A 72,089-nucleotide genomic window follows, 5' to 3' on the forward strand; every position below is an offset into this window, starting at 1 on the left:
AAGTAATGGGAGGAGGACCGGCAAAAGAGGCTGCACGATGTGAATGCAACACGGTTTGCACTCATATAAAGGCACCCCTCCATTCCAATGCATCTACCACATCGTACGCACCTAAGCATTTGCCTAAGCACCTACACTAAGCGCAAAAGTGCTCACTGCAGACCCATGGCGGCGATGCGCGCGAGTGGCCAGCGGCTGTGCCAGATGGTCCACAGCACCGGCCTGCGGCATGGCACCGAGGATCGTCTCCAGACGGTGTGGCGACTGGCTGGTGGATGGCCGCCATCGACACCAACTACGACTCTCAGTTGGACCAAATGATCGTTGCCACCACCAACAAGTTCACCGTCCTCAAGAAGCTCGCGCACGACATCGCCGTACTCCTCCAGCCCGTGCGCCCGGGCTCCTCATTGCCTGCCACCCTAATCGGCCTCCATGGCCGGAATCTCTTTCAAGCTCTCGTGGCCCTACGACTGCCCGCCGACGCCATGAAGAATGTCCACCTGGAGGTCGCCCTCGCCGCGAGGCACCTCGCCCTGCAAGAATTCATCAACCTACACATCCACGTGTACGAGCAAATCGTGTACATAGGTATCTAGTGTTCGCAAAAGAATATATTTCTCTGCTCCAATTTGCGGAAAACCCCTTATTATCTTGAAAGCAACCACATCCCTCCCTCAGCTCATCAAAACAGCTCGAGAAATATATTTCAAAACAGCCTGAGAAATATATTTTGAGTGAAAAGTAATAAATTAGGAGTATAACAAAACAAGAGTGTTTTCTTTCAATTTTGTGAACAAGCACTACTATTCTACTACTTTGGATCCGTCGCAACGCACAGGCACATTGCTAGTAAAAGCAAAAGGCATGCCGCGTTCGCTCGCACCCCCACACACCCGGGAATCGGGAGTACTCCACGACCCATCCGGCACGCCACATAGCTAGCACTACAAAAAAGACACATCCGTGACATTTTGGGCCGAACAAAAAAAATTTCTGTCATACATATGACACTTCTATGACGCTAATTATGACAAAACCCGGTATCATCATAGATGTGGTGGGCTCCTACTTCTATGACAAAAAATCATGACAGAAAATGGGCTTTTCGTCCTGGGCGGGCCGAAGACGCAGCTGCGTGACATTCTTTGGGCCGTCCATGATGGAAAAAACCATGGTAGAAGCGAGGGCGAGGAAAATTTCGGGGAGTTCCCGGTTATGGTGGGAGGTCGGGGGCCGAGCGATGCGCGTTTCTCTCGTACACGTACGCGCGTGTGTGCGAGGCGTTGGCTCTAACTGAACCCGAGCGAGGCGTTGGGCTCTAACTGAACCCGAGCGATTGCATTGCAGGCTACGCGTTACTGAACCCGAGCGATTGATCGATGGCTGTCAACTGAACCCGATCGAGCGATTCCTTCGCTACTGCTGCTAATTGAAGCCAATCGATGCTGCCTGTGGGATGAACAGTGAGCGTCGTGGGAGGGGGGGTTGGATGAACAATGAGTGGTGGCGTTGCCTCTGGATGAACAGGACCCCGTGGTGTGGTGGAGGGTCGTATGAACAGTAGACGGTGGAGGGGTGCCCGTGGAGGGGTGGTTGAACAGGACCCCGTGGTGTGGAGGGATGGATGAACAGTAGACGTCGGAGGGGTGGTTGAACAGTAGCCGGTGGAGTAGCGCGCGGTGGAGGCTAGATGAACAGGAGCCCGTGGAGGCTGGAGGAGGTCGACGGTAGCCCGTGGAGGCTGGAGGAGGTCGACGGTGGAGATGAACAGTATCTCGTGGAGTCCCATTTTGCGGTACGCCACACCCCTCCCGATGAACAGGACCCCCGTTTCGACTATAGCGCTCCAACACAAGTCCGTTTCGTCCGTTTTGCCCTACGTCACACCCCTCCTGATCAACAGGACCCCCGTTTCGATCATAGGAGGTCCGTTTCCTCCGTTTTGCGGTACGCCACACCCCTCCCGATGAACAGGACCCCCGTTTCGACTGTAGGAGGTCCATTTCCTCTGTTTTGCGGTACGCCAGACCCCTCCCGATCAACAGGACGCCGTTCCGAAAGTAGGAGGTCCGTTTCCTCCGTTGTGGGCTACGCCAGGCCTTGTTTCCATCGCCTGTTCCGTCCAAGCCCTCCCGATGAACACGACTACGCATTCCGTTCCGACCCAGCCGGTTGGCTCCCACGCGTTCCGTTGCCTCCCGATGAACACGACGCATTCCGTTGCCTCCCCATGAACACGACGCATTCCGTTGCCTCCCCATGAACACGACGACGATGTTGTTTCTCCGTTCCAACCCAGCCATGTACACGAGCCCTGGCCGTACGGATGCGCGAGTAGGCGATCGAGACCCCGCCCGTATGTACACATACGTGGCCGTATTTTCTTTCTTGCACCCTGGCCGTTGTACGTACGTGTACATGCTACATGCGCGCCTCTACTATGACACGTATGCGCCCCTACTACGACACATGCGCGCCTCTACATCCACTAGTATATATGTACGTACACGTTCGCGACCAGAATGACAACGCTACGTACGCTTCGACCAGGTGGGTCCCGACTGTCAAGCACTTCCTTGCGTGCGAAGATGTAGCTGGTGGGTCCCAGCAGTCAGGGGCGAATCGTTTTTTTTCGCGAAATACGGTGGCCCGTCCGGTGGGTCCCCGCTGTCAGGTGGAGGAATCATTATTTTGCGCGTAATAGGGAGGCACTTCCTTGTTGCGGCCGTGGACTCGGCTGTCAGCCTCTCCACGTACAGTCCACGTCCGATGGAAGTCATTCCTTGACCACGTTGACCATGCCACGCTGAGAGCACCACAGCGGTGGACGACAGCGAGGACTAGGAAGGGGACGACTCGGAGCCGGGGAAGACGCAACAGTGGATGCCCACGCGAAGAGGAGTACGAGGGTTCACTGGTTCGGCTGCGGTGTGAGGCTGCTGTTGCCGCAAAATAACAGGGGGTGTGGGTGAGTAGAGGGATGGCCTGGCCAGCGGTGGGAGTAGTAGGGGGCGGTGAGGCCTCCGCGGCATCACAGCCGGCCACGGGAGGCAGGAGCACACGGCACGACCGGCGCTGGTTTGGGCGGCTGGAGCAAGAAGACCAGAGGTTGAAGAAGCACTACGGCCGTTGGATGAACATCGTATGGTAACAGGAGCTAGAATCGTTCATATTGACTAAGTTGACAAAGCCATCCGTCCCCGTCAACTTGGTAGGCCCACAAGTCAGCCTCCCACTATGTTGGGTTCTAGCTGGCAGGGGGAATATTCATTTTTTTGTGCGTAATAAGGAGGCACTTCCTTGCGTGCGAAGATAGCTGGTGGGTCCAACATGTCAGCGGGGGGCACGTTATTTTTGCGAAATACAGAGGCCCTTCCGGTGGGTCCAAGATGTCAGGTGGAGGAATCATTATTTTGCGCATAATAAAGAGGCATTTCCTTGTGTGTGGCCGTGGACCCAGCTGTCGGCCTCTCCACGCACAGTCTACTTCTGATGGTGTCGTTCGTTGACCATGTTGACCACGCCATGCCGAGCGCATCCAAGGTGGTGGACGAGGACGAGGCCCTGGACAGCAACGAGCCGGAGATGGGAAGACGTGGGAGTAGAGTCGCAGACAGAGAGGTGTACGAGGGTTAACTGGTTCTAGTGTTGTGTGGTTCGACAGTCGGTGGAGAAGAACAAGAGGTGTGGAGGGGTGGAGGGATGGCCTGGCCAACGGTGGAGTAGTGCTTCATAGCGAAGCGTGCTAAGCATAGCTGCTAGCAGCAGGAGGTGGGAGGTGGTCCCGGCGGCGTTGGAGGAAGAAGACGAGAGATTGAAGATGGATGCCGCTCGTTGCATGTAAATCCAACGGCTAACATGTCAAAATCATTTGTTGACTAAATTTGACAACGACTTGCGTTGGCTTCGACCTATTGGCCCACATTTCAGCCCCCAAAAATGTGGCACGTATTCAACCCATTTTTTCAGAATTTACAGTCTTTTTTGCGCGGTAGAATTTACAGTCAATTTGATCTTTTTTTCAATTACAGCCATTTGCTGGGCTGGGTGAACAAATAATGTAGCGTCCATGCGGCCCATTTATTTTATTTCCTAAAAAATTATAGGCCATTTGCACTTTCTCGAAATACATGATTTTGCTGGGCTGATTCTAATTATAATGTTGGGTTGGGCCAGCTATGTTATTAAAAAATAAAAAGGGGCTGTGCATTTTGTTATAAATGTTTTTAAATAATAAGTGATATTATTACATTCGTCCTTAAATCTTACCAAGCTTTTGTACACAATCACTAGTATTTTCGTGCCAAAACAATCCAGGATTGTATTTGTTAAGAAATTATTTTTATAAGTTAATAAGATGTGGGATATTGTTTTCTTACATATGTAAGTATCTGCTAAATATATGATGACAATAAAAATAATATATAATAACATATAAAATAATTTAAATATATATAATATAGTTAGAAGGGAAACATAAGTTGGACCTGGCGTGCCTATTCTTATATAGAAAAATAGAACAGACCTCTGCGTTTTCTTCAAAAAAATACATAAATTGGGCTGCCAAAAATAAAACCTCGGATGGGAGGTCCATAGGCCGGTCGATACATGACGGCCCTAAGAAAATACAAACAAGCCTATGGACCTCCCATCCGAGGTCTTGGGCTGCGCATGTTAAAAATGAAAGCCTAGACGGCGTAGCCCAAAACCACGTCCAACACTTGCCAAAACTTCGTCCCTCGTTTTCTCTGTGTTTCGCACACTCGACATTGTGTGGGCATTTTGACTGTGCATCATATGAAGATGTGCTATGCATGAATGTTGATCAGCATGATGTTATCTGGCTGGTAGTTCCATTTTCGACCATGAATAAAACTTCCAACATGATGTTAACCCTGTTTGAAAAGGCCGTGTTAATATAAATGCTCTGCCTCTGAAAGTTGCAGTTTCTTATCTAAAACTGAACTTGCAGTTTCTTATCTGAAACTGAAACTTGCAGTTTCTTCTCTGAGAATCACATTGTCTGCACTTTTATACTCCTATGAAACTACATTTTAAGTGCTAAAAATATATCTCTAGAATTCATAAAATACTTCATATGCTCAATACTGCAAATCTGAAATTCAAAAGACATTCATATATGAAAGTACTCTCAAAATACACAACACAAAATAGAATTCACAACCTGCAAATACTGACAACCCTAAGCTCCTCCTGACAATTCACAACTGCCCGACTATTGGGCTGGGGGGGCAGCCCCCTCCTATTCCTCGGCGGCAGACAGCCGCCCCGTGAGACGATGTGAATGGAGAGGGAGACGATGGCGGGGAAGCGTCGTCGGGCCAACTGCTTTTCTCCTCTTGCAGTTGGGTTTGGTCGACGAAGACTCCACCGGCTCGCTCTGGCAGGACACCCTCACAAACGACACCATGTAGATGCTTGATCCTTCAATCTCTGGTGGATGCCCCATCTGGGATCGATACTCCCACCACCGATCCCTCACGATCGGATTCGGTGAATCTGTTTGCTCCATGGCCCAGAGGAGCAGCTCTATGTATTCCGGGGCGACTCCCTCCGGGAGTATCGCCACCTTTTCGCTCTATTGCAGATATTTGGTCATGGATGTCGCCGTCGCCACTAGTTGGTCCTTGTTGTCAAACCAAGACTGTATCTCCAACATCCAAGCTAGCTTCATAGGGTCGCCGTCTGCGATCCTCACGTATCGGTTGTACTCCTCCATCGATCTACTTCTCCACAGCACCTTCACTCGCCGGCGGTGGTTTTTGAATGGAAGAGGAGAGGAGCAGCGCTGGTTTTGGATTAGAACGGGAGAGGAGCGACGCTAGTTTTGGACTGTAACAGGAGAGGAGGGGCGGTGGTTTTGAAATGGAAGAGGAGAGGAGCGGTGCTGCATTTAGATTGGAACAGGAGAGGAGCAGCGGTGGTTTATGAGGAGAAGAGCGGAAGAGCGGCGCTGGTCTTGGAAGTATTTTTTTGTTGTTTTGCGTATTTTGGGTCAAAGTTTGACCACGTACTGTATTTGATAAGCAAAATGTGAATGCATGTCACCAAAAATTGTATCGTTTGGTTCGTATCTGAATGTACTTTCAAATTATATTATTTTTGTAATGTATAACATATATTTTATGTGCGAATATCATGGTTAATTATGGCCCAGAATAAAAGGGAGACTAGTTAATGTGGGGTCGCTTTCTTAATTGAAGGGTAAATTGATTTTGATTTTGATCCAGTCACAGCGTGCCGGCCCTCTCGTCCAATCCTAAATCACTGCCGCACGCTCCTCTCCCTCTTCTCCATTGCAAAACCACCTCCTCTCCTCTCCATCATCTCCATTCCAAAACCACCGTCTCGCCTCTCCCTCTTCTGATCTTCTCCATTGCAAAACCACCTCGCACTCTGCATATATGCCGGTTCCATACGTACATTTGTGCAGTTCCACCAAAATGCAGCTGAATAACCCTGTTTGCACAGATAATGAAAAAGCGTGATTACATTATAGTGGCACTAGTTGATGAAACACACAAAATAAATAGAAGAAAATATTGCGATAGTATCATAGTATGCCATGCTGCGAGGGCGAGATGGGCCCTACGACGCCTCATACGGTACGCCTCATACTGGACATCGTCCCAAGTCTCCCAGATACACCTTCTGCCAGTGATGAACATCAGTGTACATCGGTAGTACAAGGAGGCGCCTTGAGACATTCAAATCTCTATTTTTGTACACATCAACAAAAATTAAGCACCCCAGTTTGCAGAAACGCTTAAACATTAACAATGGGACTAGTTGATGAAACATACATTAACAAAAAGAAGCACTTTCTTTATCTACATTGGAAATGAAATGATAGAGATGACACTCGCTCTATTTTAACTGTATTATTACTTCATTTTATCAGTGACACTAGGGTCGAGCAGGTGGCAAACGAGGTGTACCGTGCGTCGCAAGGATGGAGGCCGGGGGTGCTTAGACTGGGATGCTGAAGCTGGCTCTTTCAGTCACCAACATGGATGATTCAATTCATGGGACCTTTTGGTGCAGTTCACCTAAAATGAAGCAATGTCCCGTGAGCTAGCAGCTTGTTCTTCAATTTTTTTAAGAAAAGGGCTCCAGCCCCGGATCCATTTCCATCAGAAAATGAAACCCATAGAGCTTCTTCTTGATTAGTTTCAATAAAATTGAGCAACATCAAGGTTGGTTGTGAAGCTCCTGGAATGCTCAACTATAATTTGGATATCATTTGTGCAGTTAAGCTAAGATCGAGTGTGAAATGTATATCTCTGTTTGCACAAAAAAGGTGGAAAGGAGGGTGACTAACAAGTGATGAAACATGCATCAAATGAAAAGAAGCATGTTCCTTATCTGAATGGCAATCCTACAAGGACAGTAGCAATTTCTAAAGCACTGACACTGCTAGATATTAGTGTGGGCATTAGGATTAACTATGACAACCGTTAAATACGACATTACTTTGGGCACGGGAGAGTAGGTGGACCAGGATAGTTGCATTTCTAACGAAAAGAACCAACTTATCTTAATGGGAAATTTTAGCAGGACATGTAAAGAAGTGCCATTGATTCATATTACTAGAGGCATTACATTGAAAACAACATTGGTTTAACGTGTCCTTACTTTTAACAGTGCGACTGCTACATTTTACCAGTGGCATTACATAAGAGTGGCTCGGGGCAACAAACATCAGAACAGGATATCTGGGTTGGTCCCATTTTTGTTCGGTATAGCCACCTTATACTGTGTGAGGCTAGCAAATCTAGTGCTGGACTTACTCTGTTGACTTGTCCCCCAGTCCCCACTTTCTTTCCTTTTAAACCAATAGATCGGGTTTATATTGAGTTTGTACTGTGTTTCCCTTTATTTCCCTATTAGACCTAGAGACCAGTTGGATAGCCAGTCTCTGCTACTTTTCGCCCCCATTATTTCCTCTTTCGACCAAGTCCTAGATTCAGGTAACAAATCCTCCCCCACCCCACCCCCTTTCTTCCTTGTTTGAACCAAATAGTACTAGATTCGAGTGCATGAACTAGTTTTACCTCTTAAACGTAAAAAAATTAGGTGGTTTTTGAATAGCCGATCGATCCTATCTATGAGGGGGCCTGAGAAATAGTAAAAGATACAATGCAGCGATGTCAGGAGCTCGGGAAGTAGAGCAAGGCCGGTTTTGAAGGAAGTTATACCTGATGGTTGCCAGGATGTCGCTAGGTGGGCGGTGGGAGGCCGGATCTGCCCACACTACGGCAGCGAGGAAGAAGGGGTCGGAGGCCCTCCCTCGCCAGCGGTGCTTGGGAGAGAACGACAAGGCAGGCTGATCTGGACACGCCCAGCAGTGGGTAAGAGCCGTCGTCGAGGACGACCGCGTGAACGTTGCACCTTCTCACCTTCCCCGGCGGAGAGGATCCGGCTGGATCTGTGACCAGCAGTGAGCAGAGAGAGAGAGAGAGAGTGCGGCCACCGCTATCGTGTTTAGATCTGGAGAGGCCGAGACAGTGTGAAGAGAGCAACACTAGCAAGCAAGCGCGGAGGCTCCTGCCTATATAGTGGAGTAGTACTAGTTTTCTTTTGTCTACCGGAGCCGGCTTGACCTCGTCAATGACTGTCGAGAAGTCTTCATGCACATGGCCCAGAGGCGCAGTTGTCGTCATTTTGATCTGAAGCTCCGGATTATAACATATAACACGAAAAAATGCCACATGACAAGAAATCATAACCTCACTACCCAAAGGAGACAACATGAATCCCAACGGACAAACTAGACGAGGAACAAAGCTCAAATTAAAGATAAACTCATAGAAAAGGGGTCCGTCGATAGATGTCCTAATTAACATAGCCGGCTTGACCTAGATGGCAACCGAGTAGTCACTGTTCGTGCATGTGCCCCCAATGACTAGCCCAACTCAGTTGTCGCTATTAAACCCTCGCAGCGATCTGAAGCACATGGCACCTAATTTTGCGAGATGACAAGAAGCCTTTTTTTAGATTTCTCACCACAACTACAGCCATGTACAACATAGCCTGCATGATATGTAGACGATAACCAATCCAGGCGTGTCTGCTGGAGTCTGGTCACATGCATGGACGAACTGATCTTACGTGTCTTGCAGGGATCGTCTAGGCACCAATGTAGTACAACACTTCTCTAGTACTATCGCTTGTCTCCCTCTTCTATTAAGTCACCCGACTTGCGGGGCCGGGGAGTGTGCCTATGGTCGGTTCTCAATTGACGTCCCACATGTGTGTGCAAACGCAATATGACGCGCGTTCCATTCGGAGAGCAGCATGCCAGACGGACCGACCGTCTGGGGTGCGATGCGAACGCGACGGGCGTGCTGTATACTCCGTACATGTGTACCGCCATTTTCTAGACGCTTTGCTCCATGGCGCGGGCGCAATCCATGGATACAAAATTAGTATACTGTATACTATTTAAAAGTCGAGGGCGAGGCTTTTCCCGCGCGGTAGGTGGCGGGGCAGTTCCGCCTAGTCGGTTCGATAAAGACGTGAGAAGACGAGGGAGTAGGTTGCTGCAAACATAGGGTTGTGTGATTTGATAGCGAGTTACTGCTAGACAGGTGGGGCCCCGTGATTGGACTTGCCATTATCATTTTAACTGCGGCGCTACGACCAGCGTGAGTCTCCCGATTCCTGACCACCTCCATTACGAAGAAAGAGATAGAGAGGAGTAAAAAAATACACTTATAGCCAACCTTGTTGTAGTATGAATGACTAAGTGATGACTATGTATGACATGCCAACATCAGATAGCCTAACGCACTGTGTTAAATCTCCAAGGGCGCGACCGCGCGAGCGACGCGACGTTCGTGGTAGGCGCGACCATGATACGGGCTACTGGCAGCCCTTGGATCTGAGATCAAACGGTCGCATGCTAAGTTGCTGAAAATTTGCAGAATAACCCTCCAGGATAGGATATTCACCCATAGGTCTAGAATCACGCCATGCAACCGTTCGATCTCAGATCCAAGGGCTCTCGGAAGCCTGTATCATGGGAGAATGGAAAGCCACTATCCTGCCGTTCGCACGCTAGCAGTTCGCTCCTACTCGTCCCCGCATGTCCTTTAATACTACGGCGGTTCGCTCCTAGTCGTCCCATCCATTCACATTATGGCAGTTCCACTAATCCTAACCCTCCTTCCAAATCCATGGCGTCCCAAATCTCCACGATTGGCGGTGAGTACAAGGTTAGAACCATCACCGGCGATGAGTTCGACGTCATCTACACCCTTCTTCCGCGACGGTGAAAGGATGCCTTTCTCTCTTCAGACGCATGTTTGAAAACTCAGATGATGAGTGGGTCGCTGGGCTAGATGTTGAGTACACCACAGTCCTGGGACCAGAGAAGGATCTAAAGGACGAAGAGAGGAAGAAGCCCGCCGTGATCCAGATTTGCGTACATAACGTTTGCTTGGTCTACCACATATGCCATACCGATGTTGAGTGCCAGGATTTTAAGAACTTCCTCAAGGAAAAATAGTGAAATTCATTACTGTAGACTTTAAGAATGACAGGGATGTCCTACGTCGGATAGGTCTCGTCGTAGGCAACCCCTTCGACCTCCAGAAGAATTGGCTGGTGTCCTCTCGTCAGCCTTCAATGCTGACCCTGGCAGGAGCCATGGTTCATCCTTCGTATGGTAAACTGGAGAAACCTCCATACACGTTTCATCGTCATGCATGGCAGCAGAATGTACTAGATATATACCACATCCACTACACTGCAACGGATGGCTACCTTTGCTTCAATATCTACAAGGGTTGGATGAAGAGCAACAGCCAAGTGTGCGGTTCAAGCAAAGAAGTATCGGCCAAGAGGAAGAGGGACAAGGACGAAGTCGAGGACGTGGACGAGGACTCCGAGTAAGGTGGTAGTGTCGTTGCTCATGGTGGTTCTAATGCAGTGTCTATCGGAATAATTGCAAAGTTTAATTTTAGGTGTGCTTAATTTAATTTGAGGGGTGTGTTGTGTTGAGCCCCCAGGATAACTATGTTATGTTTCTTCTCGTTACTTTAACTCTTCAGTACGTACATACTAGTATTTCTTACATTTCATCTTTTAGTTGGTATAGTACTACCACTCGTTTCTTCACATTATATACGTATTATATAAGGCCAACATCATATAGCCAGCAGTTTAGTTGTCAAAGAATTTCAGGGTGCTTAGTTTTGTCAAAGAATTCCAGGATGCTTACAGGGTGCTTGGATCCAAGGGACTTATTTTAGTCTGACTAAAAATAGTTTTTTTTAAGAGGCTAAAGTTCCAAGCACCCCTGACTAAAGAGGGGCTAAAACTAGTCTTGAGACTAATTTTTTTTAGTCAGGGGTACCACTACTAAAATGTGGATTAGTCCTCTCTCTACTCATTTAACTCCTCTCCTTTAACATAGGCGAGTTCTGGATTGGAGGGTTTGGAGGATAATAAATGCTCATTAACTTGATTTTAGCCTTTTTAGTATTTGGATCCAAGCATGGGTGAGGCTAGCATATTTTAGTCCCACTACTTTTAGTCATGGGACTAAAACGTATCCAAGCACCCTCTTAGTTTTATTTGAGGGGTGGGTTGTGCTGGACACCATTATTGTGACTAGCCTTTTTAATAGTACTATATGCATAATTTGGCGACGAGCGCTCTCTATATGTACCACCTTTTTTTTAATTTCAAGTTTTCTCCATGGCGCAATCCATCGATACTACTGCTGTACAAAAGTATACATTTTTTAGAAGGCTAGAGGGCGGGGCAGACTAGCTTGGTCGGTTTCACGAGAGGTGAGGGCCTTTGTGATTTGACGGCTCATTACTGCTGGAAGGCGGGGCCTTGTGATTTGACTGCTCGTATAAATGCGCTGACGACCTGATCGAGGAGGAGCAAAGAACCGTGCGGTATACTCAAGTTTTCCACTGGAGTAGTACTGCGACGGAGGAGCATGAAACACGGCAACCCAGTGCCATATGGCGATAAAAATGATCTAATTTGCTAGTCATCTCATTGTTAGCATTGTTCTATTCATTCCCTAAAAAACCATCGTTCTATTCATGCCTCTCATAGAATGTGACACGTGCGGCGAAGCACCCGAAGCAAAAGATGAAACACAGGAGCAAAAGAAGAAGGAAGATTATCACCCCAAATGATCTAATTCGCCGCGGAGTCGTAACTGCTTCTTCATCGCCTCCACGACATCCATCTCCTTGCGCGTCTCCTCCGCCATCTTCTTCATTCTGTCCATGACGCGGGATTTCTCGACATGAGCCTTCATCATCTGTTCCACGGCCACATTACGTACCTTGACAGCAGCCGGGTACTCGATGCGGAGCTTCGCCAACTCCTCCTTCTGTTCCATGATGAGGGCCTGCAGCATCTTCATCGAGGAACTACTATTCTCATGCAGCTTCTTCCAGCCGGCGTTCTTCTCCTTCAACAGGTCGATCTCGTGGCAGAGCTTTGCCTTGTCCTCCTGAAGTCGCAGGATTTCACCGGCCGCCTTCTTCTCCGAGGCAATGCTCTTCTTCAGCAGCATCACCGAGCCGGCGGTCAACTCCCCCTGCTGATTGAGCTCAGCGGGCATGTCGTCGAGGCTCTCCTTCAGAAACTCCATCAAGCCTTGGATGAACTCCTTCTGCTTATTGAGGTGCTTATTGAGCTGATCGGGCATGCCGCCGAGGGATAACAGCTCCAGCTTCGCCGGCTCAGCATGTTCTCCTCCACGTCTAGGGCGCTCCTGGGAGCCATCACCTGCCCGTGAGAGATCTTTCGAGGTCGCTGCGTGGCGGCGAGCCCTCTTTTTTTCCCACAGCCTTGGTTGCCACTCCCTTGTAAAGAGTAGTTCTCTACCTAGAGCTCTGCTCACCAGCCATGGCAACGACGGACGAAGAAGAAGCACTTATGAGGAGGAAAGGTAGAGTAATTTTTCGGTTAGGTAGTTCCCCTTTTTATAACCAAAGTACTAGCACTAGTACTAATACCTTCATAGTGGGAACACGTTCAGGTTTGTTACGTACTAGTAGGTGTGAGCAGGCTTTCGAATGTGATGGGAACAAGGTAAAGATTAATTGATGGTTTTGGTTTCGAGGCCAGAAACGGCTCCCGATGAGTTTAGCGGAACATAAATTTCAAGTACTACACTGCTCAAATGCGTAAATATTATGTTACTATCAAAAATTGGCACAAAATACGAAGGAGACCAATGGAAGTACTACTAGCAACCCACGATTTAACTACTCGCATGCGCGCAGTGAGTAATAATGTCTTTCTTCCGCCCTCACGTCCACTCAATTTGCATGTGATGTATTAATTGACCATCATTGAAGTGAACGAATTTACACGCGTCAAATTATCACATGGGGTGGATCTTGGTACAAAATTGCGTCCGCTCGTGTACCCGCGTGTGCGTGCGAGGGAATGAGTTCGTGCGTGGCGTGCGTGCACATCTTCGCTTCGTGCATGTACCGCCAGTATGGCTCAGGGAGGACGAGTACATTCTTCTGGAACCAGCAGCACGTCACTGTGATCAATCCACGCAAGGAGGTCACGACAACGCCTCCACATGTGCCACATGGCTTCATGAACTGTAAGAGAGACACTGTGTAGCATGCCATTGGTATTCTAATTTACGTGTTTTGCACATACTCGAAGTACTAGTAAGGTACACGTGCATTGCACGCATCAGATTTTGCAACCAAATTATGAATAAATACCACATTATAGCATGTAAGCTCTGAGTCATATATGCATGATGTAGCCCTTCGTTTAATTCTTATAGTTCATCTCATTCAAAATCAATTAATTTTTATAAAAAAGCTAAGAACGCGGGAATAGGAAAAACATGGGATTATAGTGGAATGTCGTCTTGAATCCTACATGATTCTACGAGTGTTTGATTGTGCATAGAAAAAACGCAGAATTCTTTCAAAGAGGTTTGAGTGGATGGGATGTTTCCTATGAAATCTAGTGCAAATGAATCATATGGAAAAATTCCTATGGTTTACAATCCTACGAATCAAACAACCAAGATAGGAAAAATTCCTAATGATTAGAATCCTCCAAAATTCCTTTGAGAATCCTTTGAATCAAACAAGCCCTTAATCTATTTTATGATTCATGGAATTGTGCGTTGTAAAGCATAAAGTAAAAACAAATAATGGCAATTCAACTCGAAAAAAAGTTTGGGCAGTTATGATACGGAAGATTCTAGAACAAAAGGGAACCACTGTTGTTTTGAGGTTTGTGCATTATGCTTAAGTTCAACCATGGAGTCTGCTAGATTGTACATGTGGCAAAATCCGGTGGGGGCTAGAAGATGGTGCGAGGGGCCGAGTGGAGGGAGACTATGAAGGAATGCACAAGTGCGAGATTGATATTTAGAGAGAGGGGGCGAACACGCGCGCTGTTGCGCGCAGTGGAGGAGCCATGAAAAATATATGAGCTAGGGGGCCAAGCATTGCTAATCCTTTACGAGGAGGGTCAATTCATGAACTTAAACCATTTTTAGCAGCAATTGTCTAATGATCACATTCATATTAGCCTCGATATATAGTGATGTTAAGGGGGGAGGGGCAGGGCCCTTACTGCCCCTGTCTTCGCCATTGTGCACGCGTCTGAGAGATGAAGCGGAAGTCATGGATGATGAGAGGGGGACGTTGAATATATAATTAATGTGGGTGTATTAGCTATATATGTTAATCCTATATAGAGAGGTATAGATTGATCGATGTGGACGTGGGAAAGAGGGTGAGACCTCACTGGATATATCGATTGATCGGTTTGTGTGGAAAACTATGAAAGACCTAGCTATATACACACATACATAGAGGAACATCGATCGTTGCGCATGCACGCGTGAGAGATAAAGAATGCCTGATATGATGGAGAGGGGGATGTGTGTGGGTGTGTGCCTTCATGGGAGACCGACCTGAAGAAAAAGATTGCATGCGTGCGATGGATAATGCCGACTGGTAGTGTGTGTGCATGCATGCATGAGAGAAAGTTAGTGGTACAATTATAAAGAGAAGACTATTGTGTGGGTGTAAAAGAATAGGTGAGGTCATAATCTAATGTAAAGTTGAATTCAAATATTTGAATAAGAGATCCTGATGTTTGAAACCCATGCATGCATGAATATAACGGAGATCTGCGTGGTGTGGTTTGGAAACGAGCATGTTGTAATGTATACACATTGAACAAGGTCAGACTGATTTGAATTTGAGATACCGATGGCAGACATCATTTGGCCACGTCGCATCCGTGCATGGACACACTATTCTAATTGGAGATGATGGGCGGCTTTCGCATCACATATCTATATCTATACCCCTATATATATTATATATTTTATATTTTTTTTATATTGTGTGCGGGTAACTTTAACTTTGAAAGATGGTCGTTGGATGAGGCGAATCCGATGGTCCAAAGATGGCAAATTTGAGCACTACTGGCCGTTGGATATCATCTAGATTCCACCAGATTTCGCCACATGTATAATCTAGAAGACTCCATGGTTGAACTTAAGCATAATGCACAAACATCAAAACACAAGCACTTCTTATTTGTTCTAGAATCTTCCGTATCAGAATTGCCCAAATGTTTTTCTACATGATTTGCCATTATTTGTTTTTACTTTATGTCTTACGACGCACAATTCCATGAATCTTAAAATAGATTAGCTTTCTTATAAAAACTAGATGATTTTGAATGAAATGAACTATAAGAATTAAACGAACATCTACATCATGCATATATGACTCAAAGCTTGCATGCTATAATGTGGTATTTATTCATAATTTGGTTGCCAAATCTCATGCGTGCAATGCACGTGTACCTTACTCTAGTCTAAATGGTGTTTGTGTGTGTGTTGTGCGTGTTGAGGTGCAAATTGTCTTTTTTGGGTACACGTTAAGCTTGTTCTTCCGAAATTTCAAGCCACGCCTTGTTATGCCGAAAATTCAAGCTAGCGTCTCTGTCTATCGTGCTGCGAAACTCCCGCCTCTTCAACCCGCGCCTTGTTAGCCCGAAATATTTAAGATATATCTTTGTCTCGTTGTGCTCCGACAACTCCCTCCATCTCAACCCGCGCCTTGCTATTCCGAAATTACAACGCGCGCGAAAACTCCCACCTCCTGTGAAATCCCGACACGTGAAATGCCCGTGGTACCCCTGAACCGAAAGAACCACCTCAAATCGGTGGGGGTACTTTCGTAACTTACCCCACATTTCGGACAAGCGCGTCTCTAAGCATGGTTCCCCACTGCCATCCCATCCTCCCACCCATTCATACACCGAGGCCGCGAAAATCCGCGACGAAACCCGACACCCTGCTCCATCCGCCACCCAGCCGGAGCCTCTTCCCCGACGACGTCGTCCACAGCAACACCTCGACGTCCCTCATCCACCGTACCGGATGAGGATCCGTCGTCGACCTCATCGTCCCGCCGGTTCAGCCACCCCGTCCTCCACCTCCAAGGAGCTGCCCCGACGTTCCCCTCGTCTTTCGCGCCCCCTCCATTCCCACACCGCCGTCTTCACCTGCACCACCGGAAGAGCATCATCATCACCATTTCCTCGGATGAACCTGCGGCCTAATCGGCGCCACCAAAGAGTTTGTACACTAATCACCGCATTTTCTTCTTGATTCATCTCACAGTGCTGCCGGCGCTCGGTCCCGAGCCGACACAGCGCGGCTCCATCCACGGCGGTGTCGCCAGCCACTTCCTCCACGGCGTCGCTCCCTCAGCGGCGATGTCCACATCTGTAGGAGCTGCTGATGCTTTAGCTCTCGCTCGCGCTACTGGTCTGCTCTTGCTCTCGGTCCCCTGCCTGGCCTGCTCTTGCTATTTCTCTTGCTCGCGCTGCTTCTCTCGCTCTTGCTCTTGCTTGCGATGCTGCTCTGATTTAGCTACACTTCAGTCGACTGAATCGACTTTTGGGTCAGTCGATTTTCAGGGGGTGGGGGGGGCTCACCGGGGTGAAGGAAGAACCAGCCGCAGCGGGGAGGGGGCTCGCCGGAGAGGTACCCCACTATCTATCTTAGGGTTCAGGATGGGCGGTGGTCGCCGGCGGTGGCGGGGCGGTGGCGTGGGGATCGCCGGAGAAAAAGCTCGGCACGGGGGCGGGGGGGCTAGAGGGATGGCCGGGGCGGCGGCGAACTGGCGGTGGGGAGTGTTTTCGGGGCGGGCGGGGCGGCGCACCGCCCGCCGTGGGCGGCGGGGGGCTGCTGTTTGGCCGGTGGTGGCTGGCGGCTCAGGGGGGTGGAGGTTGAAGATGAACCGCAGGCCCTTGATTTCGTATCCAACGACTGCAATCGACTGACCAGATATGAAAAAGTCAGTCGACTGACGTGTAGCCTCACCTTGCTAGTGCGTTCAGTTTCGACAGCAAAATTCAGTTTAGACGGTTAAGTTCAGTTTCGGCAGTTAAGTTCGGTTTCGACAGTTAAATTCAGTTTTGACAGTTAAGTTCAGAGATGAGCGGCTAATGTATTTTACATCTAGCACTTTGTGGTTATGCATTTTACGTCATGTATTGGAGATGCTATTAGAATTCCACTCAGGTTAACGTTGTTCGTTGTCTCTCTTGTCCTGCTTCAGCCTCAGCGTCGTACAACTCATCGGAGCTGCTCCAACGATGAAACCCTCCATCACAGCGGAGCAGTACCTCGGGCTCCATCTCTAGACGCCTAAGATCTTCTTCCCCTCCTCCGACAGCCAAGTTAGCCGGAGCATCCTCACCGGCCAACCCAATCATGCTGAGATCGACATGGCTTCGCCAAAGAGTTTGTACACTTGTTGCATCTCTTTTTTACTCTACATGTTATATATATTGTCCACTGAGCACTCATAGTAACGGGAAATACGATTATTTTATCCTACTATATGACAAGCAGTGAGGTACCAGGCAACTTATCTATCTGTGATGGACTCTCTTGAACGCCATCATTACTTATCTCTGCGGGTTTGAGCTGTGCATTTGTCGATGGGCCTGGGAGTTGAGCTGGTATGGCAGTGTCCTGGGTCCAAAGTAATAGAAGTAGCACAAAAACATTTCTTTAGTGTAGGATTTTCCTTGATCAAGCCTGCCTACTAGAATCGCCAGTGCTTGAAAGGAAAAGTGAATGAAAAACATCGTAATTGGAAAGTTTCCTATGGTACTACTTTTCATGAATGTGGTGCAAAGGAATGGAGCAGAGGAAAACTGTAGGATTTGTTCCTTTAGTGTATCCTTGAAAGAAAAACCGTAGGAATTCTAATTTCCACTTCTCCTCCTTTTCATATTCCTATTCATCAAGCACAAGACTAAGAGATAGTAGCATAATAGCATTATAACCGTACATTTTCTTGTGGTTTGACTTAATCTCACCATGCGTTTTTGCATCCTGTGATCTTCCAATTGTTGTGAATCAAACACCTAGATTGGCAAAAATCCTGTGTTTTTAAATTCTCTGTTTTGCACGTGCATTCCTATCCTATTCCTGTCTATTTCCTATCCCTCATTGTTAGAATCCTCAAATTCAAACAAGCCCTTACTCAATTACTTCTGTTACAGATATGTGTCAAAGAAAACCTTGTGTGGTTTGTCCTGCTCCTGCGGCGCTGTGTTCCACCCCAGCTCAGCTGCTCCAACGACGGAAGGGTTCACCACAGCAGGGATCTGCTCTCCAGACTGTCTTTCGCCGCCTCAGATCTTCTTCCCCGCTGCCGGCAGCCACGGCAACTGCATTACCATCATCAACTGAGCAGATGACCTTGAGGACTACACGGGTCCGCAAGAGAGGTCACACTCTTCCGTGTCTGCTTACGTTATGCGTCGCTTAATATGATGACATGCTACATTATCGTCGTGTTCACCAATTAGACTCCGAGTCAGGTCCAAAGTAATGCTGAAAATTGAGTTTTTAAATGGTTGCGGGGTACATATTGGGGCAGCAATCAGTACTATCTGTCTACTATCTGGTTAATCTCCGGTGTCTACTATGAGTTTCATGTTGGGTGCAAACAAATATTAAAGGAGCCATTATCTGTATTTTTTAACTAAAGATATTATCTGCCTGCTATCATTGGTTTTGGGTCTATCCACAGTTTGCTACCATCACTCTGGATTTGTGCATGCACTCCTTACATAATCTCACTATGTTTTATTCCTATGCATGCCAGTTATTATACACAATGGAACTGATCATGTAGAGCAAAAGAGACGAGCGTTGCGTGGCAATAAAATTTCATGCAGACGTCGTTCCATGGTGGGCGCAAAGGCAGCCCCCCTCCACCCATTTTGGATCGTAATCAAGAGGAAGATAACTGTTCTGAGGGGGATTCAGAAGGAGAAGACCACTCCTATTTACCCCATGAGGTCTTCGCTCTAACTTGGCATGCTGATGTTGGTAATATCATGCATATGGTGCCTTGCATTGCTTACTGTATACATTAAAGATGTCATCTGCTTAGTTTAGACATGCTTTGTGTCAATGCCATATGTTTAGTTTCTTTATCGTATATGTGAATCATGCAATGCCATCTTGTCTAGCCAGGCATCATATATGTGAATTTTGCAATGCCACCCTGGTTAGCCAGTCATCTTATATGTGAATTATATCATGCCATCATTTTTTTATTACGTGTTAAATTTGTCAACAATTTTAGTACATTCTATTACTCTTCATCTGCATCAGCCATTCGGCACGGTCATGGAAAAATCTAGAGTGGAAACAAGGTTTTCAGAGTAGACAATGCTATTTGACGAAGCGCATGTCTGGTTACCGATAGCTCCTTAGAGGAGGATTCAGAGACAGATGACCAGTCATATTCCCCCCCCCCCCCCCGAGGTGCATGCCCTAACTTGGCAGGGTTATGTTGCTCATATCACGCGTATGGTATCTTGCATTGCTATGTCATTTGCTTAGTTTAGACATGCTTTGTGTGAATGCCACCTGTTTAGTGTCTAATTACCATATATGTGAATTATGCAATGCCATCTTGTTGCAATACATTATATATGTGAATTATGCAATGTTATCTTGTTGCAAGGCATTATGCATGTGAATTAAGCAATGACATGTTGTTTAGGCAAGCGTCATATATGTGAATTATATCATGCCGTCCTTTTTTTGTATTTCTCATTGCTTTTGTCGACAATGTTTGTATATTCAACTGCTCTTCCTGTGCATCAGCCATTTGAATTGCTGATGGAGAAATCGGGAGTGAAAACAAGGTCTTCAGAGCAGACAATGCTACCCGCTGAAGCAAATATCTTGTTGGTTACAGATAGCTCTTCAGGGGAGGATTCAGAGGCAGATGACCAGTCCTATTATCCCCCTGAGGTGTATTCTCAAACTTGGCAGGGTTATATTACTCATATAATGCATATGTTGTATTGCAATGCTTAGTTTTTACATCATATACACAATATTGAATGCCATCTCCTTAGTTGACACATCATATATGCGATTGCCCTCTGCTCACTTCCTTAGTATATAAATCATATATTTGAATTATGTCATGCCATGATGTTTACATAGACAGCATGTATCTGAATTATGGCATGACAACCCATTTTCTAAAGACATAATATAGTTATATCATCTCATCCTGTTTACATAGTCATCATATTTTAAATTATGTCATTCTATCCGTGAATTATATCATGCCATCATGTTTCCATCGATGGCATGTTTGTGATTTATGGCATGCCAACCACTTTAATAGACACATCGTATAGTTATATCATGTCATCCTGTTTACATAGTCATCATATTTTGAAGTATGTCATTCTATCCTGTTTAGTTAGCCATCATACATGTGAAATTGTGTCATGCTATCCTGTTTAATTAGCCATCATATATGTGAAATTATGTCCTGCTATTCTGTTTGCTTAGACAACATAAATGTGAATTATTTCATGCCCTGTTTTCTTCTCTACTATCCATTGCACCTATCAATCTTACAATGTATGTACATTCAATTACTTTTCTTGTTTATCAGCCATTTCAATTGGAGGGAGTGATGGCAGTATCTGTGGGAGTAAAAACACGGTCTTCAGAAAAGATCATGCTACCTGTCGATGCAGATACAACCACGGTTGTACTTGCCCAAGAACCAGCCCCACCACACATAACCCACACTCATGCAGATTGTTCCCCTACCCAGTTGGACAGAGAACCAGCTAAACCCCTTCTAACCCCAACCTCAGCAGATAGACACCCAGTTCCCATTGACACAACACCGTCTCCACCACAGAGCACCCAAACACGAGCAGTTAGTAAGGCAACTGCAGTGCCCAAATCATGAGGACCACCACTCCGAACCCGAAGTCAACCCTTAAAGCAGAAGAAGAATTGTTCTCAGGTCAGGTTCCTTAGCTATGGTTCATACTACTTTGCTCTTGCATCACTGTATTTACTTATACCAACTAATTTCAAATTTGAAGGATGCAATTGAAACTCCAATGGCTCAACAGGTATGTTCTAAACCTGTTTCTTCAATGTGTTTGGCTGTTTGCTGTTGTAACTTGCTCTATGTTGATTTCAGTTTCAATTGAATAAACAGTTATGTTCTCATGCCATGCACATTACAAGTGTTGTTATTGTTGTGTAGTTTCCCACACTTATATTCTGTCTATGCTGCTTTGTCTTAAATAGATATGATTCGAACTGTATCTATCTTGATTTAGCAACATAAACTAGAATGATATAGACCATACAGTGACCATACTACATAGATATATGTTTGTTTCATGTTGTTATCCTGTCCACCTTACTACTGAACTGGTTTACCAAAATGAGTTTCATATACTACATTGTAAACCTGAGATGTGTTTGTTTGTTTCTCTTTTAGAACGCGGATAAAATATTGGAGAAGAGTACCCTGTTATGCAATGGTAAAGGAAGTAATGCAGATAAGGTTCAAGATAGTGAGACACCCCTGTTGGTCTCCAAGAAAGCGAATAAAAACTATATTGAAGACACTGAGACAACCCCAAAGTCCTGTCTTGATGTAGTGTTCGAGTTACTAGCTACCACTGCTGGCACCAGATCTTTGAACTCGTTGCCTGAATTAGTTCGGCTTCTTGAGTCTCAACTTCAAGTTGAAAGACGTCGATCAGATGTTATGCGACAGGAAGCCGAAGGACTGAGGAAGTCCCTGCAGAATTCAGATGCATACTTTCTGGTGCAACAGCAGGCGCTGGAGGACTTAAGCGCCAAACAAGAGAAAGTTAATAAGCTTGCTAAGCATCTTGCCAGCATTATGGGTACCCAGTATATTGTTTCTTGAGCTCTTCTGAAGTGGTTTCAGTTCTGGACTTGTTTTTCTGCGGTGTTTATATGCTGTTGTGTTCCCTATATTTGTTCTGCGGGGTGCGGTTTGCCAATAGCCGTGATAGCCTAGTGTAAGTTGCTTGCTTATTTATTTCCTTGTTGTCTTGTTTATTTGTTTGCTTGTAGTCGGTGCAGTTCTTTTTCTGTGGTTTGCTAGTGGCTGCGATAACCCATTTTTTAAAACTAGGCCACAATAACCATGGGCTAATATTTACTCTAGTGACACTTGGCCTCCTATGGGCCGTAGAAACAGTGGGCCTTCTATGGGCCGTATAAACAGTGGGCCTTTTACGGGTCATAGAAACAATGGGCCTTCTACGGGCCGTAGAAACAATGGGCCTTCTACGGGCCGTATCATCAATGGGCCTTATACGGGCCATATGATCGATTGGCCAAACATGGGCCAAATAGACCGCATTCTAGCCGTAAACGGGCTAGAGTTGGAATCATCCGTTCATGGGCCGACCATAACGGGCCATCGTTAATAGGCCGTATTTGATGACACTATGAAAACGGCCCAACGTATTAACGGACCACAAACGGGCCGACTGTAACCACGGGCTGAATTTGGTCCACAAGCAGAAAATGACAGTAACGGGCCATAAGTAAACGAATGCTGGAAAATAGCCCAAGAATAAATGGGCTCTGTGAAGGCCGAAAGATAACATGGGCTGGAAATGGCCCAACGGAATAACGGTCCGTTAATGGGTATAAAGTGATACACTGTTCTTTAAGGGCCAATTTCACCACGGGCCGTTAATGGGTGTAAAGTGATACACTGTTCATTACGGGCCAGTTTCACCACGGGCCGTTAATAGGCCAAGAGTTACATAGGGCCTCATATGGGCCGAAAGACGTCATGGGCCATACATGGGCCAGAAGTGAAACCGGGCTGGAATCATATTGGATGGCCCAGATGACACTATTGGGCCTAATTCGAATAGGGAGTAACGGGCCTTGGGTTAGCGGGCTGTAAATGGGCTATATGCGAGCAGGCTGTTAACAGGCTTTCCATGGGCTGGCCCACCACCTTTTGACCAAGTCAAACGGGCCGGCCTTTTCACAGGAATGGGCCTCTGTTGGGCCGTGCCATGTGTCGACGTATCATAGGTGTCCCAGCGATGAGCCGACACGTGTTTCCTCCAGCCAATGATGATTTTACACGTGGAAAATCCCCATTGGTCAGGGCTGTTAACGGGTTATCAGATCTAAAACCCGACCCGATAGCTTAACGATGTTCCGTTACGGTGGATGCCACGTGTCGGTCACCCTTGACGAAAGCACTTCTGTGACGCGCGGTTTATCGTCATGGAAGTGGACACTTCTGTGATGATAATTTTGGTAATGTCATGCAACACTTCTACGACAGCACAGGTATGACTATCTTGATTCTGTCATAAAATCGTCATGGATGTACATGCATGACAGAAAACGCGACCTACTGTGACAAACACGTATCATCACGGAAGTGTATTTTTTTGTAGTGTAGGGAAGTAGTGTTGCCTAGCATTTTCACTTTCATGTGAGACCGCCGTTGAGCAAACCGACTATTGGCAAACTGCACCCCGCCCGCCATCGGGTTGGAAAACAGAAACGAGGGGAAGATCTAGCTGTAGCACAGAAGCCAATAAATTTGGTGTCAGATGGGGCTCGTTGATAGAGTAGGAGCATTCCATACTACTACTCCTACTAGTACGAAGTTTGTACTACAACTAGTACTACCACTATACAACTAGGTACGTGCACGGGACAACATCGTAGGAACAAAAAACGGGAAGATCTTGTTTTGGGTGATTTATCTTTTTTTCAGTCAACGTAGTATGAATAATATGATGTGGGGGGCACCCATGAAGCTTATGTAGCTTGGTTTCATGTCTACGAAAGGTGAGAGAAAAATAAATAGATAATGTGTTTAGAGTGCACTCCACTAAATAGATATACCTTGGATCCATTGGAACGCACGGACCGACACATCTATACACCTATATAGTGTGTGAATAACTTTGAAAGTTGGTCGTTGATGAAGCCAGTCCGACGGTACAAAGATGGCAAATCCGAACACTACTAGCCGTTGGATATCATCTACATTCCACCAGATTCTGCCACATGAAGAATCTAGAAGACTCCATGGTTGAACTTAAGCATAATGCACAAACCTCAAAACACAAGAACTTCTCCTTTGTTCTAGAATCTTCCATATCTTAATTGCCCAAACTTATTTTTTCAAAATGAATTGTCACTATTTGTTTTTACTTTATGCTTTACAATGCACAATTCCATGAATCTTAAAATAGATTTTTTTTATAAAACGAATTGATTTTGAACTAGATGAACTATAAGAATTAAACAAACATCTACATCATGCATATATGACTCAACGCTTACACGCTATAGTGTGTTATTTATTCATAATTTGGTTACCAAATCTCATGTGTGCAATGCACGTGTACCTTACTAGTTGGTAGTAGTAAGAAACAAATTCCGAGTTTGGCATGAGCTCGTACTGCAGGATCACCACAAGGCCTGCCGCAGGAGTTACATTTCCCTCTCGGGGCCCACGGGACCGAGCTTCAGTAGCTTAGTGCACCGACCCATGAGTCAATGACATGCAGACCTTAAATGCGGCTGGCCCACATGTCATTCTCATGGTGGTGGCGTGGTTCGCGACTCACTCATTCGAGATGAACCGGCCAATGGTGGTGTGGCCGTGGCAAGGGTGCCACAGCTGGGCGTCAGGGCGTTACGAGGCGTAGATTGCCACACCGGCGGGTACTACCTGTAGTACAGAAGTACTTCAGCTGAGGATTTATGCTTGAGATGAAATGTGTCACAGCCTCTGGATGAAAATTCGATGGTGCGGGAGTACAGATCGGAGCACAGGAGCAGAGCAGGCAAACTGTGTCCAATCGGGTGTGGTTGTGGTAGAAAGTTGATGGTCGCCGTACTTTAGCTGGCCCGCATGTCATGCACACAAAGGTAGATGAGCGGTGGGGCTGAGAGGGATGAGGCGCACGTCGGGGGACGTCGTGCCGTGGGTTGGAGCGGGTGTCCTTGGAATCGCGTGTGGGTGTGGCAGTGGTAGAAACAAGAAACGTGATGGTCGTCGTGGTTCAACTTCCTGGACAAGTTGTCATGTCTTCTGACACATGCATTGCATACCACTCACTGCAAGGACCATTAGTAGAGAAAACTTGTTCCAAAGATACCATTTTTCCGATAAAATTCTCAAGATATCATTAGTTTTTACACATGGGATTACTCCTGCAAGGGTCAATCACAATAGGTGTTTTGTAAAAAAAATGCATCCTGATGTTCCCTGCAATGCACGGGCATCTTGCAAGTTATAGAAGAAGACCACATGTGCATCTTGCCACAGGGTGTGCCACCGACCCAAACTCAATTTTTTTCAGAAGCTTAGGTGCACCGGATGCCGTGCCACTCTACAATATGTAAAAAAAACAGCTCCAATTTTTTAAAACCTGTTATCTACAAACCAGCCACACCCGTCCCTCACCTCATCAAAATAGCCGAGGAATATATTTTGAGTGAATCATCATTTATTTTTACTGATATATGTATATCAAAACTAGTGTTTATATTTCAAGCCCGTGAACAAGTATTATTCTACTACTTTGGATCCATTGCAACGCACGGGCCAGCTCATTGGTAGTAGTAGTCTCTATCTCTATCTCTATCTCTACTCTACTCTTATAAAAAACAGAGTTGTTGATGATGGTGTGCCTGCCATCCTGCAGTATAGGCCGTCCGATTTATATCCGACGGATAGGAAGGAAACTATGGCAATTTTGCAAAAAGATACACAAACCCCTCTCCACATTTGCAAATAAGGCCTTCCCTCGTTCATCCTTTTCTCCCACAAGATAAACTACTTGTACAAATGCATCTTGCTGTTCCGTGCAATGCACGGGCATCTTGCGTGGGTGATGATGGTGTGCCTACCATCCTGCAATATAGGCCGTCTGATTTATATCTAACGGATAGGAAGAAAACTATGGCAATTTTGCAAGAAGATACCTACACCCCTCTCCACATTTGCAAATAAGGCCTTCCCTTATTCATCCTTTTCTCTCACAAGATAATTTACTCATACAAATGCATCTTGATGTTCCATGCAACGCATGAGGATGTTTCCTTGGGGGTCTCTCTAGCACGGCGTGGCCGTAGTTGCAAGTTGACGCCCCTAGTGATGCCGATGTTGAGGGGCACTCAGATTTTGTCTGATGAGCAGTTAAGATGAGTTTGATCATGTAGTAAATGCATTCTAAAGACTACTTCCGTGTCCATTTCCTAATTCTCCCCCTGCCCACTGTTTCACAAGTTAGGCTCGGTGCGAGTGGAGATTGGCTTGCATCTGTACGGGAGGGTACCAACATCAATTTGCACAACATTTACAATGGTGAGACCGTTCTCGTAGAACCTTTGTCCAACATTGGGATCAGCCATGCAATGGGCCACCGCCTGAACAGGTATGATGGAACCACGGTGAGATTGAAGAAGATAGCATGAACCTTGCACATGGCGGTCAAAGGTGGACCATGCTATCTACGGCCAATTTGTTGTCGTACGAGTACGAAGACGCTGTGCTCCTTTCTAACCGCATCTTTGCGGTGACAAACCAAGGGACTTGTTCGTATGGGACACATCCTACGGTATACTCCCTCTCTCCCAGTTTATTTGTTTTGAATTTTTTTCATTTTATGAGTTTCAAATTCAAATTTAGAGCTCCCCATCACATGTTGAGATTACAATTTCCATTAAATCGTTGCATGCATGTATAGTAAAGAAACAAATCTCGAGTTTGGAACAAGTTCATGTAGCGGTAGCACCACAAGGCCTAGCGCGGGAGTTACAATTCCCTCTCGGGGCCCTCGGGACTGAGCTTCAGTGCCTTACTACACCTGCCTTTGAGTCAATAACATGCAGACCCGATAGGTGGCTGGTCCACATGTAATGATCCCGAAGGCAGAGGGGCAGTGGGGCCGAGAGGGGTGAGGCGCGGGTCGGGGGACGTGTGGTGTCATGGGTTTGAGCGGCGTCGTGGGAATCGCATATGGATGTGGTAGAAACTTGATGTTCGCCGCATTTCAAGTGGCCTACATGTCATGCACACAAAGGCAGAGGGGCGGGGCGGCCGAGAGGGGTGAGGCGCACGTCAGGGGACATGGTGCCGTGGGTTAGAGCAGCGTCGTGGGAATCGCGAGTGGCAGTGGATGAAACATGATGGTCACCGTAGTTAAACTTCCATGGACAAGCTGTCATGTCTACGGACACATGCATTGCATACCGATCACTGGAAGGAGTAGTGGGGAAAGCTAGGCGGATAATAGTTCCTTATAGTCAAGCAGACCCATGCTACTACTTGTTCTAAAGACATGCACACCATCGAAATAGTCCATCTATATCAGTATACACAAAGAGAGAATATTTTTTTACAAGAGAGGAAATAGTTCATCCATCCATAATGCCCTGCTGCTGGTGCAGCTTCTTCTTCTTGTTGTTGTTCTCATTTTCTATGGGATATGGCTTCGCAACAAGCTCTCTGGACCTTGCTGCTATCTCGAAACTCACACGGGCATCGAGGGCAGCATATTTTATCCTCTCATACGTCAAGGGATAATTCTCCCATCCAGACGACCTTAATGCCAACATCTCGTCACCCTTTTGAAGATTTGTTCTGAGCACAAAATTTTCTACTTCGAATAGGGATGGTGTCAGTTTATCACAATCTTCTACAGGAATTTTTATTTTGGTTTGTACGTCAGTGATCCTTTTCAAATCAAGGTTGTACGGCTCCAACTTTTGTTTGTCCCCTGCGATGGCTGCCCCACAAAAGTATATGTCCTCCTCAGACAAGAAGTTGTGAAGCTCACCTGGTATGGAGGGCATGTGTATGATGTGGTACACCAAAACATCATCTTCGAGGCACAACTGAAGGATGGCGGCGCGTTGGTTCTTCCTAGTGGCACGCTCTATGTACTCTGCGTCGAGACCGACGACCTTCACCTCCACCTTTTGGAGGGAGTTGGATACATTGTTGATCCACTTCCGAACAACCCTTGGGTGGTCGGTGACTGTGGCAACTATGCTCAACGAGCCTTCGACGAGGAGATGTTGGACGCCAAAAACTTGCATCTCGATCTCTTTCGCCATTTGGAACCGCTGGACCGGAGGGCTATGGTTTGGAGAATTAGGATTAAATGGCTAATCTAACTGAATAAGATGATTATTTAAAGGGGCTTCGGAATTACTCCAAGAGGATGTGAAGAGGTTAAAACAATGTGAATGCAGTGTGGTTTGGATGCAAATGAAGATGAAGGAGTAGTGAAGAAGCCGAGGAAAATTGGTTCCTGATGGAGAAGTAAATGGGAGAAGTGGCCTGCAGGCAGTTGATTAGACGGCTAGGTAGACTAAATGAAAAGGCTACATGGGTAGACTGAGGAGTGGTACATGTCCCTGTACGTGCCCATCCTTCTAGCGCTACATGTGCCACTGGCTAGTTGAGGTCACTCTTTCGAATCACCGTGGCGAGACATTTTATGATTCCTTTTTATTTCTGCACCCGTCCTGACAGGTGGAACCTATGCAAACGGATAAAAATGTGTCGTAGCTGGTTCGGATGGATATTGGCGCGTGCGTAGGAGACACAACATTCTCTAGTTAAGGAATATGCGGTTATCCTCAAAAAAGAAAAGGCCTTCTTCGCGCTTCCCATGCACAAGAATTTGGTTCTGCTCGCAATATGGATGATACCTGGAGGATGAAGTGAACCCAGAGGCATGCTAGCACGAGAGACCTATTTCCTCTATACAGTACTACTCATGTTCCTACTACTCCTACTACTAGTAGTACTACAGCTGTGGCACACTTGATGGTCAAAATATTATTCATCCAGTCCTCACAGTGAACTGGCAAGACCCTGCGCCCGAGGTGACACCAGTCCAGGCGGCGTGTTCGGGTTACCAAAGTCAGCCTCACCTTGTGCACTATGCAGACATTGTCACTGCCGTTGTATAGCTTGCCTCGCCTCGTCTCCCTCTCCCCTAGCACCACTCCATGTCCATCTCTGTCTCGCCGGAGATCCTAAGGTCACTCTTCATCATCTCACTATGCCCCCGCGTACCCTCGCCTCGCTTGCCTCCCCCAGTACCACTATTCCCTCGCTAGCCACTCCAGCACTAAGAGCCTCCCCCCATAAATCAAGCCCCCCAAAACCCCACCTTCCAAACTCCACCATGGCTGAACGCGAACCGCAGAGCATCCATATGAGCCACGATTAGAGCAATCTCCCCAGTGACATCCTCGACCTCTGTTATTCGTGTATGGATATGTTGAGCGCCCTGCGGCTGGCTACATGCTCAAGGCACATGCACACGGCCATCGACAAAGCGAGGCCTAAGCTTTTCAAGACACCCTGCTTCCTGCTATCTGGTCTTGTGAGATTTGCTCACCATGATACGGAGGCGTACATAACATGCATGACATGGTAGTTTCCTTTGAAGAATCGATTGTGAGATAACATGAGTATAACGATGCATGGCACTTCCATATTTTCGAACCCAGTATACATTTCCCTGTATTTTCCTCCCAGTTCCAACAGGGACATATCAATGTTGTTTCTTGCATTATCCTACTCATACTCTGAACAATGATGATCTTACATTAACAATGCATGTCCTTGTTGATATGATGCAGAGTCCCTATAGTTACCGCCCTTTGTAATCACACCACCTTTACCAAAAACTGCGAAGCACAACTAGTTCCTCGCTCGATCAGACGACGACAAAAGACTGATGATCATTCGGACACATGAGCCGGAAAAGTTATATTGCAAAAACCCCACTATATACAAGCACTGTGAAATACGTGAGTATTGGGACATTGGTTGTTACGTCTATGAGCAGGATACCAGCTTGTTGGGGCCTTCGGGATTTTTGAGTTGGAGGTGGGTAAACAGCCTTGGTTCACACTCTCTGTTTCTTAGACTCAATTATCTGATTAACCAGGAGATCACCGTTGGCAAGGACCTTGATGGCAGAGAGGCTCTGTTTGCTATGGAAAACTGTGTCTATACAGCAAGCCCTAGGAGTTCGGGAGCAAACTCCCTTGATTGTCAACGATATAGCCTGCAGCCAAAAGAAGGTGAGAATGACAAAGGCATCTGGATTAACTTTGATCCTTGGATGTGTCGAGTCTGACAGTCAGTGATGTGGTTTAAGCCTTCAGGTTGATAGGTAATTGGGTTGTTGCGTCGAAAGGGTGGAGTACTGGTGTCTCTGAATCACTAGTGGCTGAAGCTGGGCTGCAAATTATGATGGTGTTGGATCATCCCTCTTCAAATGAATTGTTGTCTTTGCTGCTTGTTCTGGATGGGTAGTTCTCTCTTTTGTTATGCATATTTCTTGTCATTTGGTCACCCTCATCTATGTCACTCTTACTATGTAATAGTTTCCTCTATTTAGAATGCCATTCTCATTTGGATCACGAGGGTCTGAGCGCTGCAGATGGGTGCGTTTTGGTGGTGTAGCAAGAATTCTTATGAACTATCATGTCTTGTTGTTTATGTCAGTAGTAGTCATTAGTCAGTGTTCTAATGTTGTATATATTGTTGTTTCGAACTGTTTATTGTCTCGAACTACTGGTGGGCTAAATGAGGGCATCACCATTCTCAAGTGTTTAGAGTATATCTCCTTTTTTCAAGTTACTAGCAAGATGCCCGTGCGTTGCACGGAACATCAAGATCTTGCGGGAGAAAAGGATGAATGAGGGAAGGCCCTATCTGCAAATGTGGAGAGGAGTGCGGGTAAATTGTCGTAGTTTCCTTCCTATCCGTTAGATATAGATCGGACGACCTATATTGCAGGATGGCAGGCACACCATCATCACCAACTCCGCTTTTTATAAAAGTATAGATATAGATATAGATAGATAGACAATTTGAGCTCACTGTCTTTTCGATGATGTACACTTGTTTGGGCCAGTGAGGTGTCGTTGAATATGGGCCGAGTAGTAACGCAATGCCAAATAGGTCAATTATGACTCTCAGGTCGGGCTCTCAAAAGATCCTCAAAAAATAGGTCGGGCTCTCAAAAAAAAGAATTGGGACTCCTGCGCGCCGACATGTGGGCGCCACCGGTTTTTTCGTGCGCTTGTGCGCCGAGAGCATATTGGCGCGTGTTCGAAATTCATCCTACCTTTTCATCCCCAATCTCCCACCCCTCCCCCACCTCTGGAATCTCGATTCCTACTCCAGTTCCCCCAAATCCGCCTCCTGTACTCCCTGTACTGAAGCGCACTATCATGTCCTGGTCAATGCGGATCTCCAAGCTAGAGATCCTGAGGTCCGTCCTGCCTTCGGGCACTGCGTGCTGCCACTCAACAGTGGCATGGTGGCGCTTGATGACCAGTTTGCCGGCAAAGTGCTGATAGGAACCATCAACGGCGACCGGCCTCCTGTCTCGCCGAACGACCTTGTCAAAGCTCTTGGCATTGCGCATGGCATCCAAATAAGTGACTTGCTCGTCAAAGTCTATCCACCACTGGCCGATTTCTTCGTTAGGTTCCGGATAACTTTTGACTAAAGTCGTGTGTTCGAATCTTCCCGGCGTTTGTTCTGCGATGGCGTGCTCCTGAGCTTTGATCGGTGGCACCCAGGATGGGCTCGATACTCTCTGAGCTTGAGTTTTTCACAAAGCTTACCTTCTACGGCATGCCTCGACGTGCTTGGAATAGCGAGTCCATGAATGAGCTTATCGACGACCTTGAAGGTGAGCTCGTAAGTATGGTTGTTCCACCAGACAGCTGGGCTCTAACGGTTATGGCATGGATGAAGAAGCCATCCACCATACCGAAGGTGATAGGTGTTGAGATACCAGTGCAGGAAGTGGGGTTGTACTATTCATCGCCACCAAGGCCGCCGCGGACCACGTTAGGGATGTACCTATATCGAGTGTTCGTGCATGTCGAAGAAGTGGTCAATCCATCAATCAAAGTCCTACCGCCGCCGCTGTTACCCGGGTCTGTCGACGACATCCATTACAAGAGTCAATGTCAGACTTTCCCCGTGTTGCTCGGAATGATGGATGGCACAGGGCCTACTCCATTGCGCGACGGAGGCCACTGCTTCTTTGGAAGAAGAGGCAGGGTTGGCTGCCTGGATGTGCTCTAATTTGAGGTAACAACTGAATCTTGTCAGATACTAGTTAAATCTGAGCTATCAGTGTGAAGCACTGATGTGCCAGTACATTTGATTGTGACCTGTTCTATTTTTTTACCTGGACTTTTTTAGAAAGGGTTGTACGTCAAATTAATGTTCTAGGAAAACTTATATATTGTGTTGTCTGTCTGTTTTCTTTGCATAGCATTCAAGATATTTCCCAGTCATTGATAAAGATGATGAACCATTATGTACGAGTTCGTTGGTTTCAACATAGCCCTACCTGTAGCGATCCACTGCTTCCATCCTAATTGTGCCGCCTACATGAAATATTTGTATGCAAGTTCAATGTACTATGATGTTCTATATGATTGTGTCAACTATATAAGTTTTTACTGAGCCTCATCAATGCATATGGCTGAAAGATGTATTTACGAGCATCGACCGATGGGTCTCTCTCTCACACACACACAAACACACACACACGCACAAGTGGGACCCGTTGAATTATTTTTCGCTCATGACAGCTTTTAATTAGGTTCCACTGTACTCTAACTTTTTCCTTAAATTATTAATTGAGCTTAGTGACTTCAAAAGGTTGTACAGAAGCCTTGTTTGGGCTTTTCCGGCGTCGGTGAATGTAGGCTGAGTAGCCATGTAAGGTTGTACTGTACTACACATGCCTTTTTTTCAACATCAGCAATGCAACTAGGCCGACAATTGTACACAATATCCGGGTCAACTTGTTATTCTCTGCCCCACTGGGCTGCAAATCTTTCCTAGCAGGGAAGCATTAGGCTTAACAAGAAAATGGACTTTAAGAAATAATAAATGGGATGTAATTACAAAAACTGGACAGTAACTATAAAAATGCACCAAACACATAATTAGTTAAAAATATATTATTTTTTGAATTTGAAAATTTTAATTTCATTACTTGGTGCACGCGCAATATTTTGTTGGATTTTTATGTAATGCAAATTTATTTTGAAATTATATTTATTATGACTAGAAGTTTCGGGATAAAATTATTTCGGATCCCATCAAAATGTGGGAAATTTTATTGAATTCTGTTTTGAGCGATTGGTTGAAATTATTAATCATTATCCTAGCTAGAAAATGGGTTGTACTTTTAACAAACTGTAAATGGGTTGTAGTAAATTCCATTAGAATTCAAAAATGGGTTGTACATTCTTATAAATCGCAAATGGGCTATATGTTCTCTGCCACACACTTGTGGGACTACTAAGTTGACGCGTCCCCTAAAAAACAAAAACTAAGTTGACGCGTATGCAAGGCTTTGTCAACTTATAGTCAACACACGGTTCTAGCAGTAGTGGCCGCTGGATGTCCATCCAGCGGATATCATGCATCTTCTTTAATCTCAGATATTCTTGCTTCATCCGCCCAAAAAATGATTCCTCCACCGGACATCTGGGGCGCATCGTTTCAGAGGCTGACATGTGGGCCTACTAAGTTGACGTGTACCAAGGGCTTTATCAACTTAGTAAATATAAACGATTCTAGCTGCAGTGACCTTACGATTTCCACCCAATGGATGTCATGCTTCTAAAACCTATGGTCTTCTTGCTCCAGCCGCCCAAACCAGCACCGGTCGTGTCGTGTGCTCCTGCCTCCCGTGGCCAGTTGTGATGCCGCGGAGGCCTCACCGCCCCTACTACTCCCACCACTGGCCAGGCCATCCCTCCGCTCACCCACACCCCCTGTTATTCTAGGGCGATGGCAGCCTCACACCGAAGTCGAACCAGTGAACCCTCGTACTCCTCTCTGATACGTCTCCAACATATCTATAATTTTTTATTGTTCCATGCTATTATATTATCTGTTTTGGATGTTAATGGGATTATTTTTACACTTTTATATTATTTTTGGGACTAACATATTAACCGGAGGCCCAACCCAAATTGTTGTTTTTTGCCTATTTTAGAGTTTCGCCAAAAAGGAATATCAAACGGAGTCCAAACGGAATGAAACCTTCGAGAGCGTTATTTTTGGAACAAACATGATCCAGGAGACTTGGAGTCGACGTCAAGCATCAATCGAGGAGGCCACGAGGCAGGGGGCGCGCCCACCCCCCTGGGCATGCCCTCCACCCTCGTGGTCCCCTCTTTGCTCCACCGACGTACTTATTCCGCCTATATATGTCCATATACCCTAAAAACATCGAGGAGCAGAATAGATCGGGAGTTCCGCCGCCAGAAGCCTCCGTAGCCACCGAAAACCAATCTAGACCCATTCTGGCACCATGCCGGAGGGGGGAATCCCTCTCCGGTGGCCATCTTCATCATCCCGGTGCTCTCCATGACGAGGAGGGAGTAGTTCACCCTCGGGGCTGAGGGTATGTACCAGTAGCTATGTGTTTGATCTCTCTCTCTCTCTCATGTTCTTGATTTGGCACGATCTTGATGCATCGCAAGCTTTGCTATTATAGTTGGATCTTATGATGTTTCTCCCCCTCTACTCTCTTGGGATGGATTGAGTTTTCCCTTTGAAGTTATGTTATCGGATTGAGTCTTTAAGGATTTGAGAAGACTTGATGTATGTCTTGCATATGCTTATCTGTGGTGACAATGGGATATCATGTGATCCACTTGATGTATGTTTTGGTGATCAACTTGCGAGTTCCATGACCTCGTGAACTTATGCATAGGGGTTGGCACACGTTTTCGTCTTGACTCTCCGGTAGAAACTTTGGGGCACTCTTTGAAGTTCTTTCTGTTGGTTGAATAGATGAATCTGAGATTGTGTGATGCATATCGTATAATCATACCCACGGATACTTGAGGTGATATTGGAGTATCTAGGTGACATTAGGGTTTTGGTTGATTTGTGTCTTAAGGTGTTATTCTAGTACGAACTCTATGATAGATTGAAAGGAAAGAATGGCTTCGTGTTATTTTACTACGGACTCTTGAATAGATCGATTAGAAAGGATAACTTTGAGGTGGTTTCGTACCCTACCATAATCTCTTCGTTTGTTCTCCGCTATTAGTGACTTTGGAGTGACTCTTTGTTGCATGTTGAGGGATAGTTATATGATCCAATTATTTTATTATTGTTGAGAGAACTTGCACTAGTGAAAGTATGAACCCTAGGCCTTGTTTCAACTCATTGCAATACCGTTTACGCTCACTTTTATCATTAGTTACCTTGCTGTTTTTATATTTTCAGATTACAAAAACCTTTATGTACCATCCATATTGCACTTGTATCACCATCTCTTCGCTGAACTAGTGCACCTATAAAATTTACCATTGTATTGGGTGTGTTGGGGACACAAGAGACTCTTTGTTATTTGGTTGCAGGGTTGTTTGAGAGAGACCATCTTCATCCTACGCCTCCCACGGATTGATAAACCTTAGGTCATCCACTTGAGGGAAATTTGCTACTGTCCTACAAACCTCTGCACTTGGAGGCTCAACAACGTCTACAAGAAGAAGGCTGTGTAGTAGACATCAAGCTCTTTTCTGGTGCTGTTGCCGAGGAGGTTAGTGCTTGAAGGTATATCTTTAGATCTTGCAATCGAATCTTTTAGTTTCTTATTTTAGCACTAGTTTAGTTTATAAAAGAAAATTAGAAAAAATGGAATTGAGTTTGCCTCATACGCTTCATCTTTTTAATATTTTTCGTGAGAATGTTGGAAAGGAAAATTGTGCTCAAGTGCTAGAAGAAGAAGTCTATAAAATGTTTGGCACTAAATCTTTGAATGATGAGCATGATTGCAATTTTGTTAGTATGAACTCCTTGAATATCCATAGTACTAATGATGGTTGCACTAGTCATAATGAAAATGTCTCTTATAAGCATGTTGATTTTTGCGGAGTGCATAGAGTTTGCAAGTACACACTAAATAGGGAAGATAGATTTTGCAAGAGGCATAAGTATTTGGAAACTAAATGGTTGCAAGAAAGGCTAGATGTTTGTGCCAAAAATTTAAAATTTCTTCACCATACTTGTGAACTTTGCAATGAACATGGTCATTTAAATCTCAAATGCAAATTGTTTCATGATCGTATCGTGTCCAAAAGTTGTGATGATTTGATTTCCCTTGCACATCATAATGAACTTAGTTTGCTTTTGGGTTATGAAGAAATGAAATGTATAACTAAGCATATTCCAGAATATAACCTTGAGAAATTCCTGGATATTGATCTAGAAGAAATTCTTATGTATTGTGTGGTGAATTGCATTGAAAATCCTTATATTTCCAATTACATCAAGAAAAGAAAACAAATAGAGGATGAAGAGAATACTAATGAAAGGGAAGAGGCTTCCCAATATCCTCCTATTATTTCTTATGATGAATCAGGTAACGAGGAGGAGCCTTATATTCAACCAATCTCATCAATAAGGAGCTCGGAAAAGAGGATTAAACCCACACATGATGTGAAGAAGAAAAAAGACGGAGAAGAAAAGGTAAAAATGTATCCCTCCCAAATGATGTTGCTCCTATTACTCATTGTGATGATGATAATTGTTATACTATTGGTTCTATCCATACTATTAATGATGAGAGTGATTATGCTTATGATATGAAAAGGCCCAAGCTTGAGGATGCTGTGTTTGATGAGAATGACATGTTTGAGAATGTATTTGCTGCAATTAATGTTAGTCCCAAGCTTGGGGATGCTATGTGTAATGAAGATGATATTTGTAGTCTCCCATCTTTTGATATGCAAATTTATTATGATGATAGCATGCCTCCTACTTATGATGATTATATTGATGAAAGTAGGTTTGGAAGAGTGTCAACTTTAGGAAGTAATGATCCCACTATTTTGGAGGATGTTTAATCTTATTGTGATAATTATTAAAGTGGATTTGGAGAGGTCATGACTTTATTTAGTAATGATTCCACTATCTTGGAAGAGGTTTCAATTGATTATGATGAGAACAAAGTTGCTACCTATGATGATTATTGTAATGAAACTTATGCTATAAAAAGTAGTGATGATTATATTTATAAAACTTGTCATGATTATGATTACCCTTTTTATGAACATTACTCCTTTAATGTGGAAACAATCTATAGTATTCGAGTTTCTTATGATACTCCCACTATTCCGAACGAGAAGAATTTTGCTTATGTGGAGAGTAATAAAATTTCTATGCTTGTAGATCATGAAAAGAGTGCTTTATGTGATAGTTATATTGTTGAATTCATTCACGATGCTACTGAAAATTATTATGAGGGAGGAACATATGCTTGTAGTAATTGCAATAATATCAAGTTTCCTCTCTATGTGTTGAAAATCTTGAAGCTATGCTTGCTTTGCCTTCCTATGCTAGTTGATTATTGCTCCCATAAGTTGTTTGCTCAAAATATCCCTATGCATAGGAAGTGGGTTAGACTTAAATTAGCTAGTCATATTCTTCATGGTGCTCTCTTTATGTTTCAATACTTATCTTTTATGTGAGCATCATTGAAATCATCATGCCTAGCTAGGGGCGTTAAACGTTAGCGCTTGTTGGGAGGCAACCCAATTTTATTTTTGTTACTTGCTTTTTGCTCCTGTTTAGTAATAAATAATTCATCTAGACTCTGTTTAGATGTGGTTTTATGCTTTTAATTAGTGTTTGTGCCAAGTAGAACCTTTGGGAAGACTTGGGGAAAGTCTTTGCGATCTTGCTGTAAAAAACATAAACTTTAGCGCTCATGAGATTTGCTGCCATTTTTTAATAGAGAGTGATATTTAGTTAATTATTTTTTAATATGATTAATAGATAAATTCCTCACGTGCAGAAATTTATTTTAGAATTTTTGGGGTTCCAGAAGTAGTCGAAACCTACAGATTACTACAGGCAGTTCTGTTTTTGACAGATTCTGTTTTCATTGTGTTGTTTGCTTATTTTGATGAATCTATGAGTAGTATCGGAGGGTATTAACCAGAGAAGTTAGAATACAGTAGATATTACACCAATATGAATTTATAATGAGTTCACAACATTACCTAAGTGGTGATTTATTTTCTTATACTAACGGAGCTTACGAGTTTTCTGTTAAGTTTCATGTTGTGAAGTTTTCAAGTTTTGGGTAAAGATTCGATGGCCTATGGAATAAGGAGTGGCAAGAGCCTAAGCTTGGGGATGCCCAAGGAACCCCATGGTAATATTCAAGGACAACCAAGAGCCTAAGCTTGGGGATGCCCCGGAAGGCATCCCCTCTTTCGTCTTCGTTCATCGGTAACTTTACTTGGAGCTATATTTTTATTCACCACAAGTTATCTGTTTTGCTTGGAGCGTCATTTTATTTTATTTTATTTTGCTTTCTGTTTGAATAAAATACCAAGATCTGAAATTCTTAAATGTTAGAGAGTCTTCACATAGTTACATAATTATTCAATTACTCATTGATCTTCACTTATATCTTTAGGAGTAGTTTGTCATTTGCTCTAGTGCTTCACTTATATCCTTTTAGAGCATGGCGGTGGTTTTATTTTGAAGAAATAGATGAGCTCTCGTGCTTCACTTATATTATTTTGGGAGTCTTTTAGAACAGCATGGTAATTTGCTTTTAGGCATAATAAAAAACTTTCATATAAGTGCATTGAATACTATGAGAAGTTTGATACTTGATAATTGTTTTGAGATATGGAGATGGTGATATTAGAGTCATGCTAGTTGAGTAGTTGTGAATTTGAGAAATACTTGTGTTGTAGTTTGTGATTCCCGTAGCACGCACGTATGGTGAACCGTTATGTGATGAAGTCGGAGCATGCGCGTAGTACTTTGTTTCGATAACTAATAGATTTTTGCAATAAGTATGTGAGTTCTTTGTGATTAATGTTGAGTCCCATGGATTATACGCACTCTCACCCTTCCACCATTGCTAGCCTATCTAATACCGCGCACCTTTCGCTGGTATCATACACCCACCATATACCTTCCTCAAAACAGCCACCATACCTACCTATTATTGCATTTCCATAGCCATTCCGAGATATATTGCCATACAACTTTCCACTGTTCCGCTTATTATGAAATGCTCCGTCATTGTCATATTGCTTTGCATGATCATGTAGTTGACATCGTATTTGTGGAAAAGCCACCATTCATAATTCTTTCACACATGTCACTCATGAGTCATTGCACATCCCGGTACACCGCCGGAGGCATTCACATATAGTCATATTTTGTTCTAAGTATTGAGTTGTAAGTAAAAAGAAGTGTGATGATCATCATTATTAGAGCATTGTCCCATGTGAGGAAAGGATGATGGAGACTACGATTCCCCCAAAAGTCAGGATGAGACTCCGGACGAAAAAATAAAAAAGGAGAAAAAAAGAGGCCAAAAAAAGAGAAGGCCCAAAAAAGAGAAGGCCCAAAAAAACAAAAAAATAACAAAAAAATGAGAGAAAAAGAGAGAAGGGGCAATGCTACTATCCTTTTACCACACTTGTGCTTCAAAGTAGCACCATGATCTTCATGATAGAGAGTCTCCTATGTTGTCACTTTCATATACTAGTGGGAATCTTTCATTATAGAACTTGGCTTGTATATTCCAATGATGGTCTTCCTCAAAATGCCCTAGGTCTTCGTGAGCAAGCGAGTTGGATGCACACCCACTTAGTTTCTTTTGTTGAGCTTTCATACACTTATAGCTCTAGTGCATCCGTTGCATGGAAATCCCTACTCACTCACATTGATATCTATTGATGGGCATCTCCATAGCCCGTTGATACGCCTAGTTGATGTGAGACTATCTTCTCCTTTTTTTTCTTCTCCACAACCACCATTCTATTCTACCTATAGTGCTATGTCAATGGCTCATGCTCATGTATTGCGTGAAGATTGAAAAAGTTTGAGAACATCAAAAGTATGAAACAATTGCTTGGCTTGTCATAGGGGTTGTGCATGATTTAAATATTTTGTGTGATGAAGATATAGCATAGCCAGACTATATGATTTTGTAGGGATAGCTTTCTTTGGCCATGTTATTTGCAAAAGACATGATTAGTTTGTTAGTATGCTTGAAGTATTACTATTTTTATGTCAATATTAAAATTTTGTCTTGAATCTTATGGATCTAAATATTCTTGCCACAATAAAGAAAATTACATTGATAAATATGTTAGGTAGCATTCCACATCAAAAATTCTATTTTTATCATTTACCTACTCGAGGACGAGCAGGAATTAAGCTTGGGGATGCTGATACGTCTCCAACGTATCTATAATTTTCGATTGTTCCATGCTATTATGTTATCTGTTTTGGATGTTAATGGACTTATTTTTACACTTTTATATTGTTTTTGGAACTAACCTATTAACCGGAGGGCCCAGCCCAAATTGCTGTTTTTTTGCCTATTTTAGAGTTTCCCCGAAAAGGAATATCAAACGGAGTCCAAACGGAATGAAACCTTCGGGAGCGTTATATTTGGAACAAACGTGACCCGAGAGACTTGGAGTGGACGTCAAGAATCAATCGAGAAGGCCATGAGGCAGGGGGGCGCGCCTACCCTCTTGGGCGTGCCCTCCACCCTCATGGGCCTCTCGTTGCTCCACCGACGTACTTCTTCCGCCTATACATGTCCATATACCCTAAAACGTCAAGGAGCAAAATAGATCGGGAGTTTCGCCGCCAGAAGCCTCCGTAGCCACCAAAAACCAATCTAGACCCGTTCCGGCACCCTGCCAGAGGGGGGAATCCCTCTCCGGTGGCCATCTTCATCATCCCGTCGCTCTCCATGATGAGGAGGGAGTAGTTCACCCTCGGGGACGACGGTATGTACCAGTAGCTATGTGTTTGATCTCTCTCTCTCTCTCGTGTTCTTGATTTGGCACGATCTTGATGTATCATGAGCTTTGCTATTATAGTTGGATCTTATGATGTTTCTCCCCCTCTACTCTCTTGTGATGGATTGAGATTTCCCATTGAAGTTATCTTATCGGATTGAGTCTTTAAGGATTTGAGAACACTTGATGTATGTCTTGCATGTGCTTATCTGTGGTGACAATGGGATATCACGTGATCCACTTGATGTATGTTTTGGTGATCAACTTGTGAGTTCCGTGACCTCGTGAACTTATGCATAGGGGTTGGCACACGTTTTCGTCTTGACTCTCCGGTAGAAACTTTGGGGCACTCTTTGAAGTTCTTTGTGTTGGTTGAATAGATGAATCTGAGATTGTGTGATGCATATCGTATAATCATACCCACGAATACTTGAGGTGACATTAGGGTTTTGGTTGATTTGTGTCTTAAGGTGTTATTCTAGTACAAACTCTATGATAGATTGAACGGAAAGAATAGCTTCGTGTTATTTTACTACGAACTCTTGAATAGATCGATCAGAAAGGATAACTTTGAGGTGGTTTTGTACCCTACCATAATATCTTCGTTTGTTCTCCACTATTAGTGACTTTGGAGTGACTCTTTGTTGCATGTTGAGGGATAGTTATATGATCCAATTATGTTATTATTGTTGATAGGACTTGTAGTAGTGAAAGTATGAACCCTAGGCCTTGTTTCAACTCATTTCAATACCGTTTACGCTCACTTTTATCATTAGTTACCTTGCTGTTTTTATATTTTTAGATTACAAAAACCTTTATCTACCATCCATATTGCACTTGTATCACCATCTCTTCGCCTAACTAGTGCACCTATACAATTTACCATTGTATTGGGTGTGTTGGGGACACAAGAGACTCTTTGTTATTTGTTTGCAGGGTTGTTTGAGAGAGACCATCTTCATCCTACGCCTCCCATGGATTGATAAACCTTAGGTCACTTGAGGAAAATTTGCTACTGTCCTACAAACCTCTGGACTTGGAGGCCCAACAACGTCTACAAGAAGAAGGTTGTGTAGTAGACATCACTCTCCGCGTGGGCTTCCACTATCGCATCTTCCCCGACTCCGCATCGTCCCCTTCCTAGGCCTCGCCGTCGTCCACCGCCCAGGTGCTCTCGGCACGGCGTGGTCAATGTGGTCAACAAAGGACTTCCATCGGAAGAGTACTTTACATGGAGAGGTTGACAGCTGGGTCCACGGCCGCAGCAAGGAAGTGCTTCCTTATTACACGAAAAATAATTATTCCTCCACCTGACAGCAGGGACCCACCGGATGGCCACCGTTTTTCATGAAAAAAGGTTTCCCCCTGATTGCTGGGACCCACCAGCTACATCTTCGCATGCAAGGAAGTGCGTCCATATTACGGGCAAAAAAATGATTCGCCCCTGACTGCTGGGACCCACCAGCTACATCTTCGCATGCAAGGAAGTGCCTGACAGTCAGGGCCCACCTAGTCGAAGCGTATGTAGCGTTGTCATTTTGGTCATGAACGTGTACGTACATACTGGTCGATCGGTCTGTCTGCAGGCTGCAGCGATGAACTATGGCCGTGTAAGGAAGGGCACGTGTTGTTGTAGAGGTGCGCACGTATCGTAGTAGGGGCACACGTACCATGTCACGCAGTCCCGTTAATATCGTGTACACGTACGTACAACGGCCAGGGTGCAAGAAAGTAAATACGGCCACGTACGTACATACGGGCGGGGTCTCAAATGCCTACTCACGCATACGTACGGCCATGGACGCATGCATGCAACTGCATCCTTTTTACCCTGAAAAATAATGTTTTCTCCCCCTGACTGCTGGGACCCACCAGCTACATCTTCTAACACAAGGAAGTGCCTCCTTATTACTCACAAAATAAAAACGATTCCTCCCCCTAATAGCTGGGACCGAGCACCTATATCTTCACACGCAAGGAAGTGCGTCCTTATCCTCCCTGACCACTGGGACCCACCCGGTCAAAGCATACGTAGCGTTGTCTGTCTGGTCGCGAACGTGTACGTACATACTGGTCGGTCGGTCTCTCTGCAAGTATGAACCGTGGCGGAGTAAGTAGCGACACATGTCATAGTAGAGCTCCCCACATAGTAGTTCAGGTTGTCCCGTCTAAACCGTGTACACGTACATACAGCCACACGGCAAAAAATACGGCCACATACGTACATACGGGCGGGGTCTCAAACACCTACTCACGCATACGTACAGCCAGGTCTCGTGTACATGCCTGGGTCAGAACGAAGAAACTGCATCATCTCGTGTTCACGGGGAGGCAACGGAATGCGTCGTGTTCATCGGGAGGCAACAGAATACGTCGTGTTCATCGGGAGCCAACCGGCTTGGACGAAACAGCTGATCGAAACGAGGCCTGGCGTACCATAGAACGGAGGAAACAGCCTTGTGTTCAACCGGCCATGGTCGAAACGGGATCCTGTTCATCGGGATGGGTGTGGCGTAGGGCAAAACGGAGGAAATGGACTTGTCTTGGACCTACTATGGTCGAAACGGGGTCCTGTTGATCGGGAGGGGTGTGGCGTACCGCAAAACGGAGGAAATGGACTTGTGTTGGAGTGCTACGGTCGAAACGGGGGTCCTGTTCATCGGGAGGGGTGTGGCGTACCGCAAAACGGGACTCCACGAGATATTGTTCATCTCCACCGTCGACTACCTCCACGGGCTACTGTTCATCCACCGTCGACCTCCTCCAGCCTCCACCTATGACTGTTCATCCATGGGCTCCTGTTCATCCAGCCTCCACCGCTACTCCACCGGCTACTATTCAACCAGCCCTCTCCATGTGGTCCTGTTCAACTACCCCTCCACGGGCTACTGTTCGTCCAGCCCTCCACCGGCTACTGTTCAACTAGCCCTCCACGGGGTCGCCCTGTTCATCTAGCCCTCCACGGGGTCCTGTTCATCCACCCCCAACCGGCTCGATCGAAGTCCTGTTCATCCAGTGGCATTGGCCTCTACTACCACGGGCCCCTATTCATCCAACCCCCCACCGGGAACTGTTCATCCAACCCCTCCAACAACGCTCACTGTTCATCAAGGGAAGGAGGCAGCCGGGTTCGATCGGCTTCAGTTAACAACAGTAGCGAAAGAATCACTCGGGTTCAGTTAACAGCAAGGGATCAACCGCTCGGGTTTAGTAACGTAGCTAGTGCAATCGCTCGGGTTCAGTTAGAGCCCAACGCCTCACTCAGGTTCAGTTAGAGCGCAACGCCTCACACACACGCATGTACGTGTATGAGAGAAACGCGCAAACCTCCATGCATCGCTCGGCCCCGACCACCCACCGTAACCAGGAACACCCTGATATTTTCCTTGCCCTCACTTCTACCACGGGTTTTTTCATCATGGACGACCCAAAGAATGTCATGTAGCTGCGTCTCCGGCCCGCCCAGGACGAAAAGCCCATTTTCTATCATGATTTTTTTCATAGAAGTAGGAGCCCACCACATCTATGATGATACCCGGTTTTGTCACAATTTATCGTCATAGAAGTGTCATAAGCATGACAGGAAAAAATTGTTCAGCCCCAAATGTCACGGATGTGTCTTTTTTTTGTAGTGTGTGTATGATATGGTTACAGAGTCCATCTACCTCGAGATCAGACAAGCTAAACCATGGGTTGATGGGGGGATGAGTGTTGCTCTAGCCCTAAGGACTAAAACCCCTTGGTTTATATAGACACCAGTAGGGTTAGGGTTACATGTGACCGGTTACAATGAAGGAAATATCATGCCTAATCTTGACTTGGGGGCACACCACAACTCTGAAGATCTCTTATTTGGCCACGATCCACACTCTAGCTTGGCCTCCCAATAGCCCATCAGTCTGGCCCACATGTAATGGGCCGACAGCACGAGGACCCCTGAATCCAGGACTAACTCAACATGGGAGGGCAACGAGTGGGTGAGGCGCTAGCGAGTGGGAGAGCATTTTGAAAAACTCCAAAAAATTTGTAACATGAATCGATTTGTATGTGAAACCCTTAAACAACCTATATTTAGGAACAGAGGGACTATAAGAAAGACGTCCCGTATCAAAAAGTGGCTAGCTTGGTAAGAGCATCTCTAGCAGATCCCGCAAACCGGGCCATCCGCTAAAATAACCGCCGGTATACGGGATCCATCCCTTATCGCCGGCTTGAGCAGATTTGCCAAATCAGGCTGTCCCGGAATTTTTTTGTGGGATCCCACATTTGCGAGCCCGTTTCCTCCACATGTGCGGGTGAGGGAGTTCTGGATTAAGGGGTCCTCAAGTGTCCGGGCTATGTGACATGGGCCGGATTGGTGAGCCATGAACATACAAGGCAAGAGGCCTTCCCCCGTGTCTGGATGGGACTCTCCTTTGCGTGGATGGCAAGCTTGACGTCCGGATGTGTAGTTTCCTTTCTCTGTAAACCGACTATGTACACCCCTAAGCTCCTCTGGTGTCTATATAAACCGGAAGGTTTGGTCCGTAGAGGCTATCACAAATCATATAGGCTAGACATCTAGGGTTTAGCCATTACGATCTCGAGGTAGATCGACTCTTGTAACCCCTATACTCATCAAAGTTAATCAAGCAGGAAGTAGGGTATTACATCTATTAAGAGGGACCGAACCTGGGTAAACATCATGTCCCCTTGTCTCCTACTACCTTCGATCCTCAGACGCACAGTTCGGGACCCCCTACCCGAGATCGGCCGGTTTTGACACCGACAATGGTGCTTTCATTGAGAGTTCCACTGTGTCATCAACGGAGGGCTCGATGGCTCGTTCGGTCATCAACAACGATGCTGTTTCCGGGGAAACTTTTCTCCCCGGTCAAATTTTTGTGTGCAGCGGCTTCGCTCTGCGTGCCAATTCAATTGGCCACCTCGAACAGATCGACAGCTACGCCCCTGGTCACCAGATCAGTTTTGGGAACCAGGATTGTGTCGCTGATATCCAAGGAGACTTGATCTTCGAAGGGTTCGCGGCCACAACCACCGCTCTGGCCTTAAATCCGGAGCAAAATGCCGGGTCCGAAGAGGGGAGTTTGGAGCCCACTGGACTCTCTACTATTATGAAGCTCACTACCAGAGATCTGGAGGCGATTGTGTCATCGGCAAGCCCGGAGTCAGACTGGGTTCCCCCTATCATTGGAAGGACGGACTCGCCCCCAGACTCTAGCTCCAAACTCTCGAAGTCCGCACCAAGTAAGCATGGCCAGGAGGCTTTTACCCTTCCTAGCTCCGCGGACTCTTGTTTCCCCATCCAAACATTGCTCCCAAACGAGGCTCTAGACTTAATGTGATCCATCGCCATTACAGAGGAATCACCTCCGAACAACACCCAGCCTGGATTAGGGGCTGAGAGTGGGGAATTTTATGCCCCACCCACCACCCACATCATAGCCACTGTCGAAGACCTAACCGACATGCTGGATTACACCTCCGAAGACATCGACGGCGTTGACGACGATGCCGGAGATAGACAAAGCCAAGACCCGCCGTTTACCGGACGTTGGATGGCCACATCCACATACGACGTGTACATGGTTGATACACCCAAAGAGAATGGTGATGAAGGCAGGAAGGATCCCGTTGAGGATAAGCTTGCTGAGGCACCACTGAAACGTCGACGCCAGCGATGCTGCTCAAACTCGCGTCATGAAAAGGACAGCAATACCGACACCAGAGACAATAATACTCTAGAGAACAACGAAGACCCTGAAGCCCCCGGCGAGCCCACATCCTAACAGGATGATTGGGAGGAGGGGAAAGTTAACCCCGACGATCCGGTTGGGAACGAGGACTCGAAGGATAGTAACTATCTACCGATCTCCAAGGATGATGTGAGCCTCGGCGACGAAAACTTCATCATGCCAGAGGAACCCCTCGAGCAGGAGCGCTTTAAGCGCCAGCTAATCGCCCCTGCTAGAAGCCTAAAAAAGAAGCAGCAACAGCTCCAAGACGAACAGGATACACTCAACGACAGATCGACCCAGTTCCTAGCTGCCAAAAAATAAGGCCTCCAATGCCCAACAAAGAGTTATTCGAAGCGTCGGCTACTACCACAATTTGACGATGAGGCCCTCGAACCAATACCGTCAAGACATGACCGCGCTGGTGAACCAAACCGGCCACCATGTGGGCGAGATAAAGCGGCCACCTATGCCGAACACCAACCCTCACCACCTCGTCATAGAGGCAAAGAGATAGCGGCTCTAGGATACACCTACGACCTACGACAGGACCTAGACAATAGAGTAGGCCAAGCCAGATCAATCTATGGATCAAGGGGGCATGCCCCAACGCGAGAAGATGGCCATCAGGCCTGGCGCGATAGGCACAACCTCACCTGGGCCAAAAATGCATACGAACATCATCCGAACTCCGTCGTGACGTTGCCTGATACAGAGGCGTCGCACACCCCTTATGCTTCACCGATGAGGTAATGCAGTACCAGTTCCCAGAGTGGTTTAAACCCATAAATATTGAATCATACGACGGCACGACGGATCCCACGGTATGGATTGAAGATTTCCTTTTCCATATCCACATGGCTCGCGGTGACGATCTCCATGCCATCAAATATCTCCCTTAAAACTGAAAGGGCCAGCGCGACACTAGTTAAAGAGCCTCCCAGAGAACTCCATTGGTAGCTGGGAAGATTTGGAAGATGTCTTTAGAGACAACTTCCAAGGTACGTATGTCCAGCCTCCGGACACTGATGACCATAGTCATATAGTCCAGCAACCCGGAGAGTCAGCCCGAAAACTCTGGACTAGGTTCTTAATTAGAAAGAACCAATTTGTCGATTGTCTGGACGCCGAAGCCTTCGCGGCCTTTAAACACAGCGTCCGTGATGAATGGATCGCCCGACACCTCAGCCAAGAAAAACCGAAGTCGATGGCATCTCTCAACACACTCATGACCCGCTTTTGCACGGGAGAAGACAACTGGTTAGCTCGTAGAAGCAACAGTACCAGTGAACCTGGCACCTTTGAAGCCAGAGATGAAATGATAGGCCATGATGCAACAAACACAAGCATCGAAGCAACAATGAGGATACTGAAGACACGACGATCAACGCCGGATTCAGTGGCTCTAAACCCGGTCAGTGGAAGAAGCCATTCAAAGGAAACAAAGATGGTCCATCCAGTTTGGACAAAATACTCGACCGGCCTTGCCAGATTCATGGCACCCCTGACAAGCCTGCCAATTATCCCAGGAGAATCTGCTAGGTCTTCAAACAGGCCGGTAAGTTAAATACCGAACATAAGGGATAGGAGCCGCCTAGCGAGGATGACGATGAGCCTCACCCACCGAACACAAGGGGGCAAAAGAAATTCCCCCCAAGGTAAAAACAGTGAATATGATCTACGCCACTCATATCCCTAAGTGGGAGCGCAAGCGTGCACTAAGGGACGTCTACGCCATAGAGCCAGTTGCCCCAAAATCCAACCCATGGTCGGCTTGTACGATCACTTTTGATCGCAGGGACCATCCGACCAGTATCCGTCATGGAGGTTCGGCAGCATTGGTCCTCGATCCAATCATCAACGGATTCCATTTCACGCGAGTCCTCATGGACGGCGGCAGCAGTCTTAACCTGCTTTATTAGGAAACTGTCCGTAAAATGGGTATCGATCCGTTAAGGATCAAGCCTACTAAAACCACCTTTAAAGGAGTAATACCTAGCATGGAGGTCTGCTACACAGGGTCAATAACACTGGAAGTAGTCTTCGGCTCACCGGATAATTTCCGAAGGAAAGATTTGATCTTCGACATCGTCCCCTTCCGCAGTGGTTATCATGCACTGCTTGGACGAATCGCTTTTGCCCGTTTCAATGCAGTCCCGCACTATGCTTATCTAAAGCTCAAGATGCGTGGACCACGCGGTGTTATAACAATCAATGGAAATATGGAGCACTCCCTCCGTACCGAGGAGCATACCGCGACCCTCGTAGCTGAGGTACCGGGTGGCCTTATCAAGCCAAATACTTCATCGGCCATCAAGCCCCCGGACACTGTCAAACGAGTCCGGTCTACCATGCAGAACGACAGTTCGGTTCATCCAGAGCTGGACTAGCAATTCTGCCTCTGTCAAAACCCCCACCTAATCACGACATATGTACCACGCGTGCATAACTACACACTAAAAATACCATGGGCATGGACGGTGGCACACTAAGGACAAGGTCCACAATACGGCTCGACCCTATTCGGACCTTAATCTTCTTCTTCTCCATGTTTCTCTTTTCTCTCTTATTTTAGGTTCTTTAAAACCTAGATCACTTTTTAGTGGTACAAGGGCCCTTTCCCAGGCCCCTTCTATATATACGATCGTGGATCCTCTCAAAGGATCCTTCATCAAGGTGAAAGGCGGCGCAGACGTGCGGCAGGGCGTCCAAAGGATCTTCAAGACCATCTTTTTTAGGACTTGTATACAACTTTCCCTTGCTCACAAATTCTTGGGATGTAAAATAGCTTTGATGCTTATGGCATTCTCTGTAAGAGCACGTTTTGACGTATCAATCAGATTATAGTGGAAACAGTTTTGTCCAACCCTATTCGGTATTGGCTTATTTCATAATTTGTATTCCCTCTTCACGTCAGATTGACATAATAGACCTAGGAATAAATTGCCAGGGGCTCTATTCGGCCACATATATTTTTCAAAAACAAAAAAGTCCGAACACTTTTATAGTATATCTCGGCGTCCCAAATACTGCATTATACGCATCGGCTCCAAATCGTGTCTTTGGTAAATAGTTGGGTTGCCCGACTTCTGTGGTTACCTACGTTCCGCTTGTTCGGCTAAGGTAGTAAAGGGAGAACTACTGCGATTGTGTTTCTGGTTCGTCCGGTCAAACACCTCAGTAGTGAAAGCCAAAAACTGACTGTCATGGTATAGCGAGAGCTCGTCAGCGGTGCGGCGACTTACTAAATATTTTGTGATTTTCTTTCCATATTGTAGGAAGGACTGGCTGTCGGTGTCAAAACCGGCGGATCTCGGGTAGGGGGTCCCGAACTATGCGTCTAGGATCGATGGTAACAGGAGACGGGGGACACGATGTTTACCCAGGTTCAGGCCCTCTCTATGGAGGTAATACCCTACTTCCTGCTTGATTGATCTTGATGAATATGAATATTACAAGAGTTGATCTACCACGAGATCGTAATGGCTAAACCCTAGAAGCCTAGCCAATGAATATGGTAATGAGTATATGTGATGTCCTTTCCGGACTATCCCCTTCGGTTTATATAGACACCAAGGGGATCTAGGGTTTACATGGAGTCGGTTACATTAGAAGGAATCTTCGGTCGCCAAGCTTGCCTTGCGCTTGCTTCTTCCCTTGCACTTGCTTCTTCCTCAACCCAGCCACCCCAAGTTCCAACCCTCGGGTTCCAATCGCCACCAGCCCTAGTCATGTTCGGATCCAACCATCAGGGCTGGTGGGTGGCTTCTTCTGTCACAGAGGAGGATATTGCGAAGCTCCGCGTAGCGAGGTATCTGACCTCGAAAATCTTTCATCAGCTTCCAGCACAAGGGCAAGTCATACCGACCCCCAGATCTGGCGAGAGGGTAGTGATGAAGCTATGTACCTAGGGTAGGGCCATGGACCCTCCTCAAGGACATCTCTAAAAGAACCAGAAGCATTCGAAGAAAAATCATCACCCACTCGACCATGAAGCTATATTCACTCGACAGTCTTGAAGACACTCGACCGTATGGGCAATCACTCGACTACCAGGAGATCTAGAGCCACTCCACTCTGCAACGGTCGGGAATTAAGTCATAGCTTTAATGGTCATTATGTATCTTTATTGCAGGCGTTACCAGTAAAGTCCTCATCTTTATGTACCTTAAAGCCTTTGTAACTGAGGGCGGGAGGGGTCTGGCGAACTCTATATAAGCCACCCCCTCCTCAGGGACAAGGGTTCGCACCCTCTGTAACACACACACATATAATCCAGTCGACCGCCTCCGGGCTCCGAGACGTAGGGCTATTGTAGGAAGAAGTAGATGTGTCTAGAGGGGGGTGATTAGACACTTAATGCTAAAGTTGCAAATTTTGAGCTTTTTCGGTTTAAGTGGAGTTTAGGCACAATTTCAACACACACAATACATATCAAGCAAGCATGCAAAGAGTATATGAGCAGCGGAATGTAAAGCATGCAACTTGCAAGAATGTAAAGGGAAGGGTTTGGAGAGATCAAACGCAATTTGAGACACGGATGTTTTTCCCGTGGTTCGGATAGGTGGTGCTATCCTACATCCACGTTGATGGAGACTTCAACCCACAAAGGGTAACGGTTGCGAGAGTCCACACAGGGCTCCACCCACAAAGGGTAATGGTTGCGCGAGTCCACACAGGGCTCCACCCACGAAGGGTCCACGAAGAAGCAACCACCCACAAAGGGTCCACGAAGAAGCAACCTTGTCTATCCCACCATGGCCATCGCCCACAGAAGACTTGCCTCACTAGCGGTAGATCTTCACGAAGTAGGCGATCTCCTTGCCCTTACAAACTTCTTGGTTCAACTCCACAATCTTGTCGGAGGCTCCCAAGTGACACCTAGCCAATCTAGGAGGCGCCACTCTCCAAGAAGTAACAAATGGTGTGTAGGTAATGAACTCCTTGCTCTTGTGCTTCAAATGATAGTCTCCCCAACACTCAACTCTCTCTCATAGGATTAGGATTTGGTGGAAAGAAGATTTGAGTGGAAAGCAACTTGGGAAGGCTAGAGATCAAGATTCATATGGTAGGAATGGAATATCTTGATCTCAACACATGAGTAGGTGGTTCTCTCTCAGAACATATGAGTTGGAATGGTGTATGCGTTTTGATAGCTCTCACTTCGAATGAAGAGGAGGTGGAGGGGTATATATAGCCTCCACACAAAATCCAACCGTTACACACAGTTTTCCAATCTCGGTGGGACCGAATCAACAAACTCGGTCGGACCGAAAAGGTAAACCTAGTGACCGTTAGAGATTTCGGTGGGACCGACTGGATCAACTCGGTGGGACCGATGTGCTATGGTTAGGGTAAATCCAAAACTCGGTTTGACTGATTAATCAAACTCGGTGGGACCGATTTGGGTAATAAGTGAAACTGAGATTTGGCCAAGCAAACTCGGTGGAACCGATTGCATATCTCAGTGGGACCGAGAATATTGCAATGGGTAATAGAGAGTTTGCAAGCCCATCTCGGTGAGACCGAGATCCCATTGGTGAGACCGAACTGATTAGGGTTTGGCAGTGGCTTATGACAAGTGAAACTCGGTGGCGCCGGATAGGAAGAATCGGTAGGACCGAGTTTGGCTTAGGGTTTAGGTCATATGTGGAAGTGGGAAAGTAGCTGAGGGTTTTGGAGCATATCACTAAGCACATGAAGCAAGAGGCTCATTAAGCAACACCTCATCCCTCCTTGATAGTATTGGCTTTTCCTAAAGACTCAATGTGATCTTGGATCACTAAAATGTAAAATGATGAGTCTTGAGCTTGAAGCTTTAGCCAATCCTTTGTCCTTAGCATCTTGAAGGAGTTCCCACAACCTTTAGTCCATGCCACTCCATTGTTGAACTTATCTGAAACATGCTAGATCGAAATGTTAGTCCAACAAGAGATATGTTGTCATCAATTATCAAAACCACCTAGGGAGCACTTGTGCTTTCAATCTCCCCCTTTTTGGTAATTCATGGCAACATACATCAAAGCTTTAGATAAAGATATAAAGAACAGCAAGTAAAGCTTTGGAAGGACATGTAACAAGCATAGGCTCCCCCTACATGTATGCACTCATGTAAATATGAAATATAGAGACATGTGAGAGCATAACCATGACAGAGTAGGCAATGTGTTACATGAATCTTGGCCATATGCATCGGAGCAAAAGATTATCAAGGAAAATACCTTCATGCTCATGAGTCCTTCTTGCAAACAGTATGTACATAAGCAAGAACTCCTCATACTCATGATTTTGATGCATATACTTACCTTGTGGTCTTGAGTTGGCTTAGGATGGAATGAACCTGCACAAACAAGGTTAGATAACACAGGTACGTCCACTAGCCAGAGCAAACAAAAGAAACCACAAGAATACCAAGACTGGGATGACATGTAGAGAGTGAGTACAAGGTACCACATTGAATTCAACATGTCCCCAAGAATAAAGATATGCAATGAATTTGACTGATTTCTTTCCCTTAGGTGTGTTGCTCCCACTGAATCTTACATGGGATATTGGGAGAAGATAGGAAACAGAAAAACAGGGCTGAAAGATATGAATAGAACTTAATTCAAATGAGTTCATATGAACATGTCTTTCCCCCAAAAAGACATGTGGCATCTCTCCTCTTGAACATCAAGCATCTGGGATCCTTGAGTATTCTCTCCCCCTTGGAGATTTCTTTCTCCCCCATACTCTTAAGCATCAAGCATCTGGGATCCTTGAGTATTCTCTCCCCTTTGGAGATTTCTTTCTCCCCCTTAATATATGGGATCCTTGAGTATTCTCTCCCCCTTAGTACTTTCTCCTTTGTAGGTGATAAGATCTTGATGTGATCTCTCTCTCCCTGATGATAAGCTTTGATGTGATCTCTCTCTCCCCCTTTGACATCAATTTCCAAGAAGGTTTTTCCTGGAATCCATCGAATAGGTTTGGTCCTTGAGATTCATTACAAAGCAGGGAATAAAACTGTGATGCTTGTAGAGGACAAGATTCATTGAGGGGAGCTGGATCAGAAGAAATATAGAATGTGTGGCAAACTGTTTTTCCTGTTGTGAAATCGGTGGCACCGAGTGGCATGTTTCGGTAGTACCGAAGGGATTCGGTTGGACCGAAAATGGCAATTCGGTGAAACCGAGTTCATCACAGAGAAAAACACTTGTCACCTCAGCTCACTAGTCAAGTAAGATCTCACAAAGATTTGCAATGAATTAGCTGAAAGATTTGCAAGGAGTTTGATGCAGAAATATGCAGAACAAAAATCAAAGAGAAAAGAGTGAAAGTTTCTAGATGAAGTTTTTTTTTGAAAAAGAAGGAAACAAATATGCAAGGGACAAATGCAATAACTCAGAAAAGAACACAAGAGAACTTCATCTAGAATTGGGCGGTGACATAGTCACCTATGTTAGAGTATATTGACTTAGGAGTCAAGTGAGGACACTTGATCGTAGGTCATACTCATCGTTTTAAGCTCAAAATGGGGTTACCATTTTTCGTTTAAGCATCTTGATGTATTCTCACCTTGTTAAGTTGCTTTGACTCATGTCTTGGAGTAAAGCTTCTCTAAGATGGAATAACATACCTTGGGTGGTGGTGTGGTTCTTGCTCATGTAGTTGAACTTGTGTGGGTGCTCAAGGTTGATGTAGCTCATCAAGAGTTGGGAGAACCACTTGGAGTTTGAGTTCATCTACCTACATGGGTTAGTTCTTGCAAGGAAGAGCACTTGTGTATCCAAAAATGACAATCATGAAGCTTAACATAGAATTTGTCAAAGGATATGTTTGAATGGTTTTGTGCTTCCTTGTCTTCAACCACTATTGTGTAGAGTCTTGGTCTTGTAGAGATTGCTCAAGATGTGAGTGAGTCGCAATCTCATGGAATTAGATTCAACCAAGCACCTACATGGGTTAGGCAACATGCAAGGTGCAAATATATCCAAGACATAAGATAGTTATCATAAGAGATACATCATGGATTAGTCATAAGCTCATGTCTTGCATGTATCCAATGGAGTTTCTACTCCAAGTTCGAAGCATCAATGATGTTCAATTCTCCTCTCAACCTGCAAAACACTTTCTCATCAAGTGGTTTAGTGAATATATCCGCTAATTGCTTGTCGGTGCGAACATGATTAAGATTGATGTCACCCTTAGCAACATGATCTCGAATGAAATGATGACGAACTTCAATATGCTTAGTTCAAGAATGTTGTACAAGATTATGACCAATTTTGATAGCACTTTCATTGTCACAAAGCAGTGGAACATGTTTCACATAAATCCCATAATCTTTAAGAGTTTGGGTCATCCAAAGTAATTGAGCACAGCATGAACCAGCGACAATGTATTCCGCTTCGGCGGTGGATAAGGATACCGAGTTTTGTTTCTTGGAAGACCACAAGAGATCTACCAAGAAATTAACAAGTACCCGAAGTGGACTTTCTATCAACCTTGTCTCCGGCATAATCCGAGTCAGAATAGCCAACAAGATCAAAAGAAGACCTCTTAGGATACCAAATGCCAAAATTTGGTGTATGGATTAAATATCTCACTATCCTTTTCACAGCCTTAAGATGACAATCTTTAGGAGCAGCTTGATATCGTGCACACGTGCACACACTTAGCATAATATCGGGACGTGAAGCACATAGGTATAACAATGAACCAATCATAGAGCGATAAACCTTTTGATCAACCGGTTCACCATCTTTGGTTAAATCATTATGTCCACTAGTGGGCATGGGTGTAGACATACCTTTGCATTCTTGCATATTGAACTTCTTGAATAAGTCCTTGGTGTACTTTGTTTGAGAGACAAATGTACCTTCCTTAGTTTGCTTGATTTGCAACCCGAGAAAGAATTTGAGTTCACTCATCATAGACATCTCAAACATTAGCTTTCCAAACTTTTCACTAAAGAGAGGGTTAGTTGAACCAAATATGATATCATCAACATAAATTTGGCATACAAATAGTTCTCCATTAACCCTTTTAGTAAAAAAAGGAGAATCAATTTTACCAATTTCAAAACCACTTGTAGTAAGGAACTTGGTCAAGCATTTATACCAAGCTCTAGGAGCTTGTTTAAGACCATAAAGAGCTTTGTGAAGTTTGTAAACATGATTTGGTTTCTTAGGATTGATAAAGCCGGGAGGTTGTTTGACATAAACTTCCTCCTCTATTTCACCATTTAGAAAAGCACTTTTATTGTCCATTTGGTACAAGGTGATATTATGGTGATTAGCATAGGCAAGTAAGATGCGAATGGACTCAAGTCTAGCAACGGGAGCATACGTCTCACCATAGTCCATACCTTCGACTTGTGTGTACCCTTGGGCGACGAGACGTGCTTTGTTGCGAACCACTTGTCCATCTTCATCTTGCTTGTTGCGAAACACCCATTTGGTACCAATGATGTTGTGGTTTTTGTCGGGCTTCTCGACCAATGTCCAAACTTGGTTTCTCTCAAAATTACGTAGCGCTTCATGCATAGCGTTTACCCAATCCGGATCTTCCAATGCTTCTTCAACCTTCATAGGTTCAATGCTAGAGATGAATGAATAGTTTTCACAAAAGTTAGCTAAACGAGTTTTTGAGCGAGTGATTCTCCCGGTTTTTATATCATTGAGGATTTGCTCGATGGGATGATCCCGTGTCGACCTCCCTCCCTACAGCCCGCCGGGGCAAACGTTTCGGTCGGTCGAGGCTTCAGCGGTGGGTGAGGCATGCGGTGGCTCGCCAGTCGGCCACCCCCAGGTCACAGTAATCGAGCCCGGCGAAACTCTCTACGGCCTGTTCGACTGGCTCGTAGAGACTGCATCCGAGTGCGACAGCAGCGACCCCGTGGCGGAAGTTTTGATGGTCAATGTACCACGTAGTCCTCCTGGCTTCACCCGCGAGGATGGAGGCGATGGTGGCGGTGATCCGTCGCGTGTCCACAAAGAGTACCGACCTGAATCCGTCTCTTCGCAAAGGAGGGAGGAACTTCGCCGCCGAAACATGGATGCACTTCACACTCCCATCGTTGGAGAAACCCCTGAGGCCCAGGCCTTGGAGGCGGCGCACCTGGCCAACTTGGCTGAGTGCACTCGACTGGAGAACCTCCAGCGCGCACTCGACAAGCCTGCTCGGCAGCGTGCTCCCGAATCCAGTCGACGTCAAAATTTTCCACCTCTGACTCAGGTATACCGAACTCCAATCCAGAATCTCACAGCTGCGGCCCGAATAGCGGAGTCAATTCAACCTTCCCAGTCAGAAGCTGGTCGAGGTTTGGTGCAGATCCGGGCCTTGCTCCGAGCCGCGGGGGAGCAGAATACAGTAGTATCTCAGTCGCGGAATAGGATTCACAGGAGATCCATGGTTGCAGACACAGTCCAGTCAGCTCACAGCCCAAGATCGCCCCCGAGGCGTGAGGGACGTGGAGACCGACGAGATCAGTACAGAAACCGTGAGCAGTATGATCACCGACTCGATCACGATGATCGTCGTCGAGTGCCCACGCCTCCCCCAAGGAGTGGATCATACGTGCCTCAACAGCAGGATGATAGGCACCCTCACAGTGGTGGGCGAAGGATTCCAGTCGACCCCAGGGAACCGGGCTTTGATGCGAGATCTATTCTCGTTCAGGGTCTGGTCGACAGAAACAGAGCTCACAGAGAAGGCCCCGACAGAGATTTTCCAACCAGCAACAGAGTGCATGTCTCAGGCCCAAAGTGCTTCAGCAGAGCCATCAGGACCGCAGTGATTCCTCCCAACTTCAGGTTGGCGACTGGAGTCAATAAGTTCACTGGTGAGTCCAAGCCTGAGACTTGGCTTGAGGATTACCGAGTGGCTGTACAGAACGGTGGCGGCAACGATGAAGTGGCCATGAAGCACCTTCCTTTGATGCTAGAGGGCTCGGCCAGGGCGTGGCTGAATCAGTTAGCTCCTGGTAGTATTTATACTTGGGAAGATCTTGCTCGAGTATTTGTCAGAACATTTGAAGGTACTTGCAAGCGGCCAGCAGGGTTGACAGAACTACAGTGTTGCGTTCAGAAACCGAATGAAACTTTGACAGATTATATCCAGAGATGGATCACGTTGCACCACACAGTGGAGAACGTGTTAGATCACCAATTAATTTGTGCCTTCAAAGAAGGCGTTAAGTATCGGGAGTTGAATCTGAAATTCGGTCGAACGGGAGATATGACTCTGACTCGGATGATGGAGATTGCCACCAAGTACGCCAATGGTGAAGAAGAAGACCGACTCCGGAGTGGCAAGCACAGAACAGTCGCCCACGGAACCGGAGGGGGGAACTCCAGTCGGAAGCAAAAGCGCAAAGCCGAGCCAGCTGCTCCTGGAGAAGCCTTGGCCGTAACTCAAGGGAAGTTCAAGGGGAAACCCAAAGGACCATGGAACCCCAAGAAAGTAAAAGATCAAGATGGGAATGACGTGCTGGATTTACCATGCCACATTCACACCAAGAAAGATGAAGAGGGTAATTTCATTTACCCAAAGCATACCACTCGACAGTGTCGACTCCTAATCCAGCAATTCCGAGAGAAACAACCCAAGGAAAAGTAGAAGGAAGCAGACAAAGTTGAGGATGAGGAGGGGGACGATGATGGTTACCCCCACGTCAATTCCACTCTGATGATTTTCGCTGATGTTGAGAGTAAGAGTCGACTGAAATTCATCAACAGAGAAGTGAACATGGTCGCTCCGGTGACACCCAGTTATTTGAAGTGGTCTCAGACTGCCATTACATTCGACCAGTCCGATCACCCAGCGCACATAGCCACCCCTGCAAGGCAAGCGCTGGTGGTCGACCCAGTAGTCGAAGGCACTCGATTGACTAAGGTTCTGATGGATGGTGGCAGTGGTCTGAATATACTATATGCAGAGACGTTGAAAGGAATGGGCATTCCGATGTCCAGACTCAGCGAAAGTAATATGAGTTTCCATGGAGTCATTCCTGGCAAGAAGGCTGCATCACTCGGCCAGATCGCTCTCGATGTAGTGTTCGGTGATTTCAAGAATTTCCGCAAAGAAAATTTGACATTTGAAGTTGTGGATTTCCAGAGTGCTTATCACGCTATTCTAGGCAGGCCATCTTATGCACGTTTTATGGCTCGACCATGTTACGTGTACCTCAAATTGAAGATGCCTGGTCCTAAAGGGGTGATCACTATCACTGGCAGTCGAAAGAAGGCAGAAGAGTGCTTCCAGAACGGCTCAAAGATCGCCGATGCACATATGGCAGTAGTGGAGTTGCAGGAGTATCAAAAAAATGCAGATCCGAGTGATTTGTTGCGAGCTAAGAAGCCTGCCACTGATCCAGCGTTCCAGTCGACTGGTGAAACGAAGCTGATTCATATTCATCCAACGGATCCCAATGCTGCTCCGACTCACATTTCAACAACACTCGACTCTAAATAGGAAGAAGCGCTCATCCAGTTCCTCCATGAGAACTGGGACATCTTTGCATGGAAACCTTCTGACATGCCAGGTGTTCCCAGGGGACTGGATGAGCATTGTTTGCGAGTCGACCCAAAGATGAAACCGGTCAAAGAACATCTTCGACGGTCCGCCGTACAGAAGAGGAAGGCAATCGGTGAAGAAGTGGCTCGACTTCTAGCAGCTGAGTTTATCTAAGAGATTTACCACTCCGAGTGGTTAGCTAATGTTGTCATCGTCCCAAAGAAGGACGACTCACTTGGCATGTGCATCGACTTCAAACATATCAATCGGGCCTGCCTTAAAGATCACTTTCCTCTCCCTCACATCGACCAAATAGTCGACTCGACTGTGGGGTGTGAGCGTTTGTCCTTTTTGGATGCTTATTCCGGGTATCATCAGATCCGTCTGTACGGACCCGATGAGATAAAAACAGCTTTCATCACCCCATTTGGTGCTTCTGTTATGTCACTATGCCATTCGGTTTGAAGAACGCCGGAGCCACATTCATGAGGATGATCCAGAAGTGTATGCTCACTCAAATCAGTCGGAATGTGGAAGCATACATGGATGACATTGTGGTCAAGTCACGAAAAGGTTCCGACCTACAAGCTGACCTTGCTGAAACCTTTGCCAACCTCAGAAGGTATGATATCAAGCTTAATCCATCAAAGTGCGCGTTTGGAGTCCCAGGCGGAAAATTACTTGGTTTTCTTGTTTCCGAACGGGGGATCGACAGTAACCCAGAGAAAGTGGGTGCCATACTCCAGATGAAACGCCCTGTGCGTGTGCATGATGTCTAGAAGCTTACTGGTTGCTTGGCCGCCCTAAGTCGATTCATTTCTCGCCTCGGTGAAAAGGCACTGCCTCTTTACCGACTGATGAAGAAGTCAGATAAGTTCGAGTGGACTCCTGAAGCTGATGCCGCATTTGCAGAGCTCAAAGCCCTGCTTTCCACCCAGCCGGTGCTTGCTGCTCCAATCAGCAAAGAGCCTTTACTGCTTTACATTGCAGCCACTGGACAAGTCATCAGTGCAATACTTACAATCGAACGGGAAGAAGAAGGAAAAGCTTACAAAGTTCAGCGCCCAGTATACTATGTCTCTGAAGTTTTGACTCCATCAAAGCAAAGATATCCACATTATCAGAAGCTTGTTTATGGGATTTATATGACCACGAAGAAGGTTGCACATTACTTCTCTGATCACTCCATTACAGTCGTCAGCGACGCTCCATTATCAGAGATTCTGAACAATAGAGATGCAACTGGTCGAGTGGCAAAGTGGGCGATTGAACTCCTTCCCTTAGATATCAAGTTCAAGGTAAAGAAAGCTATCAAGTCCCAAGAAAAAGCAGATTTCCTCGCCGAATGGATTGAATAACAACTGCCGACTCAAGTTCACTCAGAGCACTGGACCATGTTCTTTGATGCTTCCAAGATGCTGAATGGTTCTGGTGCTGGGGTGGTACTGGTATCCCCTCGAGGAGACAAGCTCAGATATGTCCTCTAGATTCACTTTGATTCCTCCGATAACGAAGCAGAATATGAAGCACTCTTGTATTGGTTGCGTATGGCCATTTCACCCGGCGTCCATCGCCTCATGGTCTATGGCGACTCAGATTTGGTAGTCAATCAAGTGATGAAGGAGTGGGACGTCAGAAGCCCAGCCATGACTGGTTACTGCAACACGGTGAGGAAGTTGGAAAACAAGTTTGAGGGGTTAGAGCTTCATCATGTACCCCGACTGAAAAATCAAGCAGCAGATGATTTAGCAAAGATAGGCTCCAAGAGAGAAGTTATTCCCAGGAACGTGTTCCTGGAGCACATTCATGCACCTTCAGTTCAAGAAGATCCCTTCGCTGAAGAGCCCCCGCATTCTAGGAGTGCCACAGATCCGACTGAAGTCGAGGTCCCAGCCGTGGTCGACTTAATCATGGAGGTGTTGGTCATCACTCCCGACTGGATAGTGCCATACATTGCATATATCCTTAGGAAAGAGCTCCCAGAGGATGAAGAAGAGGCTCGACAGATTGTCCATCGATCCAAGGCCTTTACTGTAATAAGGGGTCAACTGTTCAGAGAAAGTGCAACTGGGGTTAGCCAGAAATGCATAACACCAGAAGAAGGCCGAGTGATCCTCCACAACATCCATTCGGGGACCTGTGGTCACCATGCGTCCTCTCGGACCATTGTGGCTAAAGCATACCGAGCTGGATTTTATTGGCCACGAGCAAATGAAATGGTGAAAGATATAGTTGACAGATGTGAAGGCTGCCAGTTCTACTCCAATATGTCACACAAACCTGCATCAGCCCCGAAGACCATCCCACTCATATGGCCCTTTCCTGTCTGGGGATTGAACATGGTTGGTCCACTGAGGACTGGTAGGAGCGTCTTCACTCATGTGCTTGTAGCAGTCGACAAATTTACCAAATGGATCGAAGCCAAGCCTATTAAGAATCTTGAAGCTAGTACTGCTGTCAGCTTCATCAGAGAGTTGATTTTCATATATGGGGTTCCGCACAGCATCATCACTAACAACGGATCGAACTTCGATTCTAATGAGTTCAAAACCTTCTGTGCCTCACAAGGCACACGAGTCGACTATACTTCAGTCGCCCATCCCCAGTCAAATGGACAAGCAGAGAGAGCAAATGGCCAGATTCTCAAAGGACTGAAAGCCCGACTGATGCGAGATCTCAAGCACGCAGCAGGCGCCTGGGTTGATGAATTTCCATCAGTTCTGTGGGGATCGAGGACAACTCCCAATCGATCGACTGGCCGAACTCCATTCTTCTTGGTCTATGGGGCTGAAGCTGTTCTACCGAGTGACTTGCTTCATAATGTACCACGAGTTGAGCTCTTCTCTGAAGATGAAGCAGAACAAGCTCGAAAAGACGCAGTCGACCTCCTAGAGGAGGAAAGAGAGATGGCCTTGATCCGGTCGACCATTTATCAGCAAGACTTGCGTCGATTCCACGCGAGGCACGTGAAGGGTCGAGCCTTTCAAGAGGGAGACTTGGTTCTCCGAGTGGATCAGCAGAAACTAGACAAGCTCGCCCCAGCTTGGGAAGGTCCCTTCATTGTCACCAGAGTGGTCCACAATGGAGCATACCACCTTTACAGTGTCGAGCATAAGAAGGACGAGCCACGGGATTGGAACGCGGAGCTGCTCCGCCCCTTTTATACTTAAGTATTCATTCGAATAAAATGTAATAAGAAATACCTTTGTAATTTTTTTATAAAAGACAAGAGCTTTACAGTCCTCTGGCACGATTACTGTTGCTTTTGTTTATGTCTGCAAACCCCCAGTGGGCGACTTAGCTGCGAATCCGTTTCGCCTAAGTTCGAAAGAAAATCCTACCGAGTGGTGAGCAAGCCTCTCACTCGGGGGCTTAGCTGCGAACCCGTTTCGCCTAAGTTTTTCAAAATCCTACCAAGTGGTGAGCGAGCCTCTCACTCGGGGGCTTAGCTACGAACCCGTTTCGCCTAAGTTTTCCAAAATCCTACCGAGTGGTGAGCCAGCCACCCACTCGGAGGCTTAGCTTCAGTCTAGTACTCGCCTAAGTTTGTAAAATCCTACCGAGTGGTGAGCAACCCTCCCACTCGGGGGCTTATCTGCAGTCGAGTACTCGCCTAAGTTTGTGAAATCCTACCGAGTGGTGAGCAACCCTCCCACTCGGGGGCTTAGCTGTAGTCCAGTACTCGCCTAAGTTTGTAAAATCCTACCGAGTGGTGAGCAACCCTCCCACTCGGGGGCTTAGCTGCAGACCAGTACTCGCCTAAGTTTGTAAAATCCTACGGAGTGGTGAGCAATCCTCCCACTTGGGGGCTTAGCTGCAGTCCAGTACTCCCCTAAGTTTGTAAAATCATACCGAGTGGTGAGCAACCCTCCCATTCGGGGGCTTAGCTGCAGTCCAGTACTCGCCTAAGTTTGTAAAATCCTACCGAGTGTTGAGCAACCCTCCCACTCGGGGGCTTAGCTGCAGTCCAGTACTCGCCTAAGTTTGTAAAATCCTACCGAGTGGTGAGCAATCCTCCCGCTCGGGGGCTTAGCTGGAGTCTAGTACTCGCCTAAGTTTGTAAAATCCTACCGAGTGGTGAGCAACCCTCCCTCTCGGGGGCTTAGCTGCAGTCCAGTACTCGCCTAAGTTTGTAAAATCCTACCGAGTGGTGAGCAACCCTCCCACTCGGGGGCTTAGCTGCAGTCCAGTACTCGCCTAAGTTTGTAAAATCCTACCGAGTGGTGAGCAATCCTCCCACTCGGGGGCTTAGCTGCAGTCCAGTACTCGCCTAAGTTTGTAAAATCCTACCGAGTGGTGAGCAACCCTCCCACTCGGGGGCTTAGCTATTGTCCAGTACTCGCCTAAGTTTGTAAAATCCTACTGAGTGGTGAGCAACCCTCCCACTCGGGGGCTTAGCTGCAGTCCAGTACTCGCCTAAGTTTGTAAAATCCTACCGAATGGTGAGCAACCCTCCCACTCAGGGGCTTAGCTACAGTCCAGTACTCGCCTAAGTTTGTAAAATCCTACCGAGTGTGGAGCAACCCTCCCACTCGGGGGCTTAGCTACATTCCAGTACTCGCCTAAGTTTGTAAAATCCTACCGAGTGGTGAGCAACCCTCCCACTCGGCGGCTTAGCTGCAGTCCAGTACTCGCCTAACTTTGTAGAATCCTACCGAGTGGTGAGCAATCCTCCCACTCGGAGGCTTAGCTGCAGTCCAGCCCTCACCTGCAAGGACGACGAGGTGCAGGTCGACTACAACCTTCTCCTTTGGGGCTGCACCACAAGTACAACGTACGCTCCATCCCCACCTGCAAGGACGACAAGGTGCAGGTCGACTACAACCTTCTCCTTTGGAGCTGCACCACAAGTACGACGTACGCTCCATCCCTACCCACAAGGGCGACGAGGTGTAGGTCGACCGCGGCCCTCTTCTCCGAGCTATGCCACAAATACAACATGCACTCCATCCTTGTCCACAAGGACGACGAGGCGCAGGTCGACTTCAACCTTCTTCTTCGAGCTACGCCGCAAATACAACGTACGGTCCATCCTTGTCCGCAAGGACGACGAGGCGCAGGTCGACTGCAACCTTCTCCTTCAAGCTACGCCATAGATACAACGTGCGCTCCATCCTTGTCCGCAAGGACGACAAGGCGCGGTTCGATTGAAGTCTCCATTTTAAGGCTGCATCTCAAACACGAAGGTCATTCCAAATAGGGAGCAGATTCTAAAAGCAATCGCAAGCATACTCAAAAGCAGTTTGGATAAATCCTAAAGTTCCAAGCGACAAATCAAAGTATTCGAGCATCAGGCCCGAAGGAGTTTAAGGGTTACAACAACCACTCGGCATTCCGAGGCAAATTTAAGACAGGTTTAAATCTCATAGTTTGTTCACTTGGCGGGAGGAGGGCTAGCGGGTTCGACGAATTCATCCAAGTCGATTCCATCTGCGATCCGAGGGGTAGCAGCGATGAAAGTCTCCATAAAGGACTAGAAGTCGTCCCTTTTGGTGTTGGTGACCTTGATCGCCGCCAGCTTGTCTTCACGAGCTTCCTTGCAGTGGACCCTTACCAAGGACAATGCCACGTCAGCACCACACCAGGAAGAGGACTTCTTCCAATCTTGCACTCGACCAGGAATCTTGTTGAGCCGAGTCATCAGAGATTCGTGGTCATTTTGAAGCGTTGCCCCTGGCAAGAGTAATGAGTCGATCTGTGAAACTGCCACCTTCAGACAAGCGAGGTAACTTGTGACGCTGGCGACACGGGATTCCAGTCGGAGCACGTTCATGGCAGCCTCGTCACCGACTGGAGAAACGATAGGGTCTAAACCCGTCTTGATCCTTCCAGTTTCCTCATCAAAGTTTTGGCAGAATTCTGTAGTCAAAGAGTTAGTGAGTCGAGTGGACAGGATTAACTTGCAAGAAGTAAAGCAGTTGGATTAAAAGGAGTACCTTCCAGCATAAGATAGAGCTTCTTGGCAAGAGTTCTCAGATAGGCTTTCGTGTCATTTCTCTTACAGACCGCAGACTCCAGCTTCTCATTCAGAGCAAGCTTATCCTTCTTCAAACAAGTTACCTCTTGGTTGGACTCATTGAGAGAGGACTTCAGCTTGTTTACTTCTCCTTCCAATGCTCCGACCGAAGCCAGCTTCTGGTCTGCAAGTGTAGTCTTATCATGAGCTTCCTTCTGCGCAGCTGCAAGGTCCGAGTCCTTCTCTCCAGAGCCAACCTCATTTTCTCTGTAAAAGAAGCAATCGGATCAAACAAGAGATCGAAAAAATACCTTAAAAGACGATCAACGTGAACAGTCGACAGGCAGTTACCTTCCATACCAACAGCTTCATCTTGAGCTTTCTTCAACTTTTGTTGGGCCAGCTCCAAGTCGAGGTTGAGTTGCCTCGGCTTTTCCTCAAATTCGGCAAACATAGGAATGAGAGTACAAGATTTCTGCAGAAGGTAAAAGACATGTCAATCGACAAGATCAAAGATTATTTACTTCCGAGTGAATAAAATTTAAAAGTTTACTCAGACCCCAGTCGACTGCCCGCAGTCGACTGTGGTCTCGGGGACTACACCTAGCGGGTGCACTTGGAGTGCCCCCACTGATTCAGACCCCGCTCGACCGGTCCGCTCGGGTCGAGTTAAAAAAGGGGAACTATTCAGACCCCGGCCGACTGCTAGTAGTCGACCGCGGTCTCGGGGACTACACCTAGTGGGTGCACTTGACGTGCCCCCACTGGTTCAGATCCCGCTCGACCGGTCCGCCCGGGTCGAGTGGAAGAAAATAAAGTATATAGTACTCGGATCCCAGTCGACTGCCCGCAGTCGACTATGGTCTCGGGGCCTACACCAAGTGGGTGCACTTAGCGTGCCCCCACCGGTTCAGATCCCACTCGCCCAGGCCGAGTGGAAGAGCGCAAGTGCTAGAGACAACAAAACACCCAGTGGGTGTACAGATTCGACGCAGAAAATATTTCAGGTAGCATATCCTAATAGAAGAAGGTCAGTCGAAAGTCTACTTACCTGGACATTGGCCCGAAGAGCCACGCTGGCATTGTAAGCATCCTGGATGTTCTCGTGCACCATCTTCATCCGCTCCATCATCACGTTAGCCTGACAGATGGCCTCCGCAGCCGCATCCGACTGGTTTTCCGAAACATGGTAGTTGGTGAAGAAGGGGGCAGACGACCCAGGTGCGGCAGCTTGGAGCTCCGAAGCATGAGGTTGGACGATTGAAGGAAACACCGGTACAATCGACGGCGCAGTGCGCTCACTCGACAATGGGACAGCGAAAGTTACAGAGGCCCCACATGCATCTTCAGATTGCCGGACGATTGGTGTTGTCATCGGTCCCTACTGAGACGTCTTGCCAGCTGCTACTTTTTTGTTCTTTCTGGGCCTAGGGGTCACATCTTCATCATCATCCGGAAGATCGATGACGTTGGGTGGAGCTGCAAATAAATAAATCGACCCCAAGTGAATCGCCAGAATTTAATCGACCAAATAATCAAGAACAAGATCATGAGAGTTTTACCTGGGTTGGAGGTAACCGCGTCTTCCATTTCCTCGTCTCGGTATTAGTAGGAAGAAGTTCCAGATGTAGCAGCACTGCAAATGTCAACATTCAGTCGGTTATGTTCTGTTGCTCGAGTTGACCAAAAGATCGGGTCAGATGATTACCCGGAGATGGTGGGGATGGTCACTTTGATCCTAGGCAAAGCCTTCGGTGGTTTGGAGGAGCTGGCCTTCAATGCTTTCGGCGCGGGAGGCGGCGCAGTCTTGGGTTGTTTCGATACCTTCTCAGTCGGCACTGGAGAAGACGTCTGAGGGCACTTCGAAGATTGCCCAGTCGGTGCGGTCGCCAGGTCAGGGGTGCTCGCCGGGTCGTGAGCGTGCTTGGACCTTCTCTCTCTGTGAGGCGGCGAGTCGACCTCTTCTTCATCACTCGAGTCATCGCTCTCCTCGTCCTCCTCTGCATCCGAGTGCCACTCCCCACTCTCGCCCCCGCTCGCCCCTTCCTCGACATTTTGCTCCTGTACTCCATTGGGCATCGAATACATATCAATAAGAGCCTGAAAAGACAATGAATAAAAGAAACACACTTGACCGTCAACAAGATGTTACACGGTGAATCAAGAAGATACTTGACAATGCAGAATCATACCTATTCCGGCTGGCGCAAATGGTCGAATGGAATCACCCTCCTGGACCCCCGGGGATTATCTTTGTTGCCGGTGATTCCTCTCAGCCACTTCTCCATCGTGTCCTCACTGACGTCCTCCGGGTGGATCCGAGTGGAATCCTCGAGTCCTGAGTACATCCACATCGGATGGTCACGGGCTTGGAGTGGTTGGATGCATCGACTGAGAAAGACCTCCAGCAGGTCCATACCAGTCACTCCATCGTGGACAAGTTGGACGACCCGCTCGACCAACACCTTCACCTGCGCCTTCTGTTCTAGGATCACCCTCAAGGAGGAGGACTTCTCCACTCGAGCCAGGGAAAAGGGGGGAAGTCTAGTCGACTGACCCGGGGTCGGCTGATCCTTGCAGTAAAACCAGGTCCACTGCCAGCCCCAGACCGAGCGGGAAGGATCATAGCTGCGAAGGTGCTCTTGTTCCTCATTTGAATTCCAAGGCCCCCGCACATCTGTATCACGTGTGTCCTCTCGTCACTCGGGTTGGCCTTCTTGACCGTCTGGGAGAGACATGTGAATATGTGCTTGAAAAGACCCCAGTGCGGTCGGCAACCCAAGAAATTCTCGCACATTAACACGAAGGTAGCAAGGTACACGATGGTGTTTGGAGTAAAGTGGTGGATTTGAGCCCCGAAGAAGTTCAAAAAACCACGAAAGAAAGGGGGGGCAAAGAAAACTTGCGGTCGACATGAGTGGCGAGGAGAACACACTCACCCTCCTGCGACCGCGGCTTGGTCTCGTTCCCGGGGAGCCGCGCCGATTCATGGGGGATCAGTCCCCCCTCAACCAGATCGTCGATGTCGTCTTGGTTGATCATCGAGCGGATCTAGTCACCCTGGATCCAGCCCGGCGGTAGGCCGGACCTTGATGAGGATCCACCCCGGCTGGTCCTCTTTCCTTTCACCTTTGTCGTCGCCTTCTTTGCACGCTCCAACGTCACCGTCTTCTCCTTCCCCATGGCAGCGAATCGAGTCTGAGCGGGGCTACACGCCAAGAGCGGAAGCAGGCGCAGCGGAGAAATCTAAGGAAGAAGAAGGAGAATGAGAGCGCACTGTTCAAAAGCCCGGTCCGGTGCCTTTTAGAAGGACACTTCCGAGTGACTGACTTGTAGGCCCGGACGATCTTATCAAATCCTGCAATAGTCGCACGCGTGATACATGGCAAAAAAGGTGGCGCGGGGATCGAGGTGACCTACCTAATCTGTCTCGATTACCGTGCCCTCCCCCGTCCAGCGCGCTTCCCAAAATTCAAATCCCGCGAAATCCGCGGACAGCAGAACAACTTATCAGACGGAAGACATCCTCTACATCATCACTCGGAACTCTTCAGTAAAAGTTCACTCGACAAAAACTAAGAATGGATCAAGGCGATTGAAAAAGAAGTTGGTGTCGTCACCTCAGTTCAATAATCCAGAACAAGATATACTCATAGCACGAAAAATGAGTCGAAAGTGTTCTCAACTCCTTCCTCACTCAAACCATGATCCATTCGGGGGCTAATGATGAAGCTATGTACCTAGGGTAGGGTCATGGATCTGTCCAAGATACCCTCCTCAAGGACATCTCTAAAAGAACCAGAAGCATTTGAAGAAAAATCATCACCCACTCGACCATGAAGCTATGTTCACTCGACAGTCTTGAAGACACTCGACCGTATGGACAATCACTCGACTAGTAGAAGATCTAGAGCCACTCCACTCTACAACGGTCGGGAATTAAGTCATAGCTTTAATGCTCATTATGTATCTTTATTGCACGCGTTACCAGTAACGTCCTCATCTTTATGTACCTTAAACCCTTTGTAACTGAGGGCGGGAGGGGTCTGGTGAACTCTATATAAGCCACCCCCTCCTCAGGGATAAGGGTTCGCACCCTCTGTAACACACACGCATATAATCCAGTCGACCGCCTCCGGGCTCCGAGATGTAGGGCTGTTACTTCCTCCGAGAAGGGCCTGAACTCGTAAAACTCACGTGTACAACTCCTCCATAGTTAGGATCTTGCCTCTACGTTCCTACCCCCCCCCATTCTACTGTCAGGCTTAGAACCACGACAGGTAGTATTTGTATCCCACTTTCTTCACGGGCTAGGGTTCACGCTTAACCCCTTCTTCCGGGGGCTCATGTTCTACTATAGACTAGATTTTCACGATCTGGCCCCCGACTCTATTCTCCTCATCTTGACATTTATCATCATGTGTGAGGCCTTACTCCGGACTCCTCCGCACTTTGGTTTGTGGCTCAAGACCTTTGATGTGAGGCCGCAGGTGGCAGAGGAGGAGCAAGCAGAGTGCGGCAGCATCATAATAGGCAAGCTGGCCGGCACGGTTTGGCCCGAAGGATCTTTCGCCAAATCTTTCGACCTATGGCAGCAGGGTTAGTTTTGTATCAACGAGCCACGGGGCCCCAAGTGGGTGGCCACACCTGCGTTCCAACCTAGCCCTCCAATTCAGCTCGCTTCATGGGCCAATAAGGGATTGGACTAGGGATCCATCCATGAAGTGCAGACTCTGCAAAGTCGCATCCAAAGCCTTGCCGAGAAGGGCATTGATCTTGTGAACGTCATTCAAGTAATGCTAGTCCGCCGGATCCTGCCATGTCAGCGGCGGCCTCTTCGTATGTGGGAGTTTAACCCAGAAGGGCGGCGGACTCTACAGCACTTCTTCGGCACTACGCATGAAGGAATGTGGAAATTATATTTCGGGGAATGAGAGCAATGGCCGGACACCACCGAAGACGTTGGCCTTGATTGCAATCATCTGAACACTTCGGTAAGTACTCGATATCCGAGCACCTTCCATTCAGGCATCTCTTAACAAGATACTGAACAACCCGTCCCTGTACAGGACTGGATAAAGAAAGCAGTGTTAATCTGGTGTCCGGCGCCTCTTCCCGAAGGCCCTGCGGCCGACCTGCTGACGAGAATGCTGATTCCGACACCATACCAGGTGGCTGCGTATGGGGAAACCAAAATCCTTTTGCCCAAGGGGAAGAGTGCAGAGGGAGCCCTCCAGGGGAAGAAGAGAGTTGCCTCTGAACATCAGGAGGGGAAGCCTTCCAAGAGGGGAAAAACACCATCGTCGAGCGGCTTGGACCGGGCGAGCGAGGCTGCCGTAGATTTTATGACGAGGACGAACCTCAAGGCAGACCGTAAGCGAGGCTGGGGTACTTTAAATGCACCTCATTCTTTTCTTATTAGTGAAGTAATCATCTGATATATGTTCGTCCATGCAGTTTAATGCCTGGTGCTTCTCAGTCGTCCTCCTCCTCGGGAGATCTTCTTTCGGAGATGATGGAGAGTGACACGCCTTCTCCGGTCACATCGCCCAATAGGGGAGATGATACCGAGGTATCGTCCCAAAGAGCTCCTCCTGAACACCAAGTAGTACATTAAGCGAAGAAGGTGTTACCCGAAGGCGATGCCTTTGTCACTCGGGGTTTCGGGATCAAGACTAGCGTCCCCGAACCATCCGGTTTATAGTCGGAGACGATTTTGGAGGCAAGTAAGCGGGTTCCTTCACAGGAATGCCATACTCCGGCGGCGGTTTCAAAAGACTCGGGAGCGCCGGACATGCTGATAGGCTTGCTACGACGAGCATCCATTTCAGAAGAGCACCGTACCTTGATGGCTACGGTGGACAAAAGGGTTCTATCCGCGAAGAGTGGATTGAACGAGGCCTTCACGATCCTTCTGAGAGGTTTTGAGGTTTGTGATGTAGGTTTGTCAATTGAATTTTATTGACCGAATGCACCTGTTGTATATGCAGTAGCCCTTGAGACTCGGATTGTCTTCCGAAGGAAGCGATCGGAGCATCAAAGAGATATGCTCAGGTATTAACCTTGGTTTGATTTGAAATGCAGGCTGCTTCCCCTCCTATGGCTGTCCGGAATACGGAAGTGGCCGAACTACAGCGAAAGCTGGATATTGCGGAGGATTACATGGCATTGATCAATAGGCGTCTTGACGACTCGCAAGGTATGTATTTCGAGCATTCTTTACACCAGTGTGCTTGACGCGGGAAAGTGCTCTCTATGAAATGCGCATGAAATGCAGATGGTGCTGCCACCGTGGAGGCTTTCCGTGCAGAGCTAGTCCGGGCCAAGGAGCGGGCCCGGCTTAGTGATGCTACTGCTGAAGGGGTATCGGTTGAACTGAAGGCCGAACAAGCTGCGCGATGCCAGGGCGAGGAGAAGGTATCTATGATGACACTCGCTTTGGAGAATGCTAGTGGCCGCTTCGAATTTCTTGAGAAGGAGAATAAAGCCTTAGCGGCTGAACTGGACAAGGCCCGAAAGGAGGCAAGAGAAGCGCGATCAGAGTCCAGAGCATTCCATGAGGAGGTTCGGCAGGCGAAAGAGATAGTGGCTGGAAAGCCTTTTCTGCTGCAGACTA

Source organism: Triticum urartu, chromosome 5, assembly GCF_003073215.2.
Source record: "Triticum urartu cultivar G1812 chromosome 5, Tu2.1, whole genome shotgun sequence".
NCBI classification, from domain to species: domain Eukaryota; kingdom Viridiplantae; phylum Streptophyta; class Magnoliopsida; order Poales; family Poaceae; genus Triticum; species Triticum urartu.